At 39.9% G+C, this 60,948-nt stretch overlaps 3 protein-coding genes across 15 annotated transcripts; all 3 read left to right on the forward strand.

Moving 5' to 3' along the window:
• Positions 1 to 4,938: 4,938 nt before the first annotated feature.
• LOC104437836 (pyrophosphate-energized vacuolar membrane proton pump 1) lies at positions 4,939 to 12,755 on the forward strand. 4 transcript variants are annotated; one of them, XM_039308912.1, is made up of 9 exons: positions 4,939 to 5,222; positions 8,054 to 8,622; positions 8,704 to 8,746; positions 8,927 to 9,083; positions 9,240 to 9,326; positions 9,418 to 9,697; positions 11,563 to 11,937; positions 12,162 to 12,221; positions 12,359 to 12,755. In XM_039308912.1, exons 1-9 carry the CDS (start codon positions 5,033 to 5,035, stop codon positions 12,572 to 12,574), a joined length of 1,977 nt encoding a protein of 658 aa, XP_039164846.1. In that variant the 5' UTR covers positions 4,939 to 5,032; the 3' UTR covers positions 12,575 to 12,755. The 4 variants fall into 4 exon arrangements, with proteins under 4 accessions (XP_039164846.1, XP_039164845.1, XP_039164848.1 ...); XM_039308911.1 differs by having other exon boundaries at positions 8,704 to 9,083; XM_039308913.1 differs by having other exon boundaries at positions 5,087 to 5,222; positions 8,050 to 8,622; positions 8,704 to 9,083.
• Positions 12,756 to 25,675: 12,920 nt separating this feature from the next.
• Positions 25,676 to 35,250, forward strand: LOC104439982 (calcineurin B-like protein 10). 10 transcript variants are annotated; one of them, XM_039308921.1, is made up of 7 exons: positions 25,677 to 25,901; positions 26,079 to 26,256; positions 26,565 to 26,647; positions 26,915 to 26,974; positions 28,368 to 28,698; positions 28,953 to 29,022; positions 34,853 to 35,250. In XM_039308921.1, exons 1-5 carry the CDS (start codon positions 25,869 to 25,871, stop codon positions 28,389 to 28,391), a joined length of 378 nt encoding a protein of 125 aa, XP_039164855.1. In that variant the 5' UTR covers positions 25,677 to 25,868; the 3' UTR covers positions 28,392 to 28,698; positions 28,953 to 29,022; positions 34,853 to 35,250. The 10 variants fall into 10 exon arrangements, 7 of the variants coding, with proteins under 7 accessions (XP_039164851.1, XP_039164850.1, XP_039164855.1 ...); XR_005549546.1 differs by having other exon boundaries at positions 25,681 to 25,901; positions 26,565 to 26,688; XM_039308920.1 differs by having other exon boundaries at positions 25,681 to 25,901; positions 28,411 to 28,698; positions 28,835 to 29,022.
• Positions 35,251 to 45,748: 10,498 nt separating this feature from the next.
• On the forward strand, positions 45,749 to 60,490 carry LOC104439979 (pyrophosphate-energized vacuolar membrane proton pump 1). Its single transcript, XM_039308915.1, has 10 exons — positions 45,749 to 45,997; positions 48,818 to 49,330; positions 50,783 to 50,834; positions 53,457 to 53,460; positions 55,044 to 55,423; positions 55,580 to 55,666; positions 55,758 to 56,025; positions 59,479 to 59,853; positions 60,081 to 60,140; positions 60,275 to 60,490. The coding sequence occupies exons 1-10, from the start codon at positions 45,808 to 45,810 to the stop codon at positions 60,488 to 60,490; spliced, it is 2,145 nt and encodes a 714-aa protein (XP_039164849.1). The 5' UTR covers positions 45,749 to 45,807.
• The last annotated feature ends 458 nt before the right edge of the window (positions 60,491 to 60,948 follow it).

Here is a 60,948-nt window from a genome sequence, read left to right on the forward strand (position 1 = left end):
CCGTAAAAATAACTCTCAGTGTTGTTTGAAGGGCAGAGAATATAATGACGAGAGATCAATGTTCTCAACAGTCAAACGATGTAGGTTTCAAGCCGAGCTCAGCAACGTGAGCTTGTAACCCGAGTGGGGGCATTAAGGGTGTGGGACGTGGTCTTGGGATCCTTGGGTCGGGCTTCGACTAGCAATCATCTGGCCCGCCTGTTCCAAGCCGGGAGTTGGCCCATGTGGCCTGTGTGAAGGCTCGAGCCTTGTGCGGCACTAGAGCGGAGGAGATTGCGTGAGGCTGGCTTCACAGAGCAGCGAAAACCTCCCGCTCTCGGCAATGGAAGGACAACAGGCCGGTGCCGGTGAGGCCTAAAAATGGCTCAAAGGACAAGTTCTACTGAACCACCACATTTTTAAAAATAAATCCACCTCGCTGTGGGTGCGTTGGTTTGGGCATTTCTCTCTCTAATTGCGGAAGGGGAGAGGTTCGAGTCACCGCGTGCGCATTAAAGCGCGACTTAAGCGGAGCATTGTGGGAGGTGGGTCCCTGCGCTAGTGCTTCCTAGGGGTTTATGCCGAGCGCTCACTGTGAGGCGGTTCCTCCAGTCCCAAAAAAAATAAATTGATGTAGGTTTCAATCCTTCACACTCACTCAGTCCCCCAATCTCTCTTGCGACCCGCATGTCTTGGAAGATTTCACCGGCTCGAGAAACTGTATAATGCGTCGCGGGATAGGTTTCGCCGGAAAAAAAAGAACGGTAGAAAAGAAACTCGGTCGTTGCTCTCTAATGTTCATCCTTCATCAAATGCTGGAAAATGTTCACACAGACTGGTCTTCTGTGGGCTTTTGGTTGAACAAGGCCCATCATGCGTGGGCCTGTTGTAACGTATTTTGTATTTACTGATATTCAAAGTACTAAAATTATAGAGGTCTTCCCACGATATAGATATTTGCAACTATAAGAAAAGGTGATAATTCTGAAAAGCTTTTAGTTAATTACTATGTTTTAACTTATCGGTTACGTGATATAAAGTTTTAATCGTGCAATGTGCAAGTTCTTCATTCATTAGTTAAATACACTCATTGTGTATGAGATTATTAAATTTGCAAATACAAATCTGTTTGGATTATTTTCAAATTTACCGGTCCATATTGTACAAATTTATTAATTCTTAAGTCCTAGGGGGATATAGATTTTTTTTTTTTTTTTTTTGGCACGTCATCGTGTATCTTGATATGGAGAATCGGCTTCTTAGTGTATTCCTACACATCGCCGCCAATGACAAAAGGCACTACATGTTGAGTTAATGTGAAATTTGACTAAACCTTCATGCCACTTGTTGGTGTTCATGAGTCGTGCATGTCATGCCAATTTAAAGCTATCAGATTAACTAAACCTATCCAAACACAATCCATTTAATAATTTTGTCAGAAAATTCGACCCGAGCACAACTTATATATGTAATATTTATCATAACATGATCGTATAATTGGGTAAATAGGTCAAATCAGGTTAATCGAATCTAAACATGACTGAAAAAACTCCAAATAAGATTATTGAAATAAAAGCTAACTTTTATAACTCTTTATAAAAAAAATTGACGTGCTTACTGGGTTAATGTTATTTTCAATGCAGTCAAATAATTGTTTAGACAAAAATCAACATAATTACGAAATTGTTTTCTTCCTTGATCCATTGAGACTCTGTTGTTCATTCTAAACAACCTAGAAGAAATTTATGAGTGATGTCTCTAATTACATAGCCAATTTAATTCAAGTTAGTATTGTGTTCCCGTATATTATAGATAAACTTACGTTAATGAGAAAGGATTTTGGTTTTCGATGAAATTAATTATAGAGAAATCTTCATCTATTTCCTCTTAAGAGTCTCAAAGATATTCTTGAAATAGTGTTTCAGATATTTTTTTCTCCGCCCTTTATTTATTAAAAAGAAACATAGGACATGGACAGAACCGAAAATCTTCTGAAACCCGACATAACTATTTCCACCATCATGAGGAAAATCTGAGTTAGTCCTCATAATTTGCGTATGATAACGCTCGGAGCAATGAATGCTCCCCCCCAAAGCCCCCAATAACTTGATCAAAGATCTACTCCACCGGAGATTCTCTCATCATCCTCCTATATAATCTGTATCCTTTGCTTGCATCGTCATCATCATCTTTCTCTGATCCATCTCTCTTACTGCGCATCTCCCAAAAAGTACAGCTGCTGAAGCTACAGAGGTTTCCCTCTTTTTTTCCTTTGGGGAGAGAGAGAGGGAAGGGGGGTGTCTTGCTTTTTCTGCTCCTGTTTTTGTTTTATTTTTTCTTGCCTCTGATGGGTTCGGGTGTTGGATTCAGAGGAGAAAGCACGAGATTTTCGTTACCCCATGCCCTTCTCATCAGCATTGGGCTTGCTGTCGAAAATGGCTAAAAAGGCGAAGGACTTTCTTTTTCATCTCTGAGGAGGGGTTAAAGACAGGGAGAGACAGGGAGGGTATGGTGGGTGATGATGAGAGGACCTGGCATGAACAGAAGTTGGAACAGGGAGAATCCAAATATTTTGACTGCAATGACGCAGGAGGAGAGAGAGAGAGAGACGAATGATACAATAAACCACGGAGAGATTGACATGTGTCGACCGGATCCACATGCTTAGGTTATTCAAAATTTCTAAACGACCCTCTCTCTTCCCGTTAAGCTCCGTCCCACGCTCGACAAAGCTCATTCTCTCTCTCGCCATTTTCTTCTTTTTTCTTTTGCCTTTTGAGATCATGGACGACGCTTGTGCTGTGGATTGCAGCGTCACCGACCAGCCATGGACGACCTGCTCACAAGCACGTCGACGCTCATCCATGACCGTCGTCGTCGTCGATCGGTTATGCTATTGATCCCTGGGTATCGTTTTTTTCCCATCCACCATGGACGACGTTCGTGGCCAGCCATGGACGACACTCATCCATGGCCGCTTTGGCCATGAAGTTCCACCTCAAACACGGAGCTTGGGGTACCCTTGGCCGTTCGAGTGGCCTCAAGCCATCTCACCGCAAACGAAGCTCGACGCAGTCTCCACGCTCCTCAACCACTCGACCTCCCGCCGAATTACCCCTCATCGTCGCATCCGGCGGCGTGCCCTCTTCTCGACCTGAAGCGGCCATGAGCCGACTCGAGCTCGAGCCATGGCAGACGCAAGAGGAAAGAAAAGAGAAGTAGAGAGAGAAGAGAGAGAGAGTCGCGGGCAAGAACAGCGGGGAGAGGAGAGAGGTAACGGGGCGTTAACGGAGAAAGTGGGGGCAGAAATTTTGAAGGTTCAGCAGGTAGACCCGGATTTACCACGTGTCGATCCGTATATGATTTCTTGTATCATCCTAAGTGATGTATTAAATACACCTAACATTTTCTTGCCCGTCCAAAGCCTGTGACACAAATGAGTGCATACTGTAACCGCACAGTAATCTCTCTCTCTCTCCAGTCTCTTTGAGAGGGTGTTTAGTAAACGTATCCAGTTCATTCAACCCCGATGCAGAAGCCTGCTTTTGGACTTTCTGACACTCCTTTTCTTCCTTTTTAAGGGGCTATCTGAGATTAAGTGTTTGTATAATTCAAAGAAAAACCATTTGTGCTTTTGGCTTGTTTTCTTGTGGGCAGGAGGAAAAACGAATCATCCTTAATGGCAAAGAGGCTCTCAATATTTTGTTTATTGGGTTTGGGTTTTCAGGAAATCCTACTTCTCTCTACATGCAAAGATTGCATTTTTAAAAGGAAAACGACCCCACTTTTTGTATGTTTCTTTTTCATCTCGCGGTGTATGGGAAGTGGTGGGGGTATGAAATTGGGAAGTGGTCGGGGTGTGAAATTCTCTGCTCAGGTACAATCTATGATCGCTTTTTTTACCACTTTTCTGTTAATAAAGGAAAAAAAAGGTTGCGCTGCCTGTGGTCTCAGATTGTGCTTCTTTTTTCCCCCTCTGGAGAAAGGAAGGGGAGGCCAATAATTTCACGTGAAGTAGCGAGAATTTTGCATTGCTGTGACTGTTTTAGATTCCATGAAGGAAGCACCCATATAATGTCGATCAGTAAAATACAAACAACTTTTTGGTGGGAGATACTGGTACAAGTTGAGTATCGGGAATTATCTGTGGAAACTTAATGAGATCTTTACACATGTTGGCGTTCTCTCGTAATTAGGTCTCAGGGGGTCATGCATCCTCAACTTCAGTCTCTGCTCTTTGGCCATGGAGATATAGCTACTCCGCAAGCCAATTGGAGGTTCGTCACGGTGAATCTTAATTTAGTAGTTTTGACTATACCTACTTGCCTAAAATATATGTCAGTTTGACTCGATGGTAGTTCTTCACTTCTTGGCACTTATGACTGCTCCAAATTCTGGTGAGGGGTGAGCTTGAGTCTCGCTGTTGAGGGGCACGAGCTCACTGGATCTAGCGAGACTTAAGACTCGTTGTTAGAGGCTACAAGCTCGTCGGCCTCAAGCGAGCCGGCAAGCTTGAGCATTGCTGCCTGACCCCGCGAGTTCGTTCGATCTGGCGAGACTCGTTTCCAGAGGCCATGAGCTTGCTTGATGGTAAGCCCAGAGCTCGCCAGCCGTCATCGCAGTTGGTGACAGGTTGAGAAGAAGAAAATAAAGATAGAAAAATTAAAAATTTAAAAAATTTAAAAATCGAATTTTTTTAAAATATATCTTTATAAAAACAAGTGTTTTGTTAACCAACATTTTCGGAAAACGTTTTCCAATTGTTTCAAAGGAAAATCGTTTTTCTAAATTTAAATTTTGAGTGAAAAACTTTTTTGTTAACTCATTTTTTGTTAAGCAAGCTAATTGTTTCGTTAGCCAATAGGTACACGCGCCATTGACGCGTCAATCAAAAAGTGCACGCTATTGAGGCGTCAAAAGTACACGACGAGATTTATCCACTCTCGTTTTCGATATCAGTGGCCCAGGTCATTCCCCCTCCCTCCCTCCCCTCTCTCTCTAATAGGCGTCGAGTCCAGCGATTCCATTGATCTAGTCTAGAGTTCCGGCGAGGATGGCATTGCTCTCAGCTCTTGCGACAGAGATCGTGATCCCAGCTTGCGCCACCGTTGGGATCGCGTACTCCTACTACCTGGTGCGGTGGTTCCCCGAGTCGCGCAACAGCGACAGCCTCGACGACGCAGAGCAGGACTTAACCAGCGTTAAGGCCGAGTATGATAGGATGAGGAGGGGCGTCTCTGAAGGTGACTTTGTAAAGATCCTATAGCTTCATTACTTGCCTGCCTTATAAAACTGTTCATTAACAGATTTTTTTCGGGTCAATCTCGCATCTGCCTGAGCAATAGTGGTAGATTCGAGTCTCGTAATCTGATGATAGCTCAGCGAAGTCAAGAGCTTCTGCTCCTTGTGGCGCGACTAATTTTTAGGGTTTGTAACAGCTGCTAGGGCTTCACGCGACGTATCTGAGTACAGTAGCATAATATTTACTCAAGTAGATCTCTTCTCACGAAGATGGCTCTTGAGCGGAGTGTTGACTGGTGGAGCTCTTGTCCTTTTGGCTTTGATAGCATTTTCATTTTATAATTTACAAGTTCCTTCATATGGTTTAATAGCATTACATAATCTATCCTTAAGGAAAATATCTTTGGAAGTAAAATCCAAACACCAGAAGTTTACTTCCCTCTCGTTTTCATGCTCTCCACCAAACAAGGGAAAATCAATCACTTTCCTCTTAACGTAAAGTTTTCCGTTAAACCAACGCATTCTAAGTCTAATAAGCCCAATCTTTCATATCCTCCTTATGAGTACATACATAGGATTTTTTGTTGTACATTTGATTCATTTCCAATTGCCTATGTGATTGATTAAGATCCCTTTTGTTATACAGAAATTTTTTTATCCAATAATATTAGTCTCATTTCCAATTGTCTATGTGATTGATTAAGATCCCTTTTGTTGTACAGAAATTTTTTTATCCAATAATATTTGTCTCATTTTTTGGCGTTCGGATCACTTAGGAAATGAATAAATATAAATTTTTTTCATAATTAATGGAAAACCTATGCTTAAATTCAGGAATATGATTTCCACTTTTAAAAGTTAGAAATCATTTTCTGAAATACGACTGGACATCGATGTTTGACCTAGAGATCACGGTCCTTGGGCATAGGGACTTAGTAGCCTTGGTCCCTTGAGGCTAAGCCCAAGACCTTGATGCTCATGCCTAGGTCTTTGCTGGTTGTGCCCAAGTCCTTGAGACTTTGATTGCAGAGCTCGGCCTCATCGCTGGGTTGAGGACCTTGGTAGTTGAGCTAAAGTACCCAAGGCTAGGCCTAGGGCTTAAGCACCCGATGCTGGATTCCATAAGAGAAAAAAATATTGGTTTATGATTTATAGAAGTATCTATATATGAAAATTTGATTCAATAAAATTTTATTTGGGATAAGTACATTGAAAGTCCAAAAACTTGTCATGAAAGTATAATTGAGTCATAAAACTTATCACAAAAGCACAATCGAGTCCTAAAATTTTCAAAAAATGCAATTAAGTCCTAAAATTTATCACAACGTGCAATTGAGCTTTAAAATTTTCAAAAAATTCAAATAGTTGAAGGATTTGATTTGACCAATTTGAAAATTTTTAGGATATGATTGCACTTTTTAAAATTTTTAGGACTCATTTGCACTTTAATGACAAGTTTTAAGACTTAATTTCACTTTTTGAAAGTTTTAAGACTATATTGCACTTTTGTGACAAATTTTAGGACTTTCAATACACTTATCCCAATTAATAATATAGCATGCGCAACTCTTATATCATACAAATAGTGCCATCTTTTCAGAAAAATAAAAGCATTTTTTTTCTAAAAGACAGAAGATAATTACAAATTTATTTTCAAATTCCAGCCGAATAATGAGAAATATTGTCATTTTCCAAAAAAATCTTATTCTAACATAGTTTTTAGAAATGTCAAATTATCTGTGAAACAAGTGGGACCTAGGTTAATTTCTTTCTTCCATTCGATTTTTTTTTTTTTTTTTTTTTTTTTTGTTATAGGAAGCTTGGTATATGCAACTATTGACATAACGTAAAGTTAATTAAAATTAGGATAGTAATTTTTTTTTCTATGTAGTTGGCTTTAGTAGAAGCATAATGTATTAAAAAGGTGAATTGCTTAGGGTGTACAACCTTCAATTTTTAATGTATTTCTTCACTTCGTCAGTGAATGTTTTAAAAGGATTTATCATCATAAGTTGTGATTCGGTGTAGAACATTTCTCATTTTCGTCAGATTGTCATTCTTGATTTGTCATACTTTTGACGAAACACTTATTCTATAATATTAGTTAAGAATACATAGGTAACAAACCTATTTCTCTAAAGTTCTCTTTTGCATTAAATTATTGCTTCTCCTAACTAAGGTACTTATATGTGACAATGTGTCATACCTATTACTTTTCACGCTGATATGAATAATCTTTCAAACTAGAGCATTATCAGTTCTATAGTAGTTCACCATATAAGTTCAGTTCTAACTTTAGTTCTGATGTTTTTCCATACTCTCGGTTTAATCTTTGGCTCCAACCTATTGTTTATTTAGGTCATAATATGTTTCTAGTTTCTTGTTTGTTTGTAATGCTTTAATTTTAGAGTAATGTTTAGATGTGTTTACAACAATATTGTGGGTCTGGGACGTTGTAGTTAATTTTCAGTTCTTTGTATTTCATTAAGTACTTTGCAGAACTGGCTACTTTCTTTCATCCCTTTTCCCATCTTGTCCTGCTCATTATGTTGTTGTCACTCTTCCGCCAGTGGAATTTGACACTTAAACGCTGTCCAGCTTGCCAAATTTGAATTGTAATAGACACCATGTCATCTTTTAAGTTACTCTTTTGGAGGCTTTCTTATTTCTTGGCACTAGGTTGAACAAAACTAGGCAACGGAATGAAGTAACTGGATTTAACTGAACTATACCTTCTTTCGTCATACATAAGTAGAATGTCAAGAACCAGTTTGTTGCTTTATTTGCTTGATGGAGACTCGGAGAGGCTAAATTATTGTTTGTGATTAGACAGGTGTGGAAGCTTTTCTGTTCACGGAGTACTGGTATGGTGGGGTTTTCATGGTTGCTTTTGCAATTCTAATCTTCCTCTGCCTTGGCTCTGTTGAGAGCTTCAGCACCCAAAGCCGGCCTTGCAGATTTGATCCTTCAAACATGTGCAAGCCCGCCCTTGCCACTGCCGTTTTCAGTGCTGTTTCATTCCTACTTGGTGCTTTCACATCAGTCCTCTCTGGTTTCCTTGGCATGAAAATTGCTATCTATGCTGCTAATGCCAGGACTGCCTTCAAAGAGGGGGAGGGCGATGGAAAAGCTTTCTTTTCTGCTTTCAGGTCTAGTGCAGTGATGGGATTTCTTCTTGCTGCTAAAGGTCTTCTTGTGCTCTATATTGCAATCTATCTGTTCAAGCTGTACTATGGCGATGACTGGGAAGGTCTTTTTGCGGCTATTGCCGGTTATGGTCTTGGTGGATCTTCCATGGCTCTCTTGGGAAGAGCCGCTGGTGGAATTTATGCCAAGATTGCTGATGTTAGTTATCATCTAATTAAAGAGAATTGGCCAGCAGCAGATCAAGTTTACGTAGCTGTATGGACTCTTTTACTGTAGCTCTATCTCCTAAGTTTATCACTCACTTTTAGTCATAAATGAGGTTGACCTTAATTTCAGGTGATTTATGATTATGTTGGTGATATTGTCGGGGATATTGCTGGTATGGAGACTGATTTTTTTTGTTCTTATGCCGAATCATGCTGCGCTGCCCTTGTTGTTGCTTCCATCTCTTCTTTCGGAAATGATCACAACTTCTCCGCTATGTGTTATCCCCTGCTTATCAGCTCTATGGGTATTCTTGTTTGTTTGATGACAACTGTCTTTACGACCAACTTCTCAGAAACCAAGGAAGTGAAGGAAATCAAGCCTGCATTGAGGAAGCAACTTATTATTTCTACAATTCTAATGACTTTTGGAATTGTTATTGTTAGCTGGATTGCTCTGCCCTCATCATTTACAGTTTACAACTTTGGGTCGCAGAAAGTTGTGAAGAACTGGTAAACTCTTCAATGATACTTTATCTTTTTCTGATCCTAAATGCTGCTTTCTTCTAATGTTGGTCATGTGACATGCTTTAATGTCAGCGGACTTTTACTGGATTGGGTCAAAACTTTGAGCAAATGTAGTCGCTAATTATTGATACGATCTTGCAGGCAGCTGTGCTTCTGTGTTGGTGTTGGTCTTTGGTTTGGGCTAATCATTGAATTTATCACTAAATTATGCACCAACGATGGCATCAGGTGTTAAAATTGCTAAAGTAAATGAATGATATGAATCTTTACTACTGTTGATGGTTATGTGCTGACCACTTAATGATCCTTTTTTCTGCAGCCTTTTCCAAGAGTTTGCCGCCGAAAGGGTTGGTTTTGGCCTTGCCTTTGTCGATATCCCAATTTTTACTTTCCTTAGCATATTGTTGAGTTATAGAATTGCTTCCGTGTATGGAATTGCTGTGGCTGCCGTTGGGATGCTAAGTACCATTGCCACCCGATTGGCCATCAATGCTTACAGTCCCATCAGCGACCATGCTAGACCAGTTTCTAAGAGAATTGGTGGGCGAGGCCTTAGGGATGTGCAGTCGTCAAGCAATACTAGAGCTACCATTGGAAAGGTAAAGGCAATCCTTGCATGGGAATATAGTATCGACGCTGTGCTGTCATCCTTTTAGCATTGACAAGTGTTAAAAAAGTCATAAACATTTTGTATTTGTATCAATTTAATCATAAACTTTTTTGTTAATTTAGTTCTAAACCTTTTTACTTGGTACCAATTTGGTCTTTTCTTACTAATTTTGGCCAGATTTTACTGATTGAGTGTCAGCTGACTGACGAGGCACAATTGGTGCTGACATGTATAATTTTTAATAATATTTTAATAATTTTGAATTTTTATTTTCTTTTTTATTTTTATTTTTCCTTTTTCTCTTCTCCTCCTCCTTCCTCAAGCCGGTTGTTGGACTTCAGCCATTAGCCAAAGGCGACGGCTGGCAAGGTTGAGGTCGGCCTCTGGGAGCCTTGCCAGTGGTTGCGAGGGCGGCCTCTCACGGGGCAACGAGGCTCACCCTCCGAGGGTCTAGCCTCGCCCATGGTCGGCAAGGCTCGACCCTCACCAAGCCGACGCGAGGCCGCCCTTGTGGCCAAGGCCTTGCCCATGGCTAGTGAGGCTTCCTAGAGGCCCATGAGGTCGAGGTCGACCTCGACCTCCCGGCCGTCGCCTTTGGTTGGTCATTGAAGTCGGCGACCGGCTAGAGGAAGGAGAAGGAAAAGGAAAAAAAGAATAAGACAATAAAAAATAAAAAATATATTATTAAAAGTTGTATATATTTGCGCCGATTATGCCACGTCAGCCAGCCAGTGCATAGTCAGCAAAATTTGGACAAAATTAGCTGAAAAAGACCAAATTGGCACCAAGGGAAAATATTTAGGACTAAATGGCACCAAAAAAATGTTTATGGCTTTTTTTTTTAACACTTTTCCCCATGTCTATGCGTAGGAATTTTTCATGAAATTACGATCATGTCATCTAGACTTTACACACATTATCCAATTTTTTTTCTTTTTCACCATAAATGACTATATATGAAGTTAGTTGTGCAAGTCTTTTTAAATTCTTGCTGGTGTGGCATGATGTTTGGCTATAATTACCTTTCTTTCCTTTAGGTGTTGCCTTTCATCTATCTCTCCTAATATTAGCCTAAGAAGTACCAACACAGAGTTTTCATGTTGTGTCGAACACTTTAACACTCTCTTACACTTGGTCAATAGTAATAGTCTGACACTGGTCAACTCTTCTGATACTCTCCGATAAATGAGTCTAAAATTCTGATATGTGAGTTTGGAATTTAGACATTCATGGGATCAATTTTAAAAATTCTCAATAAATGATGAATCAAAATGTAAATATGTAATAATAATAATAATAAAAATGATAAAAGGAGAAAGAAGTAACCTAAGAAAAACCTAGTCTTATTTTCTCTTATGACTCTCACTTCTTGTGATATACATTTCACCTTCCACGTTTGTTTTTTTCTTTTCTTTTTCAACATGCTTTGACACACAAATCTAGAATGTGAATTGCTTCTTTTTCTCTCCAAGTTTTATGAATTATTAGAATGGAATTGAATTTGTCAAATTAAAACAATGAATGATATTAACAAATAATGGATTAAAAAAAAACAAATGATGGATTAATGTTTTTAGTATAAATTCATTCAAGTCTCTTATTTATTTATTTATAAATTTGGATTAAAATAATCATAAAAATGATAATTTATTATTATTTAATATATGATGTGTCCCAACGTATCAAAATTTTCTATTTTTTAAGAAACGATGTATCAGCGTTTCATATCGTGTCGTGTCGTGTCGTGTGTCACTGGTCGATGCTACTTAGATTGCCTTATTGGCAAATTCCACTTTCCTAGTGTTTAAGTCTAATATCAGATGGACCATTTTTTGTTATTTATCTGGTTTGTAGGGATTCACCATTGAATCAACTTCCCTGGTGTCTATGGCTCTGTTTGGTGCATTTGTGAGTCGTGCAGCAATTTCTCCTGTTGATGTCCTGACACTAAAAGTTTTCATGGGTTCGATCGTGGGCGCCATGCTTCCTAAATGGTTCTCTGCTATGACCATGAAAAGAGTGGGACCTCCAGCTTTGGAGATGGCTTACACGATTCTTCGGGAGTCTGTCCGTTACCATAGATGCTTCAAAATTTCAATTGATGCATCTTTCAGGGGGATGATTCGACCTGTTGCCCTTGTCATGCTTACACCACTTATCGTCGGGACCTTCTTAGGAATAGAGATGCTGTCTGGTGTTTTGGCTGGCTCTCTTGGTTCTGTTGTTCGGGTAATCTTTACCAAAGTAATCCATGTCAATCTATTTTGGTCGTTTGTATTCAAGGTGCATCCCTCGATAGAATGCTGGTTAAACCAAGTTGAGATATCGTAATTTCTTCATTGTTGAACAAAATTTGTGTAGGTTGGGTGAACTGATGATTAATGCTCTTATCATCATATTTATGCATAACTAATCTCCTGATGCATATTTTTTGTTGGGCTTGGTTTCGACAGATTGCAATTTCGGCATCCAACACTGGCGGAGCATGGGAGAAAGCAAGGAAGTACATCAGGGTATGCAGTAGTTGCTCCCAACTGCTCGAAAGCTAGTTTTTGTCGATGATACTAGTCTGTGGTGGTTCAGTGACTTGCTAAGAAAACTAGTTTGACCTAACATATTTTTTTACTTAATGTCCTGAATTTGCTTCCAGGCTGGTGCTTCTGAGTACGCAAAGACCGAGTACGCAAAGACCCATTTCCCTAAAAAAATTCACAGGGCCGTTGATAAGGGAGATACCATTGGCAATCCATTGAAGGACACTTCAGGCCCACCACTTAACATCCTCATCCAGCTAATGGTAGTCGAGTCGCTCGTGTTTGCTCCCTTCTTTACTACTCACGGTGGTCTGCTCTTCAAGATTATCTGAGGGAGGGAACGGGCGACTTCCCTTTTGTAGCAGCAGCAGCAGCAGCATTGTCATTGACTCAATTTACTCTTGACCATTGATTTCCATTTTGTTTGCACGATCTTATAAACCTCTCTAGCTCCTCCCCTGCTTTGGACAATTCGAGCAACATCTTTCAAAATAAGTTTTTGGATTATGCAAATTACTCAGTTTAAATTTGAAAAAAATGACATTAAGAACAAGAATGAGAAGGGTGGTCTTGGCCATTCAAAGTAGGAGTGCGACCTCATGATGATTAGTCGAAAGCTGCGTAAACACTCGGGTGATACATGGTGCTCCATCTTCGCTAAACACCCAACGTAAAAGATGAAGCGTTCAACAAGGACCGCGAATCAATCTAAAGTGCACAAACCTTATTTTAAATATGGAGCAGTGTCCTAATGCTAATAATGGAGAGATGATGCGCGAGCCGAAAAGCCAGGACCACAGAAAAGAGCATTGACTGCGGGAAGGACTGAAGCCGATGCTGATGCCGGTGCTGATGGTCCGGTCCACGGAGCACGCATATCAAATTTTGGGGTTGGGCATACCAAAAATATTGATTAAGGGTGTCAAAAAATACCCAACCCGAACCGGTCTGCGAACATATTAAATATAAATAGAAAAGGAATCCCTGAGACACTAAAGGCCGGTTTGTTTTCACTTCTTTTTCTGTTTAAAAACAATTTTTTTTTTTTTGTTTTTGTTCCTGGAAACAAAAAAAAGAAGCAATGCATTTGTTTGCGTTTTGTTTAGAAACACATCTAAAGGTTAAAAACAAAATTCGAAACAAAATTTAGGAACATTTTTCTCTCTTTTCTATTTTCTTCTCTTTTTCTTCTTCTTTTTTCTTTCTTTTTTCTTTGACCGGTCACTGGCCTCGGCCATGGCCGTCGAGGGCTAGCGACCTTAGGAGCGTCGCTGGCCCCCGGCGAGGCCGAGCTTGCCCAGCGGTCGGCGAGGCTTGGCTGGGGGCCTGCTAGGTGCGTTGCTGGCGACGCCGAGCCTCGTCGGCCGCGGGGCGAGTTCGGCCTCGCCAAGGGCGGCGAGCCTCACCGTGGCTGGGTGAGGCCGCCGGCCGTCGAGGGCCGGCGACCTCGTCGGAGCGTTGCCGGCCCGGCGAGGCCGACCTCGCGCCGGGCTAGGCGAGCTTGAGCTCGCTCAGATCCGGTGAGGCCAAGCTCGCCCAGCGGCCGGTGAGGCTCGGCCTTGCTGAGGGCGGCGAGCCTCGCCATGGTTGGGCGAGGCTATCGGCCCTCGTCGGCCGGTCGCCGGCCATGGCCGAGGTTAGCGGCGGCCAAAAGAAGAAAAAATAAAAAATAAAATAAAATATTTAAAAATTAAAAGAAATAAAAAATTATACAAATTTACCAAACGTATTTCTATTCTTTTTATATTTCTAAAACAGATTTACCAAATGTGTTTTTTTGTTCAAAAATTATTTCCTGAAGCAGAAATATTTTTTTCTATTTCTGTTCCCAAAATAATTTTTAAGCAAAAACGTTATCAAACACACCCTAAACAGCTTTCTCCCTCCTATTCACCTCGACCTCCTCCCTCATCTTCACCAGCAGTTCCGCCTCCGCATCAACGTGAACATCCAATAGAAGTTTCAAGCATCGTGTAGGCCGTTCCCCCCCTCTCATTTGTTAAATCCAACGGATGTTTGCCTCGCACAATATCTGAACTGGGAATGTTTCAATTTTCTGTTTTGTCACCAGCCTGCGACGGAGGATCTGAAGGGACATAAAGAAGGAAAGGGAAAAAAAGGGATGTGAGCCACATGAAATTTGATAAAGACCATTATTAACTGTTTTAAAAACTTAAACGCTTAGATAAATGCATGATTTATTATTTAAATATTCTGACATTTCCCCCACGCTTTTGGGGTTTTTTTTTTTGCCTAATACTAAGCTTGGATATATTTGATTGGGGAGGCAAATGAGATCTGAAAAGATTCGAACTCAGGACTTTTAGCTCTGATACCATGTGATATTTAATGAAACTACTGCTAATTGTTTTAAGTTTTTAAAATAGTTGGTAGTAATTCCACAAAATTTTACAAACCGAAGCTGAAACCCAAAATGAACATACCCGAACCATCATTTCGGTTGGGTTCTGTATGGTTCATGTCATAAAAACTATATATCATTTGTGTTAAAATCAAACCAAACCAACCTATTGACACTTTTAAAATTGTGTTGACATCAAAAAGTAATTTGGTCATCGATGCGCATGTGCCTACATGAAAGTGAGAAAACACGTGGCATTTGAGCAGAGACAAAACAGTCCCGTGCATAGCACATGAGCACCATCTTGTAGTATTAATCTATCGATTGGCACATGAACTAACACATAACGATCGATGATAATATTCTTTAATGTCTTGTATCTAATTATTGAAATACGATAATAGACAGTTGGTGGTTAAAAGTATTTTGGATAACATTCAAAACTTGAAATAGTATTGAGGATGCACGCTGTGGAGGGAGAACTTCCTATTCGCAAGTCATGGAACAATGATCGATGGCTACAAACTATCAACACATGATGAGGACAGGCATGGAAGTTACTTGAAGAAACACAACTGCCGAACATTGTCGAGGAATGATTACCACACCTTCATTATAAACACCACCAATTATCCAACAAAGGACCCTTGCACAAATTACGAAAATGTTATCTTTCAATTTTCTTTAGTGGTAGCTTTCAGATTTGCATGATTAATTAGATTATGATACGTGTCATTATCTCAATACTACACCATCGATTAAATTCTGACATCGCATATTTATATTCTCAAGCTGTGTCGTTAAGTTTTGACATAGTTCAACACTAACTTTATAACTTTTGGGCATCATCATCGATTAAATTCCAACTTGGTTGGGAATTGTATAGTATTGTTTGGATTAACAAGTTTGATCATTTCTTGTATGAGATATCTTCTATTCGGAGTTTATGCAAGACCCTAATCCCTCTTAATAAAAGTTGAAGAACAACTTTCGGTTAAACATATTTCATCGCAGGAACTGTTGGGAATGACTGATCCTCGAAATACCGGATTCGACACTAAATCGAACCCCTAAATCAATGCGGAAGACGAAGCCGGGAAAACGAACACGCATCACCGATCCTAAAGCACACCACGGATTCGAGCGTACCTTTTAGCCACAGATTAAACACCGACGCCGATTGAGGAAGAAAATCCGGTCGAATTCGATCCGATGAAGCCTTGAAGGGAAGAATTTGAAGCCGTATGCCTACTATTCCTTTTGAGAGAGAAAACGCACGGGAGAGAAAAGACGTGCGTAATTTCTAATTCCAACAAACGTCTTCTCTCTCTCTCTCTCTCCCTTTTATACCTCCCCCCATCCACGGGCCATATTCCCGTGGGCCGGGCTCTCTTGGCCCAACTTGGGTGGACGGGCCTTAAGCCCAAATTAAATAAAGCCTTCATCTCCCACTCGCACATGGTGGGCCGAACAATATTCTTTTACCTCTCTTCAACATTCATACCGGTGAATAATCCGTGCGACCAGCATACTTTGAGAGCTCGTTGCTATACATCTGTTAGGAATATGTAGCAGCTCATAATTGGGCGTCACACTTTGAGTAGATTTAGTATGCAGTACCCTAGATCGATTGATCATATTTATATCTCCCTTGATCTCTTTTAAACATGATATATATATTGTATTCACAATTATAATTATCACAAAGACACTCATAATTGGTCGACCAGTGAATACAAAACCACAATGTGATTCTCCGAAATCGATCTTCCTCTTTCCTTCAAACTCTCAATTTCAGTCCAGCTTGCTTTTCTAGAAATGCCCCATTAGATCGAATCATCTCATGACCATTGGCAACACCCTAAGATAGCAAACACTAAATAGAAATCTTGAGAATAAGTAAGAGTCCTGAGAGGACTAAAAATTGAGGAACTCTTTTCCTCAAGAGTCTCACACGTCATAAAAGTTGAGATCAAACTTTTGCCACTCTTATTGGTCGTCTCATGCATACGTAGTATGAAATACGTATTACGGTATTAACTCCTTTCCCATGGAGCGTATGTCTGCACTTTTCAATACCGTACAGATGATAGTTCAGACATACCCAATGTCTAACTTGAGTTCACGTATCTACTCTTTTTACAAAATTCATCAGAACTCACATCTGGCATCTTAAACAGATAAAGTAAAATATGTGGGGTATTTTACTTTCGGACATAGTAAGTATTATGTCATCATCTTAACACTCAGTTAAGGCGACATACGTATTTTAAGCTTGAGCTCTCGATTATCACCTAGATAATAAGCTTAAAAACAGTCTCATCTCTATTTATCACACAGTAAATAGAGGCGATTACCCGTGTGAGTGGGCTAATCTTATATCTGTCCGACATACTTCTCAACAAAAAATAATGCACTGAGCATTAAGATGCATAAAGATCATACAAAGATTCATAGGCATTAATAATGAAACAACACAAGTTCATTGATGTGAACAACTCAGGGAAATTACAATATCCGGTACATCTGACTCTACGCAATCCTAGAGATTTTACATGACCACAAAACACATCTCTAGATATTGGCTTTATCATAGGATCTGCTACCATTCTATGCGTAGATATGTAATGTAAGTTCACATCCTTTCGTGCAACCATATCTTTCACAAAGTTATACTTGGTATCTATATGTTTGGTCTTGCCATGATACTTTGGATCTTTGGTGTACGCTATAGCTGCTTGGCTATCACTGGTTAACCAACAATGGATTTGCAGCTTTCTCATTAACACCTAAATGATCCAAAAATCTCTTAAGCCAAACTCTTCTTGTACCGCTGCTAATAATGCCACGAACTCAGTTTTCATCGTGGACAAGGCTATACACTTTTGTTTCTTACTGCTCCAACACATGGTGCCATTATTCAGTAAGAGAACAAACCCAGAGGTAGATTTCCTTTCATTTAAATCTCCTCCCCAATCAACATCAGAATAGCCTTAGAGTCGCAGATCATTTCCATAATAACTCAACGTATAATCAGCAGTCCACTTTAGATACCTCAGTATTCTCTTAACGGCTTTCCAATGTGCTGGACCTGAATTGGATTGGTATCTACTCACCATTCCAACTGCAAAACATATGTCGAGTCTTGTACACATCATAGCGTACATCAAGCTCCCAACAGCACTTGCATAAGAAACATGTTTCATTTGTTCCTTCTCTTGTGGAGTCCTTGGACACAATCTATGGCTCAATCCTTCACCTTTTGCAATAGGAGTGTCTATGGGTTTACAATCTTGCATACGAAACCGTTCTAGAACTTTGTTTATATAAGTTTCTTTTGAAAGAGACAACGATCTCTTCGAACGATCTCTTGAAATCTTAACTCCAAGAATGTATGCAGCCTCACCCATATCCTTCATCTCAAAGTTGGAAGACAACCAACTTTTGACGAGTCTCAATAAACTCCATATTGCTTCCAAGCAATTAGTATATCATCAACATATAATGATATGATCACAAATTGATCCTTGGATCTTTTGATATATACACAATGATCCTCATCAATCATTGTAAAATCATATGCCATTATGGCATTATGAAAACGTATATACCATTGTCTTGATGATTGCTTAAGACCATATATCGACCTCAAAAGTCGACATACTTTTTTCTTCTTGGCCTTTCACTATGAAACCAACGGGTTGTTCCATATATATCTCTTCCTCTAATTCTCCATTGAGGAAAACAATCTTTACATCCATTTGATGTAATTCAAGATCCAGACTAGCCACTATTGCCAGAATAATGCGAATTGAGGTAAATCTCACTACAGGAGAAAACTTATCTTCATAATCAATTCATTCATGTTGATTATACCTCTTCGCCACAAGGCGAGCCTTATGCCTTTCAATCGAGCCACCAGCCTTTCGCTTTATTTTGAGAACCCATTTGTTCCCAATAGCTCTGCGTCCTTTTGGCAGATCAACCAATTCCCAGACTTGGTTTGATTTCATTGACTCAATTTCCTCTTCCATTGCATTAATCCATTTTTCCTTACTAGGGCAATTCAGATCCTCATTAATATTTCTTGGCTCATCCTCATCTTGTGGAGCAACCATAAAAGTTTCCCCTTCAATGTCAAAACGTCGACGGGGAATACTTTGACAACTTGTTCGCCGTATAGGAGATTGTACACTTTGCACATCATTCCCCATTGTGCTCCCACTTGGATGAAGTCCACTAAGGTCATTATCTTGATCCAAGGTTTCAAATAGGGAACAATCCTCCCCTATTTCGCCCTTCTTAGGAAATTCATCCACTAAGAATGTGACATCTCGTGATTCAAATTCAGTTATTCTTCCACTTTTCTGCTCACCTATGAACACATACCCAATCGAGTGTTCGAAGTATCTCATTAAAATACTCTACTTTTATCTGGGACTCAATTTCCCAAACTTGTGACAGGACTTATGAGTATAGGCAGCATAACCCATGGCTTAAGTAAACTTAAGTCCGGTTTTCTATATGTCCATAACTCATATGGAGTGGAACTAACTGATTTAGAAGGCATCCGGTTAAGTATATAGGCAACAGTTAACAACGCATCACTCCAAAAAGTGATATGTAAGTTAGCATGCGCCATCATGGACCTAACCATTTCCAATAGAATTCTGTTTCTTCTCTTTGCAATACCATTTTGTTAAGGAGTATATGGAATAGACAACTGTATTTCTATTCCTTTTCACCACATAATTTTCTGAACTTATCAGATAAATATTCTCGACCTCGATCGGATCTAAATACTTTTATTTTCTTGTCTAATTGATTCTCTACCAGGTTCATAAACCTTTTAAAACAACTTATTGCTTCAGATTTATGAGAAATCAAATAGACATATCCGAATCGAGTATAATCATCAATAAAAGTGATGAAATAAACAGCCACATGCCTTCCTTTCACATTCATTGGACCACAGACATCAGAATGGATTAAATGCAGAGGAAATTCAGCTCTTTTTCCTTTTCCAAATGGTTTTCTTGTTGTTTTCCCTTCTAGGCAATGCTTACATATGGACAAATCGACTTTTTCAATATTGCCCAACAAGCCCTCTTTGGCTAGTCTATTCATACGATGTTGGCCAATGTGACCAAGTCTAGCATGCCACACATTCACATCATTATCATATTTATTAGGAGACGTGAGAAGGGAATAACAAACATTAGCATTAACATAATCAATATCTAATACAATAAAATCATCTAGAAAATAACCACAACCATAGTAATTTGTATCCAAAAACAAATTCACACCTCTATTACAGAAGTTCATATTAAAACCTAGTCTAACCAACACTAAAACAGACACTAAATTCCGATGAATCTCCGGAGCATACAGCACATCATGAAGGAACAAAGTGCGTCCACCACGCATATTCGGTTGGCATGTGCCAATTCCTTTCACTTCAGCTCACTGGAGTTGTTTCCACATAGATCCACTTAGTTCCGGTTGGTACTCGTCGAAATTCCACGAAGGATCCTCTATCCTTCGCTACATGGTCCATCGCTCCTGAATCCACAGTCCACAAAGGATTAGACTCAGTTAAGAACACATAACTCGACACAAAAGTAAAGTTCTGAAAAGCACAAGGGGTGCATACCTTCTTTGGCTCACGACAGTCGCGAGCATAGTGACCCTTCTTGTCACAGTTGTAGCATTTCACCCTTGCAAGCTTTTTCATGCGGGGACGCTTCCCTCTTTCATGTTGGTTAAACTTGGGTTTCTTCCCTAAAGGACATGCTTCTTCCTTGCCTTTCCCCTTATCAAACCAGTTAGGGCGCTTGCGCTTGGAGCTCGAAGCTCCATTTGAGCTAGAACTAGCATGATAGAGTTCAACATCCGGCTTAGCAGCAGCACGGGCGGTCCTCTTCCAGCTCAAGATGACGCATTGCATCCTCAAAGGTTTTGATATTTTCATTGTGAGTCGGGTGCACCTTCATGTGCTCCCAACTCGAGGCAAGGCAATTACTGCTTGCACCTTGCTGCTCATCGTGAGGACATGGCCAGCATCTTTCGGTTCGGTTATCATGTTTGACATCTTTCTAAGATGTTGCTTCATGGTCGACCATGAGGCTTCTTATAAGTCAAAACGATAGTGAGCCTCGTCTAGTCACCGAAGTATGACCAAATCTAGTGTCAATGCCTCCCACATTTCCTTGGCATTGTCAAAACGCCGAAACTCTCGCATGACGTCATTTTCCATGCTACTCAGCAACGTGATGCGAGCTAGAGAGTTCTTTCTTTTCCACGCAGAAAAAACTTCTTTGTCTCTTTTGTCTTTGTGCGGTGGTTCCCTCTTCGGGTTCTACCATGGTCGGGTTAAGAGCCTCAAGTGCTTCTTGCTCTTCCAAAGACATACTTGGATTTTCATTTGCCAAATTTTATAGTTGTCACCATTGAGCTTTTCACCTTTGTTCAGCTCGGTAATTATGCTCTTTGTGGCTGAAGCCATTGATCTGAACAAATCAAACAAATATGCACGAATTATTAATGCCTATCATTTATGCATCCCTATTTACATAGACCCATCAATGAATAATTTCAAGTAAGGTTTCAGAATCAAAAGGTCAACTATGTTTCCAATCATCCTCCAAAATCCTAACTTAAAACTATCATTAATACAATTGTCTTTATGCAAAATCAATTCTATGAAGCTACAAAAAAACTTCTAAAACTACCCACAGCTAATTACCCATAGCAACTAGCAATAACAGAAAGCAACATATAATAGATATCTAATAAAACAATAATGCTTTCAATTAACACAATTAGGTAGTAATCATTACATAATATGTCCACAAATCACACTTAACATATATCAGCCAATACAACTAACACCAAGTCAGCACATGAACTGGGAAAGATCCTCTTTTGTTCAATTTCTTGATCTTTTCCCTTGAAACAATACAATAATATTCATTTACAAAATCTATTACAATTTTCTTATATGAAGCAGCTCCGTTGACATCCCATATGTGATTCAACACATCTTGCCATTCAGGTGGAAGAGTATTTATGAAAAATCGCACCATCTCTGACTGTGACATAGGACGACCATTCCATATGACCTTTTGTATCTTCCCGTTGACTTCAAGGATATGATCAATTAAGTCACCTCTCTCCCATCGATGATCAGTCAGCTCAGCTATCAACTTAGACAGCATTTCCTTCTGTTCATCGGTAATTGCGCGAATAGGTGTGCGCAACCTGAGGAGAGGCATTTTTTCCTGCAACAAATGCAGAAATGTTCCTGCAACAAATGCAGAATAAATAAGGGATCACAAATAATCCACATAGACTTAATTGAAAAAGAAACACATTCTTTTCCTCTTTTTTTTTTTTTTTTTTTTTTTTCGGGTCAACCGTCAACGGTCAAAGTCAACGGTCAATGGTCGTCAACGGTCAAATTCAACGGTCAACGGTGATCAACGGTCGTCAACGGTCGTCGGACCGGTCAGGCCGGTCGGACCGCTTGCGCGGACCGACCGCACGTGCCGCGAGCGTGCCTGCGTCCGCGAGTCAGGTCGGGTCGCCGGTCGGGTCGGGTCGCCGGCCGGTGATCGCCCGGTAAAATGTCGTCGGCGATGACGTCATCGGTGACGTCATCCGAGCGGTTACCGACCGTTGGATGACGTCACGGTGACGTCATCACGTGACGTCAGCATGCATCGGTCCGCGGACCGGCACGTGCCGGTTCGCCCGCCGGCGGTGCGCACGCGCCGGTTCGCCGACCGGCGCGTGTGCCGCATGCGCTGGGCGAGCCAGCGCTTCCAGGCGCGTCGCGACCACGCGCAGCGGCACGGCGCGCGTGTGGGCGCGTGCGGTGTCGCCCGTCGGCGCACGACGTGTCTCCAGACTCGTCTCGACGTCGCCTTTCTCCGCATGTGTTCAGAAAGCGATTTCGACTTACGAAAACTCAGAAAAGTGGCCGAAGAATGCTCGGGTGTCAGGATTTCTCGCCCCGATCCGTACGGCCGAATTGCTTTTGCGAAAAATCAATCAAAAACATCAAAATAGATCGGGAAAACGTGAACTAGGGCTCTGATACCAATGTTGGGAATGACTGATCCCCGAAATACCGGATTCGACACTAAATCGAACCCCTAAATCAATGCGGAAGACGAAGCCGGAAAACGAACACGCATCACCGATCCTAAAGCACACCACGGATTCGAGCGTACGATTTTAGCCACAGATTAAATACCGACGCCGATTGAGGAAGAAAATCCGGTCGAATTCAATCCGATGAAGCCTTGAAGGGAAGAATTTGAAGCCGTATGCCTACTGTTCCTTTTGAGAGAGAAAACGCGCGGGAGAGAAAAGACGTGCGTAATTTCTAATTCCAACAAATGTCTTCTCTCTCTCTCTCTCCCCCTTTTATACCTCCCCCATCCACGGGCCATATTCCTGTGGGCCGGGCTCTCTTGGCCCAACTTGGGCGGACGGGCCTTAAGCCCAAATTAAATAAAGCCTTCAGGAACAATTCCGGCCACAACGGCTCGATAATCTTAAACCTTTAATTAGATGGTTGGTGCATATAAGATTCCGCAATGGCCTCAAAAAGATATAAAGCTCCGCTTTCTCGTCAATAACGTATGGAGAAAGCGTACCCACGAGCCTGTTTTTGAGTTTGGGTGTTGGCGAGAGGGCAAGATTCGTCCTCCCGAGGGCCCCCTCTAAATCCGAATCCGACACTTCACCTCAAAGGATCCAGACGATAAGAAAGGTCCAACAATGCCTCGTGGGCGTGACGTCGTTCAAGTTTTGTTCTTCCTACGATGTTGACTAAGAGGCCAATCGATTAATCAAACATTTGGGTGTGTTTATTTACTTAATAAATATTTTCTTAAAAATGATCGTTTTGCATTGTTTATGAAAATATATGAATAAATAATGTTTAGATAACAATCATTATCAATAATGAAAATACTTTTTATTAATTAGTTATTTTAAGTGACATGTAACAATTATTTTATAAAATTATTTATTTTTTGGGGATACAAGCTAATAGATAAGCGTACCAAATTCAAGGAAACCCATGTTAGTTTAGTCGCCCTAGAAGTCGTTATCAGATGAAGCCACAGACAAAACCCCCTCCTTGCTTCCACATGCAGTCCAATTATCTTCGTGTTAGTAATAGATTAACGTGCCAATCATTGCTAATTCATTATTCTTGCGGTATCTCTGAACAAAACAAAGCAGGTTTGGCTTTGCTGGCCTTGGTCATTGACTCCCTTTAAAAAAGACAGAAAAAAAGAACAGTACACAAACTTTCTACTTTTCTTTTCCCTGAACTTTCGGACTTTCCCTAATCAAGTCTCCTATACATCTAATTTTGTCTACTCAAATCCTTTTATTTGGATTAATTTTTGAATCAACTCGCCCCGCACCAAATCTGACCAAATTTAGTTGATATGGCTGTCGGGTGATGCCAAAATATTGTGCGGATAGGATGGGTGGACAGCCACATGAACGCATATGGAGAAATTTAGCCAGTGTAGACATTATTAGAATGTGACATGGATAAAATTTAGCTAACGGAGATGTTCGTAATGAAATTTTTTTATCCATGTAACATGATAAAGTCGTCCATATCTATGCCAATTGAATTCGGCTAAATTTTAGTGTTGGAAGGACTAGATGAAAGAATTGAAGACGAACTAAAAGTGAAGAATTTGATCAGAAAATAGTCAAAATAAAGGCTTGGAAAGTTAATTTTTTCCCTTTGAAAGGAGTTGGGCAAAGTAGAGGTTTAGAAACGTATAAAGCCACTTAAAGATGCATAAGTCAATTATTGGATTAAATCAAGGAGTCGCTTGCTTTGTTAGCAAGACGCTTGTGTTTGCTAACATAAAGAAAAATATTCGTTCTTATGAGTAAAATAAATTACATACATATAAAACATATGTCGTATTATCCTCAGGTAGAAATCTTTGGTGCTTGTCTGAATTTAGTTTTACTTCATATTTACTTCAAATATTGTAGCTCATGCACTTTGATATTTAAATATTGACACGTAAAATTACTATTAATTTTCATAATCATTTGAATTTCGAATATGATTTAAATTTTGAAAGGAGAGGAAGTTTTTGCTTTTCTTTAATTGCAGACAAACGGGCCCGAATACATAATTAATGTCTTTTGCCAGGACAATTAATAGTGTAAGTGTAACATCTGCACCGCAATAATTCATAAGCCGCCAAAATAGGATAATTGTTTTTTTATTTCAAATCCTTAGAGATAAAATAGTATTATTGCGATTTCTCATAGACAACAAAAGCTAGTAACAAAATTCAATTATCAGATATGACGTTCCCATCAAATAGTATTTAAACGTCCCTTTTTATAATATATAAACTCTTTTTATTAATAGCACAGCTGATTAGATCGCGATAATAAATCTAAATTTTTTTATTGACTTCAAAAACCACAATAATACCATCCCGACCACATCTCAGATGGTATGATTTTCTTTCACATATATGGTTAAATATCCCATTTTCCAAATAACCAAAAAAGATGCACAAACTTTAACTCGAGACATAGAAAAATCAATAGCTAAATTATCTATCCATGTGATGTTGACGAAATTCACTCGCAATTCTTGATCTGAGGCAAGGCACGCTTAGTTCGAAAACCCCAACTCTTTCAATTCGAGGCCTCATGATCAACTTGAAACCACATCATTCCATCTTATCCTTTTTCGCATTGTTCGTTCTTTTTTTTTTTTTTTATCTATCCTACTTTGATTTTCAATTCATTCTTAGGCTTTCTTTTTTTTTTTTTGTGAAGTGCGGGATTTGAAACCTACACCTGAAATTAATATCCCTATCCTAGTCCTCTAAGATGGTGGTAATCCAAATGGTCATCCGTCCGCTTCGCCAGCCACGCCAGATGCAAACGCGTTCGTAAACGACAAAAGAAGTATAAAACAAAGAGAGAAAGAAGATCCCATCTTTTCTAAGGTCGAGAGAGGCGGTGCATTATTCATGTGGGAACCAAGGATGTCGGCCTCAGCTTGTGTCCCGCGCGACATCATTGGTACCGAGCTCCATCTTCTTCACGTTCTTGTCCTTCTCCCCCGTGGCTTTACCTGTCGTCCGTTCTCCATCACAAGCTCTCGGAGAGCAGAGCAAAAGATCTCCTTCCCGAGAACACCCTCTCTCTCTCTCTCTCTCTCTCTAGCTGATGGTTCTCCGCGACCGCGAATGGAGGCCCGAAGAACCAGCCGCGACTCTTCGGTACGTTGCCAGCTCCGAGCTCGGTCCCGTGCTGTCGATCCGGGGGAAAAATCCGGACTTGACTTCGTTTCCGCTTCGTTTTCCGTTTCCTGCGAAATGGGTAGCGCCCTTTTGGCGGGACGGGTGCGTTGTTTTTTTGTAACGGGTGGTGATTTGGTCTTGGTGTTTTCTGGGCAGAGATCGAGCTCTCTGACGATCGGCGAGCGGATCTGTGCCGCTTTCATACCGCTCGCGTCGATAGCCGAGGTCGTGGCTTTCGCCGTCGGCAGTTGCTGCGAGAACCGGGCGAGGCGCGACAAGAAGGGTCGCTGCTACCGGTTCGGCGACGTCAACCGCCTCGCCAGCGAGACGAGATGTGAGTGCCTTTTGTTGCCGTGTTTGTTGTTAAAGCTGGGCGGAGAGAATTCGGTGTGAATGTATATTTATATACCTCTTCGTTAGTAAATGGAGAAAATGCTATTGGAGCTTGCGGAGGAACAGAACGATCCGGTTGATCTTGCTGGAAAATTCGAAATTTTGTGTTGAACAATCCTGAAAATGAGAGTCGATTATGTTTTTTTAGGCTTCGTGATTTCTCGAGATTGCAATGCATATGGCTGGTTTGGGTCGTTTGGAGGAGAGGATCTTCACTTTTATTTTCTGGTTTGACTTCGTGGGTTGCAGTTACAAGTAATGAAGTCGAAGCGCTGTACGAGCTTTTCAAGAAATTGAGCAGTTCTATTATTGACGATGGCCTAATTCACATGGTAGTTTCAACTAAATTTAAATTACATACCAGCGGTTGATGGTAATTCCCTCTGTTACATGGTTGATATCTACTTTTATGTGCCAGTAGCTGGTGATTCTTCTTGATTCTTGATAAGGTAGATAGCAGGATATATGCTCATTTTCACTCTGTATGTTGTGTCAAATACCAAACGAAATATTGTGAGAAACTGACTGAGCTTGCCAGCTATGTAGCTGGTGATGGGATCTAGTCTTGCCTCTGTCACTTAATGACTGTCTTCATGCAGGAAGAGCTTCAATTGGCACTACTCAGCACTCCTACGGGAGAGAATCTTTTCCTAGATCGGGTAATGCATCTCCTTCATCTGTACGGCACTACTTATAATTTTTCACGAAAGATGGATCAATTGATTTGTTCATTAATCATGGCAATGTAAGGACATCTGGTTGATAATCTGGTAGCATATATGGGTCCATACTTGGGGGGGACAGAGCATATTACACATTGATTACGTGACGAAAGTTTCTGTCTTGTTCCATTTCATCTCTGAAATCTGCAAATCTTATTAAAATCGGATGGGTGAATTATGGGTATGCCTCTATCGCTCCGGGAGATCTTTCATTGTGTGATCTGAAAATCCTTCAAAAAACAATGTGGAGGGACCGTCACTTGTTTTGGCCAAATATTTATTTGGTTCTTGTGGATAAGTAAAGAATTATTCTATAAAAATTGCCGCTTGTCTATGAGACATCTTGGATTATCTTTAGGCTCAGCACCCCTCTCTCTCTCTCTCTCTCTCATGTGCTGTGCGGTGGAACTTCACTTTGATGGCTTTGTTAGTGGATGGTGTCATAAAACTAGTATAAATGTGACAAGCGGATGGTAAAATCTCAAATTAATAGAACAATCAATTATTACGTGTCATCCAACTCAGCAAATTGATAGTTTAATGGAAATTAACAAAAGATAAATTTGTTATAAATGTAAGTTTGGGAGAAATTTTTTCAAAGGTGTATCGGTTTGAGGCTTTTGGTGGAAAAAAAATTAGTTTGGGGTAAATTTATTATATGTGTATTAGTTTGGAATTTTTCGTGTTATTAACTCCAAAGAAAAAGCTTAATCATTTGACCACGTGCTGTGCGCACTGTTTTCTTCCTACTTCCTCATTAATTGAAGAATTCCCGTGTACCGTGGACTTATAAAACAATATTCTATGCTTAGTTACCACGAAATGTTATATAGCCCTTTCAATATATCATAAAATAAAATAAAAATCACCTTTGACGTCTTTCAGTTGATTAATCTAGTAAAATTAAAATGCGGGACATCCAATTATTGCGAATAACGTAATATAAGGTGTTGATTCATAGATTTTTTTTTTTTTTTTTTTTTGAGAAACCCCTTTTGAGATTGATGAAGTTCGTATAGAAGGTAAAGAGATTGATAAAAAATAACGTAAACGACCAAAACGAGACCGAAAGTACGTAGTGAAAAGCTCATAACACCAAAAGAAATAGAACTTGTGTTATATCGATTGAGTTTGTAGCTTTTTATTTTTATTTTTTTATTGAGGAGAGAGAAGAATCAAAACACCTAACAAGGGTCGGGCCATGGAGTTTAACTCTTATGAGGAGGCTTATGAATTTTATAACAATTACGCTAAAGAAGCAAGATTTCACCATTGAATCAGCTGCCCCGATGTCTATTGCTATGTTTGGTGCATTTTGCGAGTCGTGCAGCACTTTTTCCTGCTGATGTCCTGACACCAAAGTTCTCCATTAGTTTGATCGTCGGCGCCGGGATTCCATACTAGTTCTCTGCTAGGATCGTGCGAAGTGTGGAACGTGCAAGATTGAAGACAGCTCGGACCGGTTTAGTGCTCCGGGATGGTCTTGAGGACCTCGACTATGCTGAACATGTCGAAAGTTCAAATGATGCAGCGGCTATCAGGGGAATGGTTCCGGCTTTTGCCCTTGTCATGCTTTAACCACTTATCATCGGGACCTTCTTCAGTGTGGAGATGCTGTCTTGTCTGGCGTTTTGGCCGGCTCTTTCGGTTCCGTTATTATGGTAATCTTTACCAAAGTAATCATTGTCTGTTTATTTTGATAGTTTGCGTTGCTGAAGGTATGTCCCTTGATAGAATGCTTGTTAAACTGGGTTAAGATAATTGTAGTTTCTTCATCGTTGGACAAAATTTGTGTAGGTTGGCGAATTGCTGAGTAATGCTCTTATCATCGTATCTATGACATTGTGGGAGCTTTACATCGGTTGTCTCATTTGATTGTAGTATTTTCTTGATGAATATTATTTGTTGGGCTCAGTTTCAAACAGACTGCAGTTTTGGCATCCGATGCTGGTGAAGCACGGAACAAAGCACAGAAGTACATTCAAGTATGCAGCTGCTCCAACCGCTCGAAATCTAGTTTTTGCCGATTATACTCATCCATGGTGTTTCAGTGACCTCCTAGGAAACCTGTTGGAAAATATGGCTTCGAATTGGGTAGAACAATGAAGTCGGATCTTTAGAATACTCAAATCAGACTTTGAGGCGTGATATCACTTTCTTTAAGGATTTATTTACCCCACAACATTGCTAATGGTCACCGGCAAATTTCCTCCAGGATACAACAAAGTCTCAAGTGAGAATACTAGATAGCAATTCTAGTATTTCTCCAGGATCTCTCATAGGAAGCAATTAGAAACAATGGCTGTAGTTTCTTTTAAAAGAAAAAAGACGAAAATGGAAGAAGATATATATATTTGATCTCAAAACAAATGTACTTATATATGTCTTTTGAATAAATGCAACTCTTCAAAAAATTGCAAAAGAACAAAGACAACCTTTCGGAAAAGGTTGTAAAATGAACAAGTATGTCTCAAAGGTTGCGTTGAAAAGGCATAAGAAATTCGGAATTAAATAAATAAATAAAAATAATTGTAACTTTTCGTGAACAGTCGCACTGTTTCAACAATACTTTATAATTAATTTTTTTTATAGAAATAAATCCGAATTTTCAATAAATAAAATAATGACCGTTGGTTAGTGCCAAATCTCGTCCACGTGCGCACTCACATCTTTTCGATGTGGGACAAGGCATCTCTTCATTTGTTTTATAAACAAATTACCAACAATCCCCCACTTTTGTTTATAAAACAAAACAAAAAATAAAACGTTAGAAATATACAACCAAAATTTCCGTAAGATTAATATACATACATAAAGGTCTCTTTCGAGTTAATCCTTTACTTAGTGCAAGTATCTCAAAGCCCTATCAAAGTGACAAGTAGCTCGGCTTTAAACTTGTACTTTATATAATAGAACCGGACATACCACACATACACTAACCTCTTGTTTCAGCGAGAAGTTCTATATTACTCCGCACTATTATGGCCTTGTGCTTAATCCTGTTTCATGAGCTCTCTAGAAAGCAACCCTAACTTTCGTAAGAAGCGGCACCACTTCTAAGCTCATATATGTAAAGTATCTACTATGTGTTTTTGTTACTATCAACACATTATAAGTTTGTACTATACTTCATTAAGAATTCAATCCAACCTACAAAACGTAACAGACGATACTGACTTCTCATATCAGGACTACGTCAATATCAAACAATCACATCCAATAACTTGTTCTTACCCATTAAACCTTGTAACTAGTGATGTTCTAGAAAAAGGTCGGGTTACCATTATTGGTGATTTCAATTAAAGGGTTTCAGCCCCGTTTCTTATGAGGTCATTATTACCATATCTCTTGGTAAAGCCTTTGTCAAGGGATCAGCAAGACTATTACTTGACCTCACGTAGACAATTGTTATGGTACCATCTTTAATCAATTGTCTCACATATTCATATCTTAGACTTATATGTCTAGACTTACAGTTATAGGTGCTACTATAGGTGCTACTATAGGCTCTTGCTAAAGTAGCCTGACTATCACAAAAGATAGAAATAGGAGGCATAGGACTAGGTCATAATTTGATATTTAACAACAAATTCATAGTCCATTTAGCATCTTTCTCAAATTCTATTAAAGCAACGATTCAAGTTTCATAGTTGAGTGAATTATGCACATTTGTTTCTTGCTCGCCCAAGAAACAACACATTCACGTAATGTGAAAATTAATCCATTAGTGGATTGTTTATCTCTCACACTTGCAATCTAACTAGCATCGGTATATCTTTCTAATATAGCCGAATTATTATAGAACAATAAGATAACTCTCTAATGTTCTATATTGGATTACTAGAATTTACTCAACTTGCATATATTAAAGTAATATCAGGTCTAGATAATGTATCGCATACATCAAAAACCAATATCACTCACATTAAAAACTCTCCACCAGGAATCAAATGGAGTACTCATATATTTGAAAACAAGATGTTTAAATCTATGCAACATCTTCTCCATGTAATCACTTTAGCTCAAAGAATAACCCCCACTATTTTTTTAAATTTTAATACTTAAGATAGTATCTGCTTCTCCTAAATATTTCATTTTGAAAATGAAAGCTAGATACTTCTTAGTCTCAATGACTTCAAGTCCCCTTCGGATACCCCCACCACAAGAATATTTCATGAGGCATCCAATCAAAATTATGCATTGTCAAATTTCATGCTCAATGAAATACATACATCAAAATAGAAAACCAATGCAATTCTACTCTCTTGGCTCATTTATGCTATTCCTTAGAATCAAATCTATGAGGTGCAAGGACAGCAAATAGAACACATTAGAACCAAACAAGGGACACCCAAAAAACCCACTCAGTATCTCCAGATTGCCTCCATAAATAGAGCACTACATATCATCCCATGCATGTAAGAACATTCTCTAAAAATTTAGTAAATACGAGCGAATCAAGTATCGAGGTATCAAAAGTGCATAAACTGGAATTGAGAGAGGCAAAAAGAAGATACCGGCAATTCTAGGAATGGAATCAACAACGTCGAATAATCCAAATCTTCTAAAAGGTATAATCAGATCCATACCTCATTTCTTCATCAAATTGCACGCAAGGGCAAAACCATAAATTTAACATTATTATGCTTGAAACCATTAGATAATATGATTGAATCGAATTTTCATGCCACTGTTTATGTGCTCGCATAAGCCCATAATAACATAAACATTCATGCACATATTAATCCAGGACATCAAGCAATCAAGCCGATTCCAATTAATCTTGTGCTTGAATGCATGGCTAAAAAATACTAAAGCATGAAACTAATCAAGACCAAAAGTCTAGCTCAATCACACGATACCAAAATTCTATAGACACCTTCCAGTTCTAGTTCAAAATTCATACGCTCGTGTCAATCTCGTAATGCATTGCGATTGAACTCACTTTTCTTGGTCAACCGCCTACAATGATTAACAGCTCAAGCATACACATGCATACCAATTTCTTGTTACTGAAGTCTTAAATAGGGGCATATCGCATCTCTTCAATTCTATCATTATCCCACACATGGAATTGAACACACACGCCAAAAGATGACTAAAGACCTCAATGACAAATAATGTAGCAGTTTACGTGCTAAACATGGAGATAAAAATATCGCATACCTTAGCATATAAGCCGATAAGCAAAAAGCAATACCTCAGTACATTCTCAAGTAATCCTCCAAAGCATCCATGAATGACCCAACATTTGCCTTCTGGAAGAAACTCCCCACTCTCTTTGACCTCTTTGTGACCAATGCTCTATTCTCCAGTATCATTTCTTCATCATCAGATGCACAGATAAGACTCGGTGAATCACTATCAAATGCCCATCGTGACTTCGAGATGGTCCTCTCGTGAACAAATTCTCCATCCTCAACCATACTGTCATCTTGATCACCAGCCTCACTTTGCTCCTGATGCAATGCCTGGGCCTTGCATCCAGATGCACTGAGAGATATAGATTGATCAACCACAGGAAGATCAGATCCATGTACCGGATCCAATGAGATAGAGGAGTTCAAAACACATCCACCAGACTATCATTCGGTGACAATGTAGATGGAGCCATAGGAAGACTTAAAATAGTGGTGGCCGAAACCACTCGGTTCTTGGATGATATCCTGATTTCCCTGTCCTCCACATATGATTCAGTTTCGCTCACTTTTCACACACGCAATTGAAGCATCTTATTTCCACGCTTCAAATTGGGATCCAAAATTTCTGGCCACGATGGGTGACCTTTGCGAAGCGGAGGCTCCCACTTCGCCTGATCCTCCGTGCAGGGGAGCGTTAAAGGGCCGGATATCCTCTCCAATAGCCATCTCATTGTTGTACTCTGTATGAACCGACCACATCGAGCCACTGCTCGACCAAGTCCGTAGAGCGGCACAGAGACCTCGCGTAAGGTAACATCAAAGAAAATATCGATGGACAGTCAGAAAATGTCAAGACTTGAAACTCAAGAATGGAAAAGCGGAATTACGAGTAATTCCCAATTTGAGGAAAGGTACGAAGAGAGGAGAAAGAAAAACCGCTTAAACCATCACAAAACCCTCATGCAGAGGAAGGAATCGCCAAGATTGGTTCTCCGGCGGATCCGAAAACTGCTCGAATCTTTGAACAAGGTGGAAACAGGGAGAATTCGAAAACAAAACCATCATGATTGTTGGGGAGCGACTAGAGCGGCACCGGCGAAATTGGACTAAAACGGACAAGGCACCGAAGGGCCTTGTTGGAAGTCGCCGAGTCCGTGAACTGACCTTGTTAATAGATTGGCAATTGGATTGATGACAAACGCTTCGGTTATCATTGACGATCGGAATCGTGGCCAACAGAAAGGTCTCGATCGAGATCCAGTCTCTTTAGGTTCTCAGCCATGAAGCAGAATGCTTTGAGCTCTTTTGAAACTATGGCCGACGCCGACGAGCACGGAAGCCATCCAGGAGCAGACCCGTTGGCAAGTGAAAGAACTTGTCCACGTCGATGAACCCAACCCACTCGCTTGTTTTTGGTGCCTGCATCACTCAATGGGCAAACTTGGCGTCTTGCGTCTTAATCTACGGCTACACGTGCTTCGAAATGTTGTAATCGACGTTGGCAAGGGATTCGATTATGTCGTCTATGTCATCCTCGCTATTGTTGTCGTAGATGAACCAGCGCTACACTCCAATTCAGGCATGATAAATGACCCATTCCCCGATGAACCACCGTTTCCCCATCAAAGAAGATATCCTGCACTAATGCACAAAATAACCAAGAGACGCAATCCGAAGAAACATTGCAGTGTTCCCATTCAGTGCTAAGAATATTGATGCCATCAAATAATATAATATTGGGATCTATAAAAGCGCGGCAACAATTAGAGCGAAGGAGGCAGCGAAAAAAGGATCCGTATTTCCCTGGCAATGAAGTCCCACATTCTGGTCAGCGCACTCTACATTGTAAATGGCTTCCCAGCAACTTCACCTCCCTTGCTCGTGCGATCTTGTTTCAACACATCTAGACTTATGAATTTGATCAACTCTGACTCCATTGTTACACAAATAAATCCTTAAAATTGTTGGAAAATATGGCTTCGAATTGGGTAGAACAATGAAGTCGGATCTTTAGAGTACTCAAATCAGACTTTGAGGCGTGATATCACTTTCTTTAAGGATTTATTTGCCCCACAACATTGCTAATGGTCACCGGCAAATTTCCTCCAGGATACAACAAAGTCTCAAGTGAGAATACTAGATAGCAATTCTAGTATTTCTCCGGGATCTCTCATAGGAAACAATTAGAAACAATGGCTGTAGTTTCTTTTAAAAGAAAAAGACGAAAATGGAAGAAGATATATATATTTGATCTCAAAACAAATGTACTTATATATGTCTTTCGAATAAATGCAACTCTTCAAAAAATTGCAAAAGAACAAAGACAACCTTTCGGGAAAGGTTGTAAAATGAACAAGTATGTCTCAAAGGTTGCGTTGAAAAGGCATAAGAAATTCGGAATTAAATAAATAAATAAAAATAATTGTAACTTTTCGTGAGCAGTCGCATTTGTTTCAACAATACTTTATAATTAATTTTTTTATAGAAATAAATCCGAATTTTCAATAAATAAAATAATGACCGTTGGTTAGTGCCAAATCTCGTCCACGTGCGCACTCACATCTTTTCGATGTGGGACAAGGCATCTCTTCATTTGTTTTATAAACAAATTACTAACAAAACCTTGTCTGACTGAACAGATGTTTTTTCCTTGACGTCTTGAATTTGCTTTCAGGCTAGTGCTTTCGAGTATGTGAAGACCCTTGCGTCGCGGTCTCGAGGTTTGACACTTTACTCTGAGAAAGTACGAAAGCTTGCGTCACGGTCCCGAGGTGTGACACTAGACCCTGAGATAGAACAGGAGGTTGCTGAGATAAAATGAAAGCTTGCGTTCGAGATAGAACGGGAGCTTGTCGTAATTGCTAAAAGTGGAGAGACCATTGGCTCTCCGCTGAAGGACACTTCAGGCCTAGCACTTATAATCCTCATCCATCTAATGGCAGCGTCATCAGCGACTCAGTTTGCTCCTAAAGATCTATTTCCGTGTTGTTTGCATGAGCTGATGAACCTCTCTAGCTCCTCCGCTGCTTCGGACAATTCGAGCAAGAGCTTTTAAATAAGGTTTGGGATTATCCAAATTACTCATTTGTTTTTTAATTTTATTAAAGAAACAGTATCAAGAACAAGAATGAACAGGCGATCAGGGGGAGACTCTTGCTTGTCGATCTCTATTCCTCCTCGTACATTAAGTATGTCGCTTTCACTAGTAGCGGCTATTCCCCTCGTAGCGAGGAACAATAAAAAAAAGGACATAGGAAATTTATATGGTTTGGTTAGAATGTTGGAACTTACGTCCATAGAAAGAGCTAACAAGTAATTCACCAATAAATCGGAGAATTAAAAAATTACAATCACTCAAGCTTAAGTGTTTCCCAACTGTATAAAAACTTACGGTGTTTAGCCTTACATTATTGCCCAACAAATTACACAAGTGCTGTGTGTCCAAAGAGCTCTGCGAATAAGTACAAAGGAGAGCTCTTCTCACGTCTAACACCTCCTCTCTTACATTTCACTCTTTTATGCCCATATATATATTGAGGTTTATTGTGCATTTATTGGGATGGAGACAACGGACAAGTCACATGATTCAACCACTTGCGTTGAAAAGGAGGAGCTTTCGTGTGAGACCAAATCTTCTTCGTTTATGTGTAAAACGCGGGCTTGAAATAAAAAACTAAGTCAGGGGCCCAAAGTCCAAATTTACGCCATTTCTCAGCCCATTTCTAAATCTCTCTGCGGCTGAAAAAGAAATAAAAGAGTGACTTGAAGGAAAAGGAAGATAAGAAAGCGAACGAGAAAGAAAGAGTGACCAAATCTTCTTCGTTTATAAGAGGACCGTATAAAGAACGTTAAAGAAAGAAAGCGAAAAACAGAGGTGATGAGTGTAGAGAGAGCAAACGAGGATGTTGTGACCTCCTTTAACGGAGATTTAGCTAATAGATTACTAAACTTAGACTTAGCTTGGGCTCCCCTAAGACCTAACTAATTTGCAACTTTGATTCAAATTATTAGCATGCAAATAATTTTTTTTATTCTAGAGTTGTGCCTAATCTATTTTGATGGGTTGATAAAAAAATCCAAGTGTAGTAGAGCACTTTCTTCTGTAAATGGGAGATTGTGATATGAGATTTGATTGCACTAAAAATCTCTACAACGCCATTTCGGTGCATTTTTCTCTTTTATTTTCAAAAATATTTACGCAAGCAATTTGGATTGACTATAACCTAGCCACCAATATGCAAGATGATTATGGGGGTGTGAAGTCAATAAAAATAACACTTAATAAGCAAAAGCAATAAATAAATTGCTAGAATAGGGAAATAAGTTAAATACCTCAATGCAAGCCAAACATAGTAATTAATTTTCCAAATATTATCGATACCAAAATTTTGATGTCTTATTTAGTAATTTAGGGATCAATCCTAGCCCCTAGCAAAAGAATTTAAATTGCATATAGTCATTAGGAGCGTACTTCATTTAAATGCATTTGATCAAATCGGCAGTGGATGGTTTTGAGCTTAGTTAAATCATCTAGATTGAGCCCATAAGAGAATCAAAATTCGGCCCCAAGCCCATAGGACATAGAGAAAATATTGGGTGAAATTGGAGTAGCTACTACAGTGATGCACAAGTCCATTACGCGTGTCGCTTGCCTGTGGCCAGCGACCGGCCACAAGGGAGGGCCGGCGAGGGTCGCTTTTGTCGAATTCGGCGAGGGTCGCCCTCGCTGGATCCAATGAAAGCAACGACGGCCATGGATGAGCGTCGGCATGCTGGTGAGTGCTTCGTCCATGGCTGGTTGCTGCAATCGAGCGACATCCATGGCCTTAGAAGGGAAAAAGAAAAGGAAGAAAGCGACAGTGAAGAAGAGAGAGAAATGGAGGAGAGAGAGACAAGGTGTCTGACAGTCTAACAACAGAGGAGCCAAAGCAAAAGCGAGTGGAGAGATAGAGAATGGGGCCCGCCAGAGTTTTAAACGTTTCCGACTTGTGGGTCTGGGTACGACACGTGTCACAAGATAAATAGGGGATAAGTATACTGATGGTGCCATAAGTTGTGTACGGCGTTCACTTTGGTGCCAAAAGTTTCCGTCGGATCACTTAAGTGCCAAAAAATTTGAAAAACGCTCACTTTGGTGCCAACGCCGATCTGAACTGCCGGAAATCCGACGTGACCTTTTTTTTTTATGAATTTCTTATACTGATGTGGCTCGCCGGAAAGTCCAGTCAGCAAGTAAACCACCAAATGACGTCGTTTGGTGTCTTAAACCCCAAATCGAAACCCTAAATCCTCAAATTGAGAGAGAGAGAGAGAGAGAGAGAGAGAGAGAGAGACCATGGCGGCGGCATTGTCTTCTTCCCCAAAGAACAACACCAGCGCAGAGAGAGAGAAGCCATGGCAGCATCATCTTCTTCTCCGAAGAACAACACCAACGGAGAGAGAAGCCATGGCGATGTCGTCTTCTTCCTCGGAGAACAACACCAACAGAGAGAGAAGCCATGGCGGCGGCGTCTTCTTCCTCGAAGAACAACACCAGCACCAGTCACTCTTTGAACAGAGCCTAATCCACCATCTCCATCTGCGCCTTCCTTGTTTCCCTCGCACTCCTCGTCTTCTCTCTCTCTCTGCACCTTCAATCCCCCTTCTTCCTCCTTCTCCTCTGCCCTCGCCTCCTATTTTCCCATCAGTTCTTGGCCGAGCGATGGTGGCCGAGTACGGTGGCTGAGCGACGGTGGCCAAGCGACGGTGGTCGAGCATGATGGCCAAGTGACGGTGGCCAAGCAAGCTTGGTCGGTGAGGATGAACAAAAAAAAAACCCTAATTTTAATCACAAATGAGCTATACAGCGTCGTTTTTCCTAAGCCATCCACATAGGATGGCAAAACGACGTCGTTTTCTTAAGTAGGACAGAAAACGACGTTGTTTAAAGAGTTTATCGATTTTTTTTTTTTAAATATAAAGCCACGTAATCATTTTGGCTGGAATTTCTCACCGGTGGCACCAAAGTGATCGTTTTTTCTCCGATTTGACACTTAAGTGATCCGGCGGAAACTTTTGGCACCAAAATGAGCGTCGTACACAACTTATGGCACTATTAGTTTACTTATCCCAGATAAATAGATTAATATTTTGCTGAGTTGGCTACAACTCGGATAGCCAATATTTTCTCCGAGGAGGGAGATAGAAACTCCCCACGTCAAGTACCGGAGTGCTGTTCATCGCTCCTTGACCGCTGTTTGGTCTTGCTCTTTGTTGCTGGTTCGTTCGTTGCCAAGCCATCAACGCCAGTCCGTGACCGGTGAACTTCCTGCTGTGCACGCTGCTGCTAACGACGTGCCATACTTGATCCTGTCTTTGCTCAACCTGTGCCGATGCTTTCCCTGCGAAGCAACCTGGCTTTGATGGCCTTGTTGTAGCAGTTCCCAGCGAGATTCAAAGTCCAGGCTCCAGCGCTAGGGTTTCTACCCATGGCCATTGGAGGGAATTCGCTCTCAGTCAAGAAAATTCACTTGGTGGACCGGTGAAAAAGGAAAAGAAGAAAATAAAACTGTGCAGATGTGATTCTTGAGGGACACTAGACTAATAGGACATATTCAGGAAAAGGAACACACATGGCTGAATAATGAGGGAGCAACTTGGCAAAGAAAGAAGCAAAGACTGAGAATCGGAGAATACATTCAGAAGGAAGAGAGAGAGGTCCAGCGTCATCATCGCGATCATCTCATCATCCATACTCTCTGTCTACATATGGAAGTCTCACCCCTTATGGTCCCAATCTCCTTTATCTTATCTTGTTTATCTATCTTCTTTACTCATCGCATGAGCACAATCAGAGGCAATTGACAATTTATGTTCATCTTCTAGTCCGTATTCTTTATAAAGGGATCGCTCGTGTACTTTATAGATTGAAAATGGCCGGCTCCACTATGATTGGTTTCTCTGACTCTTGCAGGTCTGAGAGCCGTTGTTGCTCATCCTTTGGGTGTTATTTTTACTAGAAGTTCTGCTGAAATTGCTGCCAATCGGTCAGCCCATGGCCGGTCATTGTGAATCTTTGCCGCCGGTCCCCGCTGTGAACACTGAGCCAGCTTGCACTGCAGTAGCCTTGCCACTGAGAGCACCACCAAGCTGACCTGCGAGCACCACCTTAACATCACCGTCCCTCTGCCGTCCGAGTCCACCGTTCATACAGAGATAATGCAATATTTATACAACCCCTATAAAAGATCATCCACTAAACATACTTCACATAAAAAGGAAAGGCAGATGTTTTTTATTTTTTTGGTAAGAAGGAAAGGCAGATGTTTATATAGAGATTATGCAATGTTTCATCTCTCTCTCCCCCTTTATTTTTTCCATACAGACGTGCCTGTTCTCCCTTAAGATAAGCAGCCATAAGGAAGAAAACTATTCTAAACTGCCGTTCTTCTTGCCTTTGGCCTTCACTTCTTCAGCAGAACTGGCCTCAGCGGCAGCTTTTACGAGGGTGGATTAATGGCCTTTCTTATCTTAAACACAGCCCAAGCAGTTCGGATAGCATGTGCTGCAACATCTAGGCCTTCGTTTGCTGCATGAGCCGCTTATTCTCCATACCTGCATTACAGAACAAAGTTAAAGCGTCGTAAAACTTAAACCTTCTAACTTCATTTTGTTGGAGTAAAGAACAAAGAAACTTTGCCTGGGGAAAAATATCAATTCTTGTGCAGAGCAAATCAGAGGATATCTTCAGCAGCAATATGTTCAACTCATAGCAAGTTAGCGACTAATTTTGGTACTCCTCATTGGTCGTTAGGTACACTTGGCATTTACATGACTATTGGCCAAATGATTATGATCAGAAAAGGACCCATCTCAAAAGCGACGACATAGTTATTGCCAAAAAGATGATTCCACAAAGACGGAACAGTAGTGCAATGCAACTTGCCCAACAATATGTATGATTACTCCGAGGAACATAGCCCCAATTAGATCAGCAACACCTACTGCTATATACGCAAGTGGAGTCAGTAAGTTGATCACATTGTGTCAATATACCTCTGTGAAACAAGTCCTGTCGTCGCCACTGATGTGGTTGACCTGACATTCTTTCTAGCAACTTCAACAGCATCGTGAACCTTATCTGCAACAATACCAACAAAAGATCATTGTGAAGAAAACAACTGAGCTAATTAACGGGAGTGTGGACAACCTGGTTTTAATTGTGCATAACCCTGCTGAAAAAATGACATGAAACCAGCAAACTAATCAAGACAGAATAACAAGCCTACATTAACTTGGCAGAGCACAAACCAACAAACTAAAAGTGATTGCTACATAAGTAGCATCTGACTGAGGAAACCAACAAACTAATTAAGACAGAACAACAAGCCCACGTTAATGTATTCCAAAGTTCCTATTCTCGACATCGTAATCGGATGCTATATGGCAGGTTTCGAACTCTTATCTAATTTATTTTGCCACGATGCCCTGCAGTTAAGAGCTTGCCCTTTGGTTTAATTCACAACTGAGTGCAGAGAAGCAAGCAAAGATGGACATGCAAACATGAATAACATTCAGCTTTCATCAGTTTCTGCTACAAAAAATAAAAAATACAAGTGACCTACTTAAGATAGTCTCAAGCTATCCATCAAATGCTCCAAAACTGGCAAACATACTTTAAGTTGGCAGAGCACGAACTGGAAATTGAAGTGATTGCAATGTAGTCACATAGGGTTATCCAGAATTGAAGTGAATCCAAGTCAAGACGAACTAGCAAAGCACAGATCAAAGTGACATCGTAAAAACCTTCATGCTCAGCACAAAGTTATCTAGAAATCGTAAAAACTAGCAAACCCAATAGTCCAGAAATCGTTGGACTGAGGAAAAAGAGGCGAAGTGGCGAGCGGTGTCGAGAGTGAAGAGGTGAAGTAAGAAGGGCTTGTTGATAGCAAAGAGCTGAAGAGGTGAAGTGAGATAGGTTCGTTGAGAGCGAAGGATCCATCAAGAGTGAAAGAGAGAGGAGACGCGAAGGACAGAGGAGCGTCTCTTTAGGATTTGTTTTTAGAAGGGGTGAAAATGGAAGTATACTTGGTATATGAGGGGTAAAATGGGAAGTTTGACATTTTCATTAAGTTAAGACTCTGCGTTCCAAAAATGCAACTTTTCAAGACATTTCCAACCTTGCATTTAGCTAAAGTCCTTTGGAGAGATTTTAGAGATGCAATTGCATCTTCCCGGTGAGTAAAAAAAGTAGCCAAATGCCATTTGCATTTGGTTAAGTCTTTGTGAAGTATTGGTAAAGAAAAAATAAAAGAAAAAGAAAAAGAAAATTAAAACAAAATAAAATAAAAAGAGAAAAATCATAGTAAACAATATATATATATATATATATATATATTTAAAAAGAGATAATAAAAAATGTGGGCTGAGTACAATTAGTCTGGTTTGGACTGAGAATATAGGCCAATTTGTATGAGGTGTTTTGGGACCAGTCCAAATTTTTAACCTAACTCGGACTTATAGGGTCCGAATTAGACCACTTTCAAACTGGGTCACCAAGCTAAGTCACATTTTCCAGAAATAAAACATAAAAATAAAAAATGAAAATTTGTTTAAAAATTTGACTTTAATTGGTTTCATTAGATTTGTAGCATTAATACTAGTTTAGAATTAGTTTTAGACTTTTCTAGATTAGAATACTCATAGTTTAGGTTTTAATAAACATTTTAGTTTAGCATTAAAAATGCGAAAACCCTTTAAAAATTGAACTTAATATTGAACAAGCTCTTAAGCCTTTACAATAGGTTTCCGCTTTTAACTTAATATTGAACAAGCTCTTAAGCCTTTACAATAGGTTTCTGCATTGTTAGAATTGCGCATTTCCATTTTGATTACATACTTGAGCACTTTCAATTCATTGATTGTTTTCTTTTTTGGCACGGTTGGGATTTCAATATGGACACTTAACGGATTAGACTCTTAATTGGTAAAAAGATTGCATGAACATCTTAGTTGACGAATAATTGAGTTTAGGTACCCAAAGAGCACTAGTTAAATAGCTAGTGTAATCAAGTTCCTGACACTAGATCTTTAGTTATGTTGGGAGTAAGATATCCTCCCATATCTCATCTGGTTTTTAACCAACCTCAATAGGTTAGTCGCAACTCCTCATATAAAATTTTGATAGAGTTAACCTAGACTTAAAATGAAAAAATCAATGTCATGCGATGTATGAACTTGGGAGAGTCTGCTTTTGTGATTGATAAACAAATAACTCTTTCTTTTTTGATTTTATTTTATCTAATTTAATTAAGATTTCGGTTAAAAATTTTGGATTTAGGCCAAAATGATATCATTTTAGTTTTATATTTCACGTTTTAGTAAGGTAATGTCATGCAGGAGAGAGAAAATATTAAAAAAAAATTATGTTGATATTTTCCATTAATCTAACTAGATGGAGTTAACAGAATGACTCAATTGCACTAATTTGGCAAGTTTTAAAACTTGATAGCACTTTTTATAAGTTGTAGGATCCTATTGCACATTTGTGACAAGTTTTATGACTTATAAGGTACTTCTCCCTAATAAATAACAGCAATGATCATATTGTCCATTCTTTGACACTAACATTGGAGTCCCTTATCATCAAGATACTATTTAGCTTAATCTTTACAAATTATAAATTGTGAACGTGATTGTCATTTCATGTTATGCATTCTAATTATTTAGGTAGATGTAAACATAAGCATATAAGTGAAGTCTCTAATTCACTATTATAGAATTTAATTACAACATGTAAAAACTTGGTTCGAGATAAATGAATTTGTCATTTAAGAACTGATTACTTAAACAATAATTCTGATTTTCCTTTTGTCAATCATGGAGTAACAAACTTAAGTATTCTTAGTTACATTAAAATGATTATTTCGATGAGATCAATAATTAATAATGCTTGATTTTGGATATGTGGGAAATATTTAGGCTAAAAGGTGAAATAACCGTTCCATTTAAATTAGAACTAGATTATGAGCACACCGTGTGCGTGCGTGCTTGCTTTCGCCGTCTTTCTTGTAAAATAATAATAACAATATTTACAGTCAATCTTGACATCCAAAAACAGGGGAAAGTATCGGAAAAGTCCTAAATTTATTGCATTGATTCCAATTCAGTCATAAACCTCTCAATTGGATCAATTTAATCCTAAACCTTTTCATATTGATATCAATTGAGTCCATCCGTTCAATTTATGCCGAAAATTACTAACATGGATGTCGATCGTCCTAGATGGCATACCTAGTGCTAACATTGACATTTTCATTTAGTTTTTAATTATTTTTTGAATTTTTTTTATTGATTTTTCCTCTTCTTCTTCTTTTTTTTTCCCTTCCTTCCTTATTGTCCTTTGCCAGCCCTCGTCATGGCCGATGAGGGTGGTTGGAGCGCCCTCACCGGCCACAAGTGAAATCGGCCCTCGTCGGCCTTTGGCAAGGGCTGGTGAGTGTTGGGAAACCCTCGCCAACGCCGAGGTTGGCGAGGGGACCTTGTGGCAAAGGTGGCCTTGCTCGGATGGTGAGGGGCCTTGTCTAGGCAAGGTCGGCCCTTGCTAGCCCTCGTCGGCTTCTAATATTGGCAAGGGTCCTTGCCAAAGGCCAGTAAGGGCTTCCCACTACTCACCAGCCATCATGGAGGTTGGCGGAGAAAAACAAAGAAGAAGAAAAAAAAAATGAAAGAGAAGGAAAAAAAAGGTATAAAAAGGAAAGGAAAAAAATAAAAAAAAATCAAAAAATTGAAAAAATAATTAAATATATATAAAAATGACCACGTTAGCACCGATCATGCTACATAGAACAACTGGCGTTTATATCAGCAATTTTTAACATAAATTAGCTAGATAGACTTAATTAGTACTAATACCAAAATGTTTAAGATTAAATTGGTCCAATTGACATGTATATGATTAAATTATTACAAATGTAATAGGTTTAGAATTTTTGTGTACTTTTCTCCCAAAAAATGTGAAGATGTAAATGTGAACAATCAAATTGAGTAATACATTTAATTGTGATAATCTTCATAAAGTTTCTTAGAAACTTCTTGCGATGGCACTCATCGTAATTTCACCGAAAGCTGTCCCCCTAATTATAATAATGTATATATAAAACATAAGAAAAGAAAAAGAAAAAAGCTTCGCATTACTTTCTGGTCGGTCCAAAAGTCGACTCAAAGAACGAACAAATTTCTCGCATTCCCACACCTTTTCTTTAATTATAAAAACCAGAAAATTCAAATTTTATTTTTTATGTTTCGCCAAGGAAATGAATAAGCAACGAAGAAGAAGCCACAGATTTGCACCCATCATTATCAGTGCCTGAAATACATTAATACATTAAGTCATAATGAATAGTTCTACTGTATGTATTTTGTCAGAGGTTTGCGGATATTAGAGAAATCATGTTGTCCAAGATTTAGAAACTGAAAGGCCATGGCCAGTAGACATAGAACCAATGCATGATACAACAAATAAAAATGGAAATGGATTTGTTGTGGAAATAGATACTAAATCTCCTTAATGTTGTGAATTGATCAATCAAGGGTGCATTTGTTTGGCGGAAAACTTGATGATATAGAAAAATGCTTCCGATAAAGCATTTTCTAGGGATATGATTAGTTTTCCTTTATTTGATAATATATGATCAAATACGTTTTATGATATTTGGATCTCTTCGGAAAATTATTTTAATCTCATGACTTTATCTCAACAAAAAAATATTCGAACATTTTATTTTTTATTTCGAATTTTAAATTAAATATTATTTTTTCTTTTCTTTTTACCTTCTTCTCCTCCATTGCTCCTCTGCTGCCTCATGTGCCATCCCCATCTACTTCCTCTGTCGGCTCCTCCTCGGCTGGCTTGTGAGGGGCTAGCTCGAGTCTCGTTGCTGGGGCCGCAAGCTCGCTCAATCGGGCAAGGCTCGAGACTCACCACTAGAAGTTGCGTGTCAAGCAAGGTTGCGGCCTTTGGCAACAAGGCTCAAGCCTTGCCAACTTGCTACCTTGATCTGGTGAGGCTCGCCACCAGGGGTTGCAAACTTGCTCGATTTGGCGAGACTCACTGTCGAACGATTGGTGATAGGCTAAGAAGAAGAAAAAAAAAAGGAATAATAGGAAAAAAAATAAAATAAAAATAAAATTGATTGTAAAAAATAAAAAATAAAAATAAAAATTCAATTTTTTAAAATATATCTTTATAAAAACGATTGTTTTCGTTAGCCAATACATTCGGAAAATGTTTTCTAGTTATTTTAAAGGAGAAATCATTTTCCTCAATTTAAATTTTGGTAGGAAATTCTTTTTCATAAAGAAAATATTTTCTCCAAAAATATTTGTTACTAAACAAATACAACCGGAGTTTGACTAATCGCCTCTGATTATAGAGCATGAAGGACGTCGTATCCTAATACCACGGTCTCCAGGCGAAGATCAGGAGTCAACATATTAACGCGTCAAAAGGAAACGAGTCGACATATTGACGCGTCAAAAGAAAACGACGATGGCCTTGGTCATTCCCTCCCTTCCCTCCCCCATTCTCTCTCTCTCTAATAGGCGTCGAGTCCAACGACTCCAGCGACGTAGTCTAAAGTTCCGGCGAGGATGGCATTGCTCTCACCTCTCGCGACAGAGATCGTGATCCCAGTTTGCGCCCTCGTCGGGATCGCATACTCCTACTACCTGGTGCGGTGGTTCCTCAAGTGGCGCAATGGCGACGAACTCGACCAGGAAGAGCAGGGCCCAACATGGGTTCAGGAGCGGTGTGCTCAGATAAAGCAGGAGCTCTCGGAAGGTGACTTTATAAAGATCCTATAGATTCACAACTTGTTTGCTTTATAAAACTGTTCATTAACAGATTTTTTTTTGGGGTCAATCTCGCATCTGCCCGAGCAATAGTGACAGATTCGAGTCTTGTAATCTGATGATAGCTCAGCGAAGTCATGAGCTTCTGCTGCTTGTGGCGCGACTCATTTTGGGGGTTTGTAACAGCTGCTAGGTAGGGCTTTGAGCGACGTATCTGAGTACAGTTGAATAATATTTACTCATGCAGATCTCTTCTCACGAAGATGGCTCTTGGGCGGAGTGTTGACTGGGGGTAGCCCACGTCCTTTGGCTTTGATAGCATTTTCATTTTATAATTTACAGTTTCCTTCATATAGTTTAATAGCATTACATAATCTAACCTTAAGGAAAACGTTTTTGGAAGTAAAATCCAAACACCAGGAAATTACTTCCCTCCCGTTTTCATGCTCTCCACCAAACAAGGGAAAGTCAATCACTTTCCTATCACGCAAAGTTTTCCATTAAACCAACGCCCATTCTAAGTCTAGCAAGCCCAATCTTTCATATCCTCCGTATGAGTACATACATAGAATTTTTCTTAGTACATTTGATTCATTTCCAATCATCTATGTGATAGATTAAAACCTTGTTTGTTTTGCAGAAAATTTTCTATCCAAAAATATTTGTCTCATTTTCTAGTGTTTGGATCACTTAGGAAATGAATAAATAGAAAATCTTTTCATAATCAACAAAAAAGCTATGCTTAATTTCAGGAATATGATTCACTTTTAAAAGTCAGAAATCATTTTCTAAAATATGACTAGATATCGATGTTTGAACTAGAGATCTCAGCCCTTGGGTACAGGGACCCAAATGCCTGTGCTTAAGTTCTTAGCAACCTTGGTCCCTTGAGGCTGAGCCCAAGACCTTGATGCTCATGCCCAAGTCCTTGAGACTTTGATTGCGGAGCTCAGCCCCGTGGCTGGGTCAAGAACCTCGATAGTTGAGCTAAAGTATTGAAGGCTAGGCCCGAGGCCTAAGAACCTAAGGCCAAATTCCATAAGAGAAAAAAATATCGGTTTATGATTTATAGAATTATCTATTTATGAAAATTTGATTAATCAAATTTATTTTGGAAAGTGGGTGAAAGTCCTAAAATTTGTCACGAATGTGCAATTGAGTCCTAAAAATTATCACAAAAGTGCAATCAAGTCTTAAAACTTTCAAAAAGTGCAATTAAGTCATAAACATTGTTAGAAACATGCAATTGAGTCCTATAACTTTCAAAAAATGCAATTAAGTCATAAAACCTATCACAAATATGCAATTGTATTCTAAAGTTTTGCAAAAAATTCAAAAAGCTAAAAGATTTGATTGGATCAATTTGAAAAAATTTAAAGATATTATTACACTTTTTAAAAGGTTTAGAATTTAATTGCACCTTCGTGACAAGTTTTAGGACTTAATTACATTTTCTAAAAGTTTTAAGACTCGATTGCACTTCTATGACAAATTTTAGAACTTTCGATGCATTTATCCCAATTGATAATATAGCATGTGCAACTCTTACATCACACAAATAGTGCATATCTTTTAGAAAAATATAAGCAATTTTTTTTATAAAAGACAGAAATAATTTCCAATTTTTATTCAAATTCCAGGCAAAAGAAATTTTGTCATTTTCCAGAAAAAATCTTATTCGAAAATAGTTTTTAGAAAGGTCAAATTATTAGTGAAACAAACAGGGCCTAGGTAAATTTCTTTCTTCCATTTGTTTTTTGTTTGTTATAGGAAGCTTGTTATATGCAACAATTGACACAACCTAAAGTTAATTAAAATTAGGATAGTAATTTTTTTCTAAAGTAATTGGCTTTATTAGAAGCATATTGTGCCAAAAAGGTCAATTGCTGAGGATGTACAACCCTCAATTTTTAATGTATTTCTTCACTTCGTCAGTGAATGTTTTGAAAGGATTTATCATCTTAAGTTGTTATTTGGTGTAGAATATTTCCCATTTTCGTGAGATTGTCATTCTTGATTTGTCATATGTGTGACGAAACACTTAATTCTATAATATTAGTTACGAATACATATGTAATGAACCTATTTCTCTAAAGTTCTCTTTTGTGTTAAATTCTTGCTTCTTCTAACTAAAGTCCATATATGTGACAATGTTTCATATCTATCACTTTAATTTGAATAATCTTTCGAACTAGAGCATTATCAGTTCTATAGTAGTTCATTGTTTTCTTCTAGTTCTAACATATAGGTTCAGTTCTAACTTTAGTTCTGACGCTTTCCATACTCGGTTTAATCTTTTGTTATAACCTACTGTTTATTGTAGGTCATAATATGTCTAGTTTCTTCTTTGTTTGTAATGCTTTAAATTTAAAAGTAATGTTTAGATGCGTTTACAAAAATATTATGGGTCTGGAACGTCGTAGTTAATTTTCAGTTCTTTATATTTCATTAAGTTGTTTGCAGAACTGGGTATGTTCTTGCATCCCATTTCCCATATTGTCGTACACATTATGTTCTTGTCACTCTTCCGCCAGTGAATTTTGGCACTTACATTGTTCAGCTTGCCAAATGTGAATTGTAATAGACACCATATCATCTTTTAAGTTACTCTTTTGGAGGCGCTGTTGGTTAGGCTTTCTTATTTCTTGGCACTAGGTTGAACAAAACTGGGCAACAGAACGAAGTAGCTGGATTTAACTATATTATGCCTTCTTTCGTCACACATAAGTAGAATATCAATAATCAGATTTTTGCTTTATTTGCTTTGTAGAGACTCAGAGAGGCTAAGTTATCGTATGTGATGGAACAGGTGTGAAAGCTTTTCTGTTCACGGAGTGCCGGTATGGTGGGGTTTTCATGGTTGCTTTTGCGATTCTAATCTTCCTCTGCCTTGGCTCTATTGAGGGCTTCAGCACCCAAAGCCAGCCTTGCAGGCTTGATCCTTCAAACATGTGCAAGCCTTTACTTGCCACTGCCGTTTTCAGTGCTGTTTCATTCCTACTTGGTGCTTTCACATCAATCCTCTCTGGTTTCCTTGGCATGCAAATTGCTATCTATGCTAATGCTAGGACTGCCTTGGAAGAGAGGAAGGGTGTTGGAAAAGTTTTGTTTCCTGCTTTCAGGTCTGGTGCAGTGATGGGATTTCTTATTGCTGCTAGTGGTCTTCTCGTGCTCTATATTGCAATCAATCTATTCAAGCTGTACTATGGCCATGACTGGGAAGGCCTTTTTGAGGCTATTGCCGGTTATGGTCTTGGTGCATCTTCCATGGCTCTTTTTGGAAGAGGCACTGCTGGAATTTATGCCAAGGCTGCTGATGTTTGTTGTTGTTAAATTATGTCTCGAGTTTTCGCTGGAAAAGAGGAAATATAAAATAAATATTTGGGTACACGGTATATGAATTTCTTCTTTCGGAATTGTCGCTAAAAGATGTTATCCACGGTGAGCCCAGGTTTCTTATTTACTTTTGAATCCTTGCACGGCCGAATTCTATTTGGATTTGAAGTCCTCTGCATACGAATTTGAAAGTGAAGATTGAATTCTAGTGGGGCCCAAAGTCAAGAATTTGACTTTTGGGGCACACATATAAAAGGAAAAGAAAACCCTGCGTAGAGGTGGACGCTCGATCAAAAAGAGACGCACGCCGAAGCAAGAAGCCGCCGAAGGAGCTGCGAGAGAAACCTACGTATGTGAGACGTCCACGCCGCTTGAAGAAGATCCGCAAGATCTTGAAGCCTCGCGAAGCCGTACGTAGAGTTTCGTTGCACGGTAATTTGTGCCGTGAGTTTATTCCCAAATTGAGTTGTTATTTATACACTTAGGGTTTGGGGTTAAATCTAGGTACGGGAAACACTTGAGCGATTGAGCGATTGTAAACTCGATTCTCCGATTTTAGTGGATTATTTGTTCTTGGCTCTCCCCGTGGACGTAGGTACCGATACTCGGACCGAACCACGTAAATTTCTGGTGTCCTGATTTTCTCGTTTAATTCTCTGGTGATTTCGCGTTGACGTAATTTGCAAGATCCTATCGTTTCCGCTATTATATCCCAACAATTGGTATCGAGCTTAGGGTTGGATTTCTTGATTGTGATTTGGGGCTTTTGCTTGTCGATTATTATCTGGAAATTCTGTTATTGCAATTATGTCGAGAGGAAATCGAGATTGAGAAGTTTGATGGAAGAAATAACTTTGTGTTATGGAGCATCAAGATGCGAGCTTTGTTGACAACACACGGTTTGGCCAAGGCACTTTGGATGGTGAGGATGAGTTGCCGATTATAATGAAAGCCTTGAGAGGGTAGAGCTTATGCAAAAAGCAAAGAGCATAATCCTGTTAAATTTGTCGGATGAGGTCTTACTAGAGGTTATTGAGGAGGAGGATGCCGCAGCATTATGGGCAAAACTTCAAGCACTCTATGTGAAGAAAGGTTTGAACAATCGCTTGTATATGCTGAAGAAGATGTTTCGGTTTAGATACGAAGGTACGTCTATCGAACCCACCTAGATGAATTTAATAAACTCATGTTGAATCGAAGAACGTCGGTAAGATACTTGATGATGAAGAACGGGGCATGATGTTGTTAGCCTCTTTACGAGTCATGGGAGCACTTTGCGATTCGATTTTGCGGGGCGTACTACGATTACCTCAGAAGAGGTAAAGTCCGCCTTATTCTCTAAAGAGTGGCAGAGAAAGTTGCGCGATGACGGTCTGGCGAAAGGGGCAGCGCAAGCACTGACGATTCGGGGTAGAGAACAACATCGAGAGCCTAGTAGCAGCAGAGGTAAAAGCAGATCAAAATCACACAATAGAAAGTCCAAGGGACGCGTGAAGTGCTTTGAGTGTCACGAGGAGGGGCACATCAGGAGAGATTGTCCAAAGCGGAGAAATAAAGTTGATAAGCAGAATGCTACAACCAGTGTGGCAAACGTTGCTGAGGGGAGCAATAGGGATGCAGAAGCTGTCTTATGTGTGACTGCTACTTCGTCAGGAGACGAATGGGTGCTAGATTCAAGGTGTTCTTATCACATGACGCCTCATAAGAACTGGTTTACTACTTACCAAGTTGCAGATGGTGGTAGAGTTCTTTTGGGGAATGATGCAGTCTGTAAGGTTGTGGGGATAGGGACAATTCGGATTCGGATGCACGATGGGGTGGTGCGCACATTGACAGATGTGAGGCATGTACTGGAGCTCAAGAAGAACCTTATTTCTCTAGGGACACTCGATGACATCGAGTGTAGGTACACCGCTGAAGGTGGAGTACTGAAGGTCTCTCGAGGTGCTATGACAATGATGAAAGGGAAGAAAGTGAATACTCTCTATCATCTACTGGGAGAGACCGTGGATTTGGAAGTCTTCTTTGTTTCATCGGGTGAGTCAGACTCTAACTTGACTCGGTTATGGCATATGCGTTTGGGGCATATGAGTGAGGCGGGTATGACGATCTTTGAGTGAAAGGGGTTGTTGAGTGGTCAGAAACGGGGAAAGCTGGACTTATGTGAGCACTTTGCATCTATGGGAAGCGGCACGAGTTAAGTTTACTACAGCTATTCATTCGACCAAACGACTGGTTGAATATATTCATTTAGACGTTTGGGGCCCGTCTTCGGTTCCTTCGAAAGGAGGTGCCTGATATATGCTGACATTTATCGACGATTATTCAAGGAAGGTATGGGTATACTTTCTGAAGCACAAATATGACGTGTTTGATCGGTTCAAGAAATTTAAGGCATTGATTGAGAAGTAGTCAGATAAGCAGATCAAGTACTTGAGAACCGATAATGGCATGGAGTTCTGTGGTAAAGATTTTACCGAGTTCTGCGAGAAAGAAGGTATTGTAAGACACCGCACAGTACCGGGGACACCACAGCAGAATGGCGTGGCAGAACGGAAGAACAGAATCTTGCTTGAGCGAGCTCGATGCATGCTTTCGCATGCAGGACTTGGCAAGGAATTTTGGGCTGAAGCAGTGAACATGTCATGTTACCAGTAAATCGATCTCCATCGTACGCTGCTATCAGTGGAAGACTCTGAGGAAGTATGGTCGGGAAACTTGTTGATTATTCCGGATTACGTATATTCGGATATCTTGCGTATGCTCATGCGAGTGATGGTAAGCTTGAGCCGAGGGCAAAGAAGTGCATATTTCTGGGTTATGAACAATGGGGTGAAAGGCTACTTTGTGGTGCACCGATCCCAGATCACCCGGTTTTCTAATCGCGAGAGATGTGATCTTCGACGAGGCGCAATGCTTCAACGAGAGGAGTTTCGAGACACAACCAGCAGAGAAGACGGATCATGGTGTCATAAATGAGGTGGAGCCTCGGTGGAGACTCGGAGACCTCGAAGGTAACAGAAGTTAAGGCGCAAATGAAGCCGCAGTTCCGAAGTCGGTGATAGTGAACAACCGAGCAAAGCCGCGCGGACTATAGCCGAGATAGAGAGAGAAGGCAAATTAAACCACCGGTACGTTATGGTTATACGAGATATTGCTTATGCATTGATTTGTAGGTGATGAGGTGGAGACAGATAAGCCTTCGTCTTACTCTGAGGCGATGGCTAGTTCGGAGTCGTCGCAGTGGCTAGGGGCTATGAGTGAAGAGATGGAATCTCTCCATCGAAATCAGACATGGGAGCTGGTCAAAGTACCAAAGAGCCAAAAGATTGTTGGAAGTAAATGGGTCTTCAAACGGAAAGAGGGCATTCCTGGTGTCGAGGCAGTGAGGTATAAGGCGAGACTTGTGGCGAAAGGGTATACACAGCGTGAGGGCATTGACTACAATGAGGTGTTCTCTCCTGTGGTAAGGCATACTTCTATTCGTGTTTTACTTGCCTTAGTTGCTTCGCAGGATCTCGAATTAGAGCAGCTAGATGTGAAAACTGCGTTTCTTCACGGTGAGTTGGAGGAGCAGATTTACATGAGGCAACCTGAGGGATTTGCTATTCCGGGTAAGGAAGATCATGTTTGCTTGTTGAAGAAATCTTTGTATGGGCTGAAACAATCTCTAGGGCGAGTGGTATAAACGTTTTGATGCTTTCATGGCTAGTCAAGACTATTCAAAAAGTCGGATGGACAAGCTGCGTTTACTTTAGGAGATTGGAGAATGGTTCTTTGATTTATCTACTTTTATATGTTGATGATATGCTGATAGCAGCTAAGGATATGTCTGATATTGATGTGCTGAAGAGGCAGTTAAATGCTAAATTTGAGATGAAAGATTTAGGTGCAGCAAAGAAAATTTTGGGTATGGAGATTTTGCGTGACAGGACTGCAGGAGTTTTACGTCTGTCTCAAAAGAAATACATTGAGAAAATTGTGACACGTTTTAACATGCAGTCGGTGAAATCTGTAAGTACACCTTTAGCGAAGCACTTTAAACTTTCAGAAAAATTATCACCGCAGACTGAGGAGGAGGAGGAGCATATGTCACGTGTTCCTTATTCTAGTGCCGTGGGTAGTATTATGTATGCTATGGTGTGCACTAGGCCTGATATTTCACAAGCTGTGAGCGTGGTTAGTCGCTATATGAAGCGTCCTGGTAAATCTCATTGGGAAGCTGTGAAGTGGATCCTCAGATATTTGAAGGGGACAACAGACGTGGGTATAGTATATCGGAGGGACAGCAATAGCAGTGAGACCACTTTGGTTTTGTGGATTCGGATCATGCCGGTGACTTGGATGATTGCGGGTCTTTAGCGGGGTACGTATTTACGCTAGCGAGTGGTGCGGTTAGTTGGAAAGCATCCTTACGGGATCACATTGCCTTGTCTTCGGCGAGGCGAGTACATGGCACTAACCTTTGTAGCGAAAGAGGCGATATGGTTACAAAGTTTGCTCTTGGACTTTGGGTTAGAACAGAAAAGTGTGGATATACACTGTGATAACCAAGGTGCGATATATTTGGCGTATAATCCAGTTTATCACGAGCGAACGAAGCATATCAACGTCGGGTACCACTTCATCCGAGATGTCTTAGCTAAGAGTATTGTTATTGTTAAAAAGATTGCTACAGCAGATAACCCGGCGATGACATGATGACTAAGTCTTCTGTGTGAAGCTCAAGCTCGCTTGAGCTCTATTGGCGTCTGTGGAGAGTGAGTGCCCGTCGGGGCGTTGGGAGAGCAGCATGGATGATGAGCACTATAACTTGTCTTCAAACATCGAGCCAAGGTGGAGAATTGTTAAATTATGTCTCGAGTTTTCGCTGGAAAAGAGGAAATATAAAATAAATATTTGGGTACATGGTATATGAATTTCTTCTTTCGGAATTGTCGCTAAAAGATGTTATCCACGGTGAGCCCAGGTTTCTTATTTACTTTTGAATCCTTGCACGGCCGAATTCTATTTGGATTTGAAGTCCTCTGCATACGAATTTGAAAGTGAAGATTGAATTCTAGTGGGGCCCAAAGTCAAGAATTTGACTTTTGGGGCACACATATAAAAGGAAAAGAAAACCCTGCGTAGAGGTGGACGTTCGATCAAAAAGAGACGCACGCCGAAGCAAGAAGCCGCCGAAGGAGCTGCGAGAGAAACCTACGTATGTGAGACGTCCACTTCGCTTGAGGAAGATTCGCAAGATCTTGAAGCCTCGCGAAGCCGTACATAGAGAGTTTTTTTCTCGTGGTAATTTGTGCCGTGAGTTTATTCCCAATTAAGTTGTTATTTATACACTTGGGGTTTGGGGTTAAATCTAGGTGCGGGAAACACTTGAGCGATTGAGCGATTGTAAACTCGATTCTCCGATTTTAGTGAATTATTTGCTCTGGCTCTCCCGTGGACGTAGGTACCGATACTCGGACCGAACCACGTAAATTTCTGGTGTCCTGATTTTCTCGTTTAATTCTCTGGTGATTTCGCGTTGACGTAATTTGCAAGATCCTATCGTTTCCGCTATTATATCCCAACAGTTGTCATCTGGGTCAACGGATACTACCGTTCGACCACGCAGCTGTATGGACTCTTTCACTGTAGCTCTATCTCCTAAGTTTATTACTCACTTTTAGTCATAAATGACGTTGACCTTAATCATTCAGGTGATTTGTTGTCATGTTGGTGATATTGTCGGGGATTTTTCTTTTACGGGGACTGATCTTTTTGGCTCTTATGCCGAATCATCCTGTGCTGCCCTTGTTGTTGCTTCCTTCTCTTCTTTCGGAAACGATCACAACTTCACTGCTATGTGTTATCCCCTGCTTATCAGCTCTATGGGTATTCTTGTTTGTTTGATGACAACTCTCTTTACGGCCAGCTTCTCAAAAATCAAGGACGTGAAGGAAATCAAGCCTACATTGAGGAAGCAACTTATTATATCCACAATTCTAATGACTTTTGGAATTGTTATTGTTAGCTGGATTGCTCTGCCCTCATCATTTACAGTTTACAACTTTGGGTCGCAGAAAGTTGTGAAGAACTGGTAAACTCTTTAATGATACTTTATCTTTTTCTAATCCGAAATGCTGCTTTCTTCTATTGTTGGTCATGTGACATGCTTTAATGTCAGCGGACTTTTACTGGATTGGGTCAAAACTTTGAGCAAATGTAGTTGCTAATTATTGATATGATCTTGCAGGCAGCTATGCTTCTGTGTTGGCGTTGGTCTTTGGGCTGGGCTAATCATTGAATTTATCACTAAATTATGCACCAACGATGGCATCAGGTGTTAAAACTGCTAAAGTAAATGAATGATATGAATCTTTACGACTGTTGATGGTTATGTGCTGACCACTTAATGATCCTTTTTTCTGCAGCCGTTTCCAGGAGTTTGCCGCCGAAAGGGTTGGTTTTGGCCTTGCCTTTGTCAATATCCCAATTTTTGCTTTCCTTAGCATATTGTTGAGTTATAGAATTGCTTCCGTGTATGGAATTGCTATGGCTGCCGTTGGGATGCTAAGTACCATTGCCACCCAATTAGCCATCAATGCTTACAGTCCCATCAGCGACAATGCTAAGATAATTGGCGGGCTAGGCCCTAGGGATGTGCTGTCGTCAAGCAATACTAGAGCTACCATTGGAAAGGTAAAGGCAATCCTTGCGTGGGAATATAGTATCGACACTATACTGTCATCTTTTAGCATCGACAAATATTAAAAAAGTCCTAAACTTTTTGTATTTATACCAATTTAGTCATAAACATTTTTTTTTGTCAATTTAATTCTAAACATTTTTATTTTATACCAATTTGATTTTTTTTCAACTAATTTTGGCTAGATTTTGTTTATTGGGCACTGGTCAGTTGATGTGGCACGATTGACGCTGACATGTATAAATTTTAATAATATTTTAATATTTTTAATTATTTATTTTCTTTTTCTTTTTCTTTTTTTCTTTTTCCCTTCTCCTCCTCTTTCCTCCGCCGATTGTTGGATCTCAGCGATCGGCCAAAGGAGACGGCCGGCAAGGTCAAGGTCGCCCTTGTCGGCCTTTGGGAAGCCTTGCCATAGCCACCACGGCGGCCTCACGTGGGGCAATGAGACTCGCCCTTGCCAAGTCGACATGAGGACGCCCTCGTGGCTAGTTTTTCGCCCATGGCCGATGAGGCTTCCCAAAGGCTTGCAAGGTCGACCTCGACCTCGCCGGCCATCGCCTTTGGCTGGTTGCTGAGGTCCGGCCATCGCCTTTGGCTGGTTGCTGAGGTCCGGCCATCGCCTTTGGCTAGTTGTTGAGGTCCGGCGGGCTGGAGGAAGGAGGATGAGAAGGAAAAAAGAAAAAGAAAATTAAAAAATTCAAAAAAATAAAATATTATTAAAAATTGTACACATCTGCGCCGATTGTGCCACGTTAGCCAATTGGTGCCTAGTAAGCAAAATTAGGCCAAAATTAGCCAGAAAGGACCAAATTAGCAACAAGTGAAAATATTTAGAACTAAATTAGCACCAAAAAAAGATTTATGACTAAATTGACAGAAATGTAAAAGGTTTAGAACTTTTTTAACACTTTTCTAGGTGTCTGTGCGTAGGAACTTTTCATCATCTAGACTTTACACACATTATCCAATTATTTTCTTTTTCACCATAAATGACTAAATATGAAGTTAGTTGTGCAAGTCTTTTTAAATTCTCGCTGGTGTGGCATGATGTTTGGCTATAATTGCCTTTCTTTCCTTTAGGTGCTGCCTTTCATCTATCTCTCCTAATATTAGTCTAAGAAGAACCGACACTCTTTGGGAGTTTTCGTGTCGTGTCAAACATTTAACACTCTCCTATACTCGGTCAATAGTCCAACACTAGTCAACTCTTCCGATACTCTCCGACATGCGAGTCTAAAATTCCGATATGTGAGTTTGGAATTTCAACATTCATGGGATCAATTTTAAAAATTTCAATAAATGATGGATCAAAATGTAAATATATAAAAAATGAATAAAAATAATAAAATGAGAAAGAAGAAAAACCTAAGAAAAATCTAGTCTTCTCTTCTCTTATGACTCTCACTTCCCGTGATATACATTTCACCCTCCGCGTTTGTTCTTTTCTTTTCTTTTTCGACATGCTCTGACACGTGAATCTAGAAAGTGAATTGCTTCTTTTTTTCCCTCCAAGTTTTATGAATTATTAGAATGGAGTTGAATTTGTCAAATTAAAAAAAAGGGAAAATCTCAAATAAGGACCTAAAGTGGAGCTATTTTCTCAAAAAATGACCTAAAGTGGACACTGTCTCAAATAAGAACCCGGAGTTGCTAACTTACTCTCAATTAAGGACCTGAACTTCTAATTTTATTCACAATCATGGGTACTTTTGTCCAAGAACATTGTTGTTTATTTTTTGTCTCTCTCTTTCTTCTTTCTTCTTTCTTCATCTTTCTCACTCTCTACATCACCTCCATTATCATCCCCTCCATCGCTCTTTGTGTCATCTCGTTGTATGACCAAGATTGGGTTTTCTTTAATACAAGCCATTACAACGTAGTCCAACTCGTTGAAAATTTTAAATTTCGCTCCTCAAAATGGTTTGTAGACAATTCCACGAAGCCGAAATGAGCTTTCAAAAATAAGTTCTTTTTATTCCAACATTCATCGCAAATTCTAATCTCAAAGCCATAATATAAATCTACTTTTGCTGAGACTCAACTTCTTGTCCAACTCCCAAACTATACAACTAATCCCTTTGGCGACGTATTTCTCTCACCTCGAGAGTGCATCAAACTCCACTTATTCCAGGCCTTCCGCTAACCCATCAACTGCAATTTTTTGTGTTGTTTTCAGTCCTACTTGCCTACAACAAAGTAGCAATATCCAAGCATTGCCAGATCGCCTTGTTTGACTAACTTATGCCTTTATTCAATTAACACTTGGTGATCAATAATTTCACGCCAAAGAACAATTTCGTTGTAGCTGGTGACTATTTCAACCTCAGCAAGAGTTTGCCTCATCAATTTCAAATTTGGGTTTGCCTCTCTTGCGTAGATTCAATCTTTCAAAGATCCCCCTTCCCCTTTGCAATACCAATGGCTCCTTTCAATAATCCCTAGTTTGGAGACACCCACTCACACTCTTGCCATTCTCATTGACACAGCTCTTCTCCTCAATCGATACCCCATCTTGAGATTAATCATTAGTTGTATATGACATCATTAACTGTAGAAATTGTTGTACTTCGTTGCCCCATTGCTACCATTAACAAGTCCTATTCGAGCTCTCGACCTCATCGACCGCTGCCCCTAATAGAAAATCCAGCATCGTCGTCATCAGATGGAGGTTAATTCGAGCTTTAGGATGAGCACAAGTGAGCCGAGATTTGATGCATCTTGAGGAACTGAGGATTTTAGTATCCGAGAAGGTGACCAGTAGCTAATAACTCCAATCCGACTTCTTGTCACTAGGACCAACTACATGATGACATGAAGCTCACGAGGTCGTTGGTAGGGGCCCTGATTATGGTGTTGAAGAAGGAGGCCATGTAGAGCGAAGGAGGAGGTGTGAGAAAGATGAAGAAAGAAAAAATAAATAAAAGAAAAAATATTCTTGGACAAAACTACCTCAAGCTGTAAATAAGATTAAAAGTTTGGGTTTTCATTTGAGACAAAATTAGCCACTTTTGGTCCTTTTTTGAAAAAATGAACTCACTTCAAGCCTTTATTTGATACAGTGTCCACTTTGGGTCCTTTTTTGAAAAAATGAACTCACTTCAAGCCTTTATTTGAGATTTTTCCTTAAAATAATGAATGATATTAACAAATGATGGATTAATGTTTTTAGTATAAATTCATTCAAGGCTCTTTTTTTTATTATTTATTTATTTATAAGTTGGATCAAATTAATCATAAAAATTATAATTTATCATTGTTTAATATATAATGTGTCCGAACGTATTGAAATTCTCTATTTTTTAATAAACGATGTGTTTCATATTATGTCATGCCATGTATCACTTGTCGATGCTACTTAGATTGCCTTATTGGCAAATTCTACTTTCCTATTATTTAAATCTAATATCATATGGACCTTTTTTCGTTACTTATCTGGTTTGTAGGGATTCGCCATTGAATCAACTTCCCTAGTGTCTATGGCTCTGTTTGGTGCATTTGTGAGTCGTGCAGCAATTTCTCCTGTTGATGTCCTGACACCAAAAGTTTTCATGGGTTCGATCGTGGGCGCCATGCTTCCTAAATGGTTCTCTTCTATGACCATGAAAAGAGTGGGACCTGCAGCTTTGGAGATGGCTAACAGGATTCCTCGGGAGTCTGACCATTACCGTAGATGCTTCAAAATTCCAATTGATGTATCTTTCAGGGGGATGATTCGACCTGTTGCCCTTGTCATGCTTACACCACTTGTCGTCGGGACCTTCTTAGGAGTAGAGATGCTGTCTGGTGTTTTGGCTGGCTCTCTTGGTTCTATTGTTCGGGTAATCTTTACCAAAGTAATCCATGTCAATCTATTTTGGTCGTTTGTGTTGCTCAAGGTGCATCTCTCGATAGAATGCTGGTTAAACCGAGTTGAGATATAGTAATTTCTTCATTGTTGAACAAAATTTGTGTAGGTTGGGTGAATTGATGATTAATGCTCTTATCATCATATCTATGCATAACTAATCTCCTGATGCATATTTTCTGTTGGGCTTGGTTTCAACAGATTGCAATTTGGGCATCCAACACTGGTGGCGCATGGGAGGAAGCGAAGAAGTACATTAGGGTATGCAGCTGCTCCCAACTGCGCGAAAGCTAGTTTTTGTCGATGATACTCGTCTATGGTGGTTCAGTGACCTGCTAAGAAAACTAGTCTGACTTAACATGTTTTTTTGCTTAATATCCTGAATTTGCTTCCAGGCTGGTGTTTCTGAGTACGCAAAGACCAAGTACGCACAGACCCATTACCCTAAACCAATTCGCAGGGCCGTTGATAAGGGAGATACCATTGGCGATCCATTGAAGGACACTTCAGGCCCACCACTAAACATCCTGATCCAGCTAATGGTAGTCGAGTCGCTCATGTTTGCTCCCTTCTTTACTACTCACGGTGGTCTGCTCTTCAAGATTATCTGAGGGAGGGAACGGGCGACTTCCCTTTTGCAGCAGCAGCAGCATCGTCATCGACTCAATTTACTCTGAACCACTGATTTCCATTTTGTTTGCACGATCTGATAAACCTCTCTAGCTCCTCCCCTGCTTTGGACAATTCGAGCAACATCTTTTGAAATAAGTTTTTGGATTATGCAAATTACTCAGTTTAAATTTGAAAAAAAACAACATTAAGAACAAGAATGAGTGGGGTGGTCTTGGCCATTCGAAGTAGGAATGCGACCTCATGATGATTAATCGAAAGCTGCGTAAACGCTCGGGTGATATATGGTGCTCCATCTTCGCTAAAACACCCAACCTAAAAGATGAAGGGTTCAACAAGGACCGCGAATCAATCTGAAGTGCACAAACCTTATTTTAAATATGGAGCGGTGTGCTAATGCTAATAATGGAGAGATGATGCGCGAGCCGAAAAGCCAGGA

The sequence above is a fragment of the Eucalyptus grandis genome, chromosome 3, assembly GCF_016545825.1.
Source record: "Eucalyptus grandis isolate ANBG69807.140 chromosome 3, ASM1654582v1, whole genome shotgun sequence".
In the NCBI taxonomy this organism is placed as follows: domain Eukaryota; kingdom Viridiplantae; phylum Streptophyta; class Magnoliopsida; order Myrtales; family Myrtaceae; genus Eucalyptus; species Eucalyptus grandis.

Bases quoted from the DNA above. Each gene is read 5' to 3' on its own strand.
- LOC104439979 (XM_039308915.1), top strand. From the start codon at position 45,808: ATGGCATTGCTCTCACCTCTCGCGACAGAGATCGTGATCCCAGTTTGC. The intron at 45,998-48,817 runs GTGACTTTATAA...GTGATGGAACAG, and splicing joins AAAGCAGGAGCTCTCGGAAG to GTGTGAAAGCTTTTCTGTTC. The intron at 49,331-50,782 runs GTTGTTGTTAAA...AGAGCCTAGTAG, and splicing joins TGCCAAGGCTGCTGATGTTT to CAGCAGAGGTAAAAGCAGAT.
- LOC104437836 (XM_039308911.1), top strand. From the start codon at position 5,033: ATGGCATTGCTCTCAGCTCTTGCGACAGAGATCGTGATCCCAGCTTGC. The intron at 8,623-8,703 runs GTATGGACTCTT...CCTTAATTTCAG, and splicing joins CAGATCAAGTTTACGTAGCT to GTGATTTATGATTATGTTGG. The intron at 9,327-9,417 runs GTGTTAAAATTG...TTTTTTCTGCAG, and splicing joins TGCACCAACGATGGCATCAG to CCTTTTCCAAGAGTTTGCCG.
- LOC104439982 (XM_039308916.1), top strand. From the start codon at position 25,869: ATGGAGGCCCGAAGAACCAGCCGCGACTCTTCG. The intron at 25,902-26,078 runs GTACGTTGCCAG...TTTTCTGGGCAG, and splicing joins GAACCAGCCGCGACTCTTCG to AGATCGAGCTCTCTGACGAT. The intron at 26,257-26,564 runs GTGAGTGCCTTT...CGTGGGTTGCAG, and splicing joins CCTCGCCAGCGAGACGAGAT to TTACAAGTAATGAAGTCGAA.